The sequence below is a fragment of the Cervus canadensis genome, chromosome 7 (assembly GCF_019320065.1).
Source record: "Cervus canadensis isolate Bull #8, Minnesota chromosome 7, ASM1932006v1, whole genome shotgun sequence".
NCBI lineage: Eukaryota > Metazoa > Chordata > Mammalia > Artiodactyla > Cervidae > Cervus > Cervus canadensis.
Window position 1 is genome coordinate 7,383,792 of NC_057392.1, and position 72,089 is coordinate 7,455,880.

A 72,089-nucleotide genomic window follows, 5' to 3' on the forward strand; every position below is an offset into this window, starting at 1 on the left:
TCCCCAGTAGCACCTAGCAATGCCTTGCACACAGTGGGTCTCTATAAAAAGTCATTGAATTGAAATAGTCAAACTAAATTCTTCATGGCCAACTTTCCATTTAGCAACCTAAATGTGCTAGTGAGTTGTCTAAATTGCTTTTTCTCAACAGTAAAAAAGGAGATGTTTTGTACTGAGAGGCACACAAGCAAGGTTTGGATTCCTCATTCAGCATATTATGCAAAGTCATGACAAGATAACCCTTAAACACATCCTTTAAAAGTAGCCATGCTGGAGATTGACATACAACCTTGCCATAAATCTAAAACAGCTATTTCCACTTTGATTACTGATTTCTGAGTTAAGAACTACAGGAGACAGATGGGTTACATTTAAGGACAAGTGATAGAAAACTCACCTGTTTCTAAACCCCAAAATCCCACTAGAGAGGGAACAGGATCTCATCATAAGTATAAAGGAACTGAGGTGTTAAGAAGGAATAGCAGATTCACTCCTAGTGTGTGTTCATTCCAAGAAGAGAGAGATGCTGTTAATATTTCTTTATTTCTTTTTGTTTGTTTGTTTATGTTTTTATTTCTCTTGGGTATACACTAGGTGTAGAGTTGCTAGTCACATGGTAATTCTATATTTAACCTTTTGAAGAACCATTAAACTATTTTCCAAAGCATTGCACAATTTTACATTTCCGCCAGCATGGCAACAGTGTTCCAATTTCTCCACATTCTCGCCAACACTCGTGACTATCTATCCTTTATTATTTTAACCACCCTGGTGGATGTGAAGTGTTTTTTTAAATTAGTTTATTTATTTCAATTGAAGGATAATTACTTTACACTATTGTGGTGCTTTTTGCCATACATCAACATAAAGCAGGCATGGGTGCGCATGTGTCCCCCCATCCTGAAACCCCCTCCCACCTCCCTCCCCACCCCATCCCTCTGGGTTGTCCCAGAGCACTGGCTTTGAGTGCCCTGCTTCATGCATCAAACTTGCACTGGTCACTCAAATAGCGGAATTTGTATAGATTTAGATGTATGAGGCAGTTTTACTACATAGTCACAGGCTACGGAACTCACTTTATCTTAACTCCCTGTTGAATCCTATTCAGGGGTTTGTTGTACACACTAACCTTTCAGCAAGTTGCAAATAAGAATGGCAGGGAATAAGACAGAGGGAACAGATTTGATCTGAAAATGTTCTAAAGCTGTGTTAAGAGCCCTCTTCATGGTAATCCTGATTATTGAAAGACATGGCTAAATTCCTGCCTTCTCCCCTAACACCAAATACAAGGTTGATGTTCCTCCTTATCCAGGGTTCTTAGGGGCTGTGAATAGCTTGCATCTCTCATGGTGTCACTTGGATGCCCTCTTAGCACTGCCATTGGTCCCAGCTGCCTATGGGAATACGACCTTCCTTGTCTAGGGCACAGGGGTGGAGCCTCCTGCATAAGCACTGCGGGGACCTGTCAGGTGACCACTGCACTGTGTCCGTCATTCTGTACTTATTCACCTGTGGCTACAAGTCACTAAAATCTGTAGCTAGTCCCCTACTCTTTCTCCTGTAATTGGATGTATAATGAATCCAATCTTCCTGGGTTTGGGTTTCTTTAAAACACAGGCAAAACAACTGTATAGAATCCCTTTAAACAGTGCTCACCCTGGATATGTTTGTGAGGACAATGTTTTTATTATCACAGTAAGCTCAAGACCTTTAGAATAGGGATGGTGTCTTTTCTACCTAGATCTAGAACTCTACATGATTCCTAGCACAGAATAGGTCACCAAGAAACACTTGTTGAATTTGCATTGTCTATACTGTAGGCTTGGTGCTTGAACTTTTTAATGGGTTCCATAAAGTCTTAAAACTGTATGAAAAGTACATACACATACACTCTTCCCTTTAGGGGAATATTCCATCCTAATCTGGGAACACCAGTGACTTCTGTGAACACTTCCCTCGTATACTGATCCAGGTGAGAAAGGCAGCAGTGTTGGAGAGAATGGAAGGAGAACCTGAGACAGATGCTTGAACAGAGGTTGTTGGAGAGTCAAGCTGAGAGATGCAGGGAGAAAAGAGGTACATGAAGGAATGTGGGGAAAATTCTTGCCAAATATGTCAAAACATTACCCTGCTACAGCACTAGAGACGGGGTCAACTTTCAGAAGCACTGTAAAGGGTGCTCTCTCACCTCCGTTGAGAGAGGAAATGCGATGTGTGCTCCTGGCCACTTCAACATACACCTCTTCTCTCCACTGTAAATCAGAATGACTCACCATCATTATTGTTTTTCATACTCAAAATGCCTTCATTAAGACCCAATTATAAAATCACTCAAGGCTTCTGGTTTCTGTTAATAGCAAGCTGGTATACTCAGATAAAAACTCTTGGTGAGAAAAGAACAAATACCATATACTAATGCATACATATGGAATCTAGAAAAATGGTACTGATGAACCTATTTGCAGGGCAGGAATAGAGACACAGATGTAGAGAACAGACGTGTGTGCACAGTGGCAGAAAGAAAAGATGGGACAAATTGAGAGAGTAGCATTGACATGTATACACTACCACAACCATGTGTAAAATAGATAGCTAGTGGGAAGTTAAACACAGGGAACTCAGCTTGTTGCTCTGTGACGACCTACAGGGGTGGGATGGGGAGGGGTGGTGGGAGGCAGGACCAAGAGGGAGGGGGTATGTGTATACTTATGACTGATCTACATTGTTACATGGCAGAAACCAACATATCATTGTTAAGCAATTATCCTCCGATTAAAAAAGCAAACAATAACAACCTTGGGTCAATATCTGAATGAAAACCTCTATCGAAATGGTAGGAAGGAAGACTATGGGATGATCAGAACTCCCAAGATCATCTGCCAATACTGCTGTGACCAGTAGGAACTAGATGGGCACATGTCAAAGCCTGAGACCCACCAAAACTGAAAAGTCTATAAGACTTTAGTGTCCTATAAGGACACTTTCCCCAAATCAATACACACACAGATTGAGGATAAACCAAATGTAAATCTGCCTCCTCCTACCCATCAGCCTCAGGGGACTGCAGGAAAACCTACTGCCTGGCTATAAGCAAGGCAAAAGAATTAAAAAGAAAAGGAACAAAATGTCTTCAAGAAGGGGTAGCCACAAAATACCCTGTTGTGGATTTGTACTGTGGGTACACTTGACCTGGGTGGGACAGAGGCATTTAAGTCATGAATTTGGTGTGAATAGATCTCAGTTGCTATCAGGTGCATGGCAAAACCAAATAAAGCCTCTCTGAAGGGGATGCATCTAAACTAGGCTTCAGATATCCCCCTAAATAATTTAAAAATGGGCTTGCCTGGTGGCTTACAGGTAAAGAACCTGCCTGTCAATACTGGAGATGAGGTTTCAATCTGTGGGTTGAAAACATCCCCTAGAGAAGGAAATGGCAAGCCGCTCCACTATTCTTGCCTGGAAAATCACGTGGACAGAGGAGCTTGGTGGGCTAGAGTCCATGGGATTGCAAAAGAGTTGGACACAATTTAGCGACTAAACAACAACAATTTAAAGGCAGTGACTAGTTATCCAATCGAAGATAACTAAGTATCAAGGGAACAAGAACCAGCAAAACAACAGAGAGAAGAAATAAACCCACACATACTTCTGCTATTAAAGCCAGATTTAAAAAAAGCCAGGCTTCCATGTTTATGGAAATAAACAATAACCATGAAAATAACTATACAGAGACTATGAAAAATTATGTACTATATCTGAAAAAAAGAACCAAACTAAAAATAAAGATAATAATTGAAATTTTAAACTCAACAGTCACATTTACAACATAGTGACACTATGAGGAAGAAATAAAGAACTGGAAGGTGGGGTCAGAGGACCTTACACAGAATGCAGGACTGAGAGAAGAAAATGGAAAAAATATACACTTGCAAAAGAAGTGTGTAGAAGCCATGGAAAATGTGGTACAAGGTTGGTACAAACATTGGCATGCTAGGAAGATATAAAAGAGGGAAAAGCAGATGGGGTTGAGAATTTTTCAGGACTGATGAAAGATACCTATCCTCAGATTTAAGAGACTCAGTAGATTCCAGAAAAATAAAATAAAACCCATTCCTAAACAGCTCATATTTTTAAAACTTCATAAAGTCAAGACATAGAGAAAACCTTAAAACAACCAGAGGGAAAAAAGATTATCTTCAAAGAAGGAACTGACAATGGACTTTGAACAGCAAGTGAGAAAAGGGAAGACTGATACAGCTTTAACGGGCTCAAAGAAAATTAGTGCTAAACCTATAATTCTATACAAAACCACAAATGAATGAATTTGCAATAGGGAGAAATCCAGGGGAGACACTGGATCAGCTTCAGCTGAGATAACGGAGACATTAAAGGTAGCAGCTATCTAATAGTTAGTATATTAATACATTTGTTGGCATCCTAATACATACCTGCTAAACATAACCCTTTTAGCCCTTCCACCAGGCTCCTTAGTGGGTCTCATTCTTCCTCTCCTCCCTGATCACTACCTCACCTTGCCCCACCCCCGCCCACAACTTCAAACATTTCAACAAAGCTGCTTCCCTGTATTCTATGAGGAATACATCTTAGCAAAAAAACCTTTCTCAAAACCCTCAGACAGGTATTGCATATTGTGCCTTGGTAACTGCCTGGATATGACTATACCATTTTGTTGCAACTCAAATGGACTTTATAAAATGAAAAGCGAGATTTATGCAGAAAATAAGTGGTATTTATTTGCTTTATAGCCAGATTCAAACTAAGCTTCCTTCATATGACAAGCTCCTTTGCTACATTTTATATTTGCATAAAGTAACTTATTTTCTTTATTATACAGTTTAGATTAATAAAAGTTAGAAAATATAAATAACCAAAAGCACCTGCAATTTTTTCCTATCTCCCTCAGATATTGACTTTACCTCTATATGTACATACATCTGTATATATGAACAGATATATATATATGATTCAATTAACATTCACTTTATATGTAAATCTTTTCAGGATAAAGTTATATCTGTATTCATTGTCAATATCAGAGGCACCAAAGTATGGCCATATTTAGCAAAGGAAACACTTTCTTCTTCTATTTGGATTTTAGTGAATGGATCAAGCACTATCCATGTGAAGTTGCTTTGACATCAAATGCAAAGTCCTGTAACAGTGCAGCTCAATGTGATTTGGATTATCATCTTCAAGTACAAAAACATATCAGAGCCCAAGGACTTCATTTTTAAGCTTTGGGGCTTGAACTTGATTTGAATTCAAATTAAGTAATGCCCTTAGATCAACTTGAACTGACAAATTCTTTAGAAGAAAGTGGAATAAGGCAATTTGATGGAAATTATACTATGCAGTGCCTTGTCACTCCAGATATTTCACCTTTACATTAAATTTTTTTTCAATTAACTTAAAGGTAACTGCTATATGCCTGATATTCAAGCTATCTGTCATTATTATTCATTTATTTATAAGCAGAACTATCATTTACAAGGACCTAATTCTTAAGGAAACATAATTGCTCTAAACCGATCAATTTGCTTATATAAAACTTTCCTCTGGAACAAAAGTTAAACATTGGTTGTCAAAGCATGTTCCCTGGGGATCCTCAAGTTTATACAGCATTGTTCCAAGCTTCAACAAAAATTTGCTGACTTAAGGTGACTTACTGAAAAAAAACAGCAATGTATGCTATAAAATATGCAGAAAGAGCTACTTCACTGGCACCGGAATGAAGTAAAAAAAAAAAAAAAAAAAAGTCCATTAATATATCCTGCACCCACTCCCTTCACCCATTTCACTTGAAAAGAATATAGAATCACAGACCTAAAATTCTAAAGAAACTAAGTAGAAAGGGAGTTTAGAGTTCATTTTTCCAAAATAAATGTGTTTTGTAGGTAATGAAATTGAGACCCAGAGAGTTCATTCCACAAGACCACCCTGAGCCAAAAAAAGTCTCCAGAACCTGCTGGTCTTGACTTAACCATGGGTGGTCTTAGCACCCCACATATGAAGAACTGATAGAAAGCCTAGTGTGTGGACCGCTGTGCAGGTCACTAAATGACAAATTCCCAAAACTCTGTTGCCATATTTTCAATGTCTAGCAATTTCCACCTAAGAAATCACCCCCTTTATTCATTCAAAGCTCACTTTAAACTCTGCCTCCTCAAAATATGTTTATTAAAAAGATATGAAAGTGAAAATTGAAAGTGAACTCGCTTAGTTGTATCCGACTTTTTGCAACCCCATGGACTGTAGCCTACCAGGCTCCTCTGTCCATGGGATTTTCCAGACAAGAGTACTGGAGTGGATTGCCATTTCCTTCTCCAGAGGATCTTCCCAACCCAAGGATCAAACCCAGGTCTTCCACATTGCAGGCAGACACTTTACCATCTGAGCCACTAGGGAAATCTAAAAGATATGAGGTTAATGCAATTTTTAAGAAGGTAAAGCTATACTTGTATCAAAACCTGACTAACGATCTGGATAGTTATGCTTTCAGGTAAACAAAAGCAAGCATTTCATCTACCTCAAATCCCACAACAAGCTTGCATGGAGTAAATTTAATAAGTTTTAAAATTTTGGAAGGTAATCATACTAAGTGTATAGCACATTGTAGTCGAACAACGCTTTTGCAATCAGTCAAAACTTTGCCTCTAGTGTCAGGCAACCCTAAGTTTCATTGTTCTTAGAAGACAACGCAGTGGTTCTCCAACTCAATTTAGTCTCCTGCTGGTTAGTATGCGATTATGTGGTCAAGACTCTCATTCACTTCATGAAGAAATCCACCTGAGAACCTTAACATTTCCTTTAATAGGGAAAGTAACTGACATGCAATGATGAATCAGTAATAGAGCATGAAGATTATCCTACTTGACATTCTTCAATGGTTCCCTAGAGCCTTCAAGGTAAAGTCCAGACTTCTTACACTGGCAGTCATGGACTTTCAGGATCTGAGCTTCATCTATCTCCCTAGTCCCATTTCTCAATCCTCTCCCTTCTTACTCTTTGGCCCAAGCATGCTAAACTACTTTTAGTTCTCTGGAAAAATTGAACTCTCAAGTCTTTCCACTTAAAATGCCCTACATATATCCTCTTGACATTTGTCTTGCTAGCTCCTACTCAATACCGCAAAAGTTTACTCCATCCGTGTGGAGTAGTTATCATGAGGTAATTAATGTCAACTACACCCCAAACACAGGAACAATTAATCCACTTTCAGTGAGACATCAACATTTGTCTTTTCATGACTAAACTTTTGGTAAAATATTTTATATTCACCACTTTCACTGCTTTATCATCCAATCATTTCTTAATCCTTTGCAAACCCATTCCCCCTAGCATTACTTGACTGAAAAGAAATTTTTAAGACTACTAGTGTCCTCATAATCATTTAGTTCACTGACAATAGTTTTTTCCCCCCAAAACCAAGTTTCCTTAAATTCTCTAAAGGTATCTAGACTACTGTCAATGAATTAAATGATTGTGAATCACCCTACTATATTCTACCTCCCTTTCCTTCAGTTTTTCTTGTTGTCTTATTCTAATTGTGCCTTTTCTGTGTCATTTTCTGGCTCCACTTCTTCCTCTAACTAAAGATATTCCTCTTGGTTCACTAGATTCAAAATATTAGCATTAGAATATCTCCTTAACTCCAAAACAAAGTCAAATCATTTGTGTATCTTGTTGATTCTACCTTCTTAGTGAAAAAGGAAAAACTCATAGTCCAGTAGAAAGAGCAGTCATTTTGGAAATAAACTTGGGTTCAGATCTCAAGTATGTCACTAGCTCTTGAGCAGTGTGGCACAGAGCTTATTATTTAACCCATTTGGGCTTCATCATCTCATGTATTGGGGGCTACCCAGGTAGCATTAGTGGTAAAGAACTGCCTGCCAGACATAAGAGAATGGGTTTGATCCCTGAGCCGGGAAGATCCCCTGGAAGAGGGCATGCTAACCCACTTCAGTCTCATCTATTGGGCTTCCCTGATGGCTCAGACAGTAAAGAATCTGCCTGTGAAGCTATAAATTTAAGAAAATAATGACTATATGTTAGTATTACTATATGAATTGTAGCATGCAAAGTGCATATTTCAATTACAAAAGTAAGCACTCAATGAAATCTATTCAATATTACTGTTATTTCCATACCCACTTCCTCCAAACTTGTATAGTATCTCACTGTTCCAATCCATTTCTTCATAGACATCAATGAAAGATAAATCTTACAGAGTACATACATAAACATGTTTCTTTTCTGGCTTAATTGTTCCCAATTTCTTACTGAATCAAAGTCTAATTCCTATTTCAGTAAAATTTCAGATTTTAGCACCATCCTTTCTTTCTAGCCATCTGCCTCATGCACTTCTAAATGAATACCATTCTCCAAGCAAACTAGACTTTTTGTGGTCCAAAAGTCCAGCTCAAATTCTGCCTCCTTTATGAAAATTATCTCCCCAGTTGGATATTTTATGCTGAGTATTTTTACTCGTACTTCTTACAAATTTGTAATCCCTTTTAGTTTGGCCAGACAGCATGCAGGATATCTCAGTTCCCTGACCAGGATTCAGACCCTTCGTCCCAGCATTGGAAGTGCAGGGTCTTAACTGCTGGACCTTCACGGAAGTCTCTTAATTTGTACTCCCTTTGAAGGGAGAAACTAGGCTCTTATTCTCCTACTCACCATTTTGCTAAGTGATGAGACATGTATATATTTTAAAAATACCAACTAGATTTTTCCTCAAGGAATTATTCTCACTTCCTCAGCTTTTAATGAAGGGGTGGGAACAGAATAGGGAGGGAAGGATGTTTGTAGGGTATTAATAGAAGCACAAGTGAACTTCCACTTGGAAAAAGGAAGAATTGAAAAGTCACCCTAGAAATCCAGTTGTGACCAATCTTTGGGAAACCCTTTATCAATTTGCTAAGCTTGTTCCTATTTATTTTCTTCCCCAGAGTTATTTTCTAACCTTCTAGTCTTCTCTAAACCAAAGAGTAAATGGTTTTACTCTTTATTTTTAAACCCACAATTGAACATACAGGGATACACACATAATGTAATTTTATGTATTAGTTCATATTTTAGAATCTTATTTCTTAAAAATGAAATTTCTTTCAATCCAAATCCAAGAGGTATAATCTTCAGGCAGCATCTAGTATAGTGCTTTGCATATAGTACAAATTCAGTATGTACATTACATGAAATAATGTATAATGCACAACTACAGAACTTAATGGAAAATATATAGTCCAAGTGAGTATGATACTTGGGGGCTAAGCCCCTCATCAATACCAACTAGGTAAACTCTTGGGTGCCTAGTGATGTACAAACTTTTTTTTTTTAAGATGAGGAAAACTAAGACCCACAAAGAAGTTACATTAGCAATAAAGCTCCTGCTAAAAGCCAAATTACTTGATACAGAGTCTATATGTCTCCCTCTGAATATTACTTTCTACACACACACACAAACCTTTTTCCTTTCTGATAATTTAAAGGTCTACAAAAACTCCAAGGCTACTTTCACGCCTTTGCTACACATTTATATGTAGCAAAAGGTCAAAGTTATTTGGCCCACTGTGTTTAGAAAATTAAAAACTAAATTTATTTTAAACAGTGGGAACTCAGAAGGTGGTGGTAGGCAAATGCTCTAGCAGTTCATTTTGCAATCCCTATGGCTCAGGTCCCTATGCTAGAGTTCAACTACCTTAATGAAGATGTATTTCAGTGAAGGAGAAAGAGCACACGACTTTGAGGACATATCAAATCCTGACTCTATAATTTACTGTGTGGCCCTGGCTGGGATACTTCTTTGAACCTTAGTTTCCTCATTGGTTTCCTGAAATTCGAAGATGCTTGCTCCTTGGAAGACAAGCTATGACCAATCTAGACAGCATATTAAAAAGCAGAGACATTACTTTGCCAACAAAGGTCCGTATAGTCAAAGCTATGGTTTTTCTAGTACTCATGTATGGATGTGAGATTGGACCATAAAGAAAACTGAGCACCAAAGAACTGATGCTTTTGAACTGTGGTGTTGGAGAAGACTCTTGAGAGTCCCTTGGACTGTAAGATCAAACCAGTCAATCCTAAAAGAAATCAGTCCTGAATATTCATTGGAAGGGCTGATGCTGAAACTGAAACTCTAATACTTTGGCCACCTGATGTGAAGAGCTGACTCATTTGAAAAGACCCTGATGCTGGAAAAGATAGAAGGCAGGAGGAGAAGGGGACGACAGAGGATGAGATGGTTAGATGGCATCACCGACTTGATGGACATGAGTTTGAGCAAGCTCCGGGAGTAGGTGATGACAGGGAAGCCTGGTGTGCTGCAGTCCATGGGATCACAGAGTCGGGCAGGACAGGGCAACTGAACTGACAGAACTGACTTCCTCATCAGTAACATGGAGATAATTCAGATTTGATGTGAAGATTAGAGAGGAAAGTACTCTGGCACATAGCCGAAGACTGATATATAATTATAAATGAATGAACAATGCGGTCGATGCTCAATAAAAGGAGATCCTGCAGGGCCTGATACTCCTATCTCCTGGGGAGCTCCAGAGCTGAAGACTCTTCGCTGCCCTCCGATCTCCGAAGCATGAAGCTCAGCACTGAAACCCGCCCACATCTTTCCAACAGAATTCGGTGCCCCGAGCAGGGCCGGAAAAGGCCTGCTACATGGGCCTCATTCTCCGGCCGACCAAAGTACAAGTGGGCTGAGAGCCTCGCTTCATCTTCCCTTCTCTCCTCCGCCCTCTCCCTCTGACAGCACTTCTCAGCTCCTGTGACACAACTCCGCTGTGGGGGGGTTTCTCCGGCCGTTAGCACTCGAAAGTAGCATTTCGTTTTTTCTTCTCGTTTTTAACTCTCGGTTTGTTTCTACTCCGCTCTCAGCAGCCCCAGGGTACTGCAAAGGATTCTAGAGGCCACACCCCGCCTTCTCCTGAGCGCCCAGGTCCGCTTGGGGCAGTTTGGAGGCCCTGTTGCCTAGGAAATTGGGGCGGGGCTTAGGAAACCAGCCCGGCGCCGGCTTTGCGCAGGCGCTCGCTCTGGTCTTTACTATCGCGAGAACTCCTCCCGGAAGTTCCACGTCAGTCAGTCGCCTGGTCAGCGGGTCGGTGGGTTTCTCCAGGACTGCTTGGTCTGTAGCGAGTGAGGCGCCAGGCCTCGGACCGTCGGAGCCATGGTAAGTCCAGGCCTTGCAGGAGGCAGTGGGGCCCCATGTGGCCAAGGCCAGTTCTTGTGGCTCCTGGCCTGAGACCCGCAGTTGTCCGCGGCCTGGGTTCCCGCTGCGGCCACCGCCTCAGGCCTTGAGGGGTCCTGGTCCAGTTTGAATTCTGGAAGGGAAGAGGCGGCAGGTCGTTTGGGGAGGCAGTGCTTGGAGGGTCCCTGACTTCGGTGTTTGCTAGAGCTTCCGCGGTCTGCAGTGGGGTCCTTAGTGTAGGGAAGTATAAGAGGCCGAAAATGTTGAATTCTGTAGAAGGTTTTGATGAAACTACCTCATTATGCCTTTAAACCGGTGACAGCTGATTTTGCACTCTTGTGCTTGTTTTGGTATAGTATGACCGCAAACTACGAACTTAAACAGGCAGGCGCCCCCCACCCCCCCGCCTTTCGAAATGTGAATGGATCCTATAGAGTCGAAAGTGGAATTTCAGATGCTTTGGAACCCCAGCTTAAGTGTCAAGGGAGAAGCTTAAGAGTTGGGACGCATTTTATAAAACTGGTTGGCGTGCTTGTCTGCATTTGCAAATATACTGACTGAAGAATGACCCTGAAAAGATCCTGATGCTGGGAAAGATTGAAGGCAGGAGGAGAAGGGAACGACAGAGGTTGAGATGGTTGGATGGCATCACCGACTCAATGAACGTGAGTTTGAGTAAACGGGAGTTGGCGATGGACAGGGAGGCCCGGCGTGCTGCAGTCTATGGGATTGCAAAAAGAGTCGGAGACGACTGAGCGACTGAACTGAAGAATGACAGTCACACAGCATTTTTGACAAATGACAAATCATCACACCATTTTTTTATTATCACCCCGAAATATGCGCTAAAATATTTTTCCACTTGTTATACTAGTAAGAAAAACAGTACAATAGTGTGAGAATTTCTTTCCAAAAGCATGTAAGGGATTATGTATTTTGTATTTAAACATTTTCTTGCTTTTTTTTTTTTTTTTTAACTTGTTAGGCAGCGCAGATTCAGAGATTTTGGAGCTTGAAGACCTTAGGGATTAATAAGTCCAGGTCCCTCACCTTACAGTTAAAAGGGAGGAGAAAAAAAAAGTTTAAGGCTAATTGCTGCAGAGTTTTAACTGCAACAGAAGTTGATTCCCTGGGTAAACTTATGAACGTTATGAATATTTCCATAAAAATGCGTAGAGAAACACAATGTTGCATAAAAATTTAATGGGCTCACTCACAGATACTGTCACCCACCAATACTCATTCATGAGCTTTCTTGGGTCCCCAGATTAAGAGCCCCAGAACAAAACTTAAGTCCTACTACCTTGTATTACCAAGGACCTGCTCTGGAGTGTGCTGTGGTTTTCAAAATGGACATTTTTGGAAACAGCCCCTTGCATCTGCCTAATTTAGTTTTCTTTTAAGAGTATTTTTATGATTAAATATTTCATTCTTTAACACATTTAAAATCTTTTACTGAAGATTTTAAATGTAAATTTGTTCACTCGTTTACCATAGAGTGTTTACTGTGTGCTATGGATTTTGCTAAACATTTGCTTCCTAATTCTCATAGCAGGTGGGAGAGTAAGTTATAAATGTTCATGGAGTGGTTAAAATAGGCAAGGCATTGTTCTTACTGCTTAATACTGAATTTAATTCTCATTACACTAAGGGATAGATAATAGTCAATAGTTTTATATACATCAAACCTGAGGGAAGTTAAGTAAACTTGCCCACTGTCATGCATTTGAGATGAGTGATGGAACTGAAGCTTCAGCCCATCATGATTCTTTAGATCTTGATTATACTATCTTAAACCTCTTTTGTTGTTGTTTAGTTGCTCAGTCATGTCCAACTCTTTTGTGACCCCATGGACCCACCGAGGCTCCTCTATCCATGGGATTTTCCAGGCAAGAATTCTGGAGTTAATTGCCATTTCCTTCTCCAGGGGATCTTCTCAGCTCAGGGATTGAACCCATGTCTCCTGTATTGGCAGGCAGATTCTTAAGTGCTGAGCCACCATGGAAGCCTCCCATACCCAAATATATAATGTGCTGAATATGGCACATGAATGAGCTCTTTAGGAGCATCTACTCTAGAAACCAAAAACAGACATGTGCACAAATATTAAACGTTAAATTCTGTAGGATCCTGTAGGGAAAGGATACTTCTGGTAGGGTAATCCAAGAGATTATATGATGGCAGTAACAGTTAAGCTAAGTCCTAAGTGCCTTCAGCCTTGGGGAGATACAAGGAGATGTTTAGAGTTAAGGCTGCAGTATGAGTATCTTCCCTGATAGCTCAGTTGGTAAAGAATCAGCCTGCAATGCAGGAGACCCTGGTTCGATTCCTGGGTTGGGAAGATCCCCTGAAGTAAGGGAAAGGCTACCCACTCCAGTGGAAAATTCCATGGAAGGAGGATCCTGGTGGGCTACAGTCCTTGGGGTTGCAAAGAGTCGGACACAACTGAGTAACTTCACTTTCATTTTCACCCACTCCAGTATTCTTGGGCTTTCCTTGTGGTTCAGCTGGTAAAGGATCCGCCTACAATGCTGGAGACCTGGGTTTGATCCCTGGGTTGGGAAGATTCTCTGGAGAAGGGAAAGGCTACCCACTCCAGTATTCTGGCCTGGAGAATTCCATGGACTGTATAGTCCATGGGGTCGCAAAGAATCAGACACAGCTGAGCCACTTTCACTCACTTTTATGAGTACCTTACTCATCTTGGTATTCCACAGTCCCTAATACAATGTCTCTTTCAAAGTAGGCACTAAAATATTGGGAGAGATGCAGCAAGAGCCCTTGGCTGTGCTTTTAAAAACTGAGATTGTGCATTAGGGGCATGTTGTTATACTGGTGTTGCTTTGTACCTCGGGCCACCTTCACTTTTACTCAGTAATCAGTCATTTAAAACATTTTTTAATGGTAAAATATGCATAGTTTAAAAGTGTACAATTTCCTCATTTGCTGGAGAAAAAGTATGAGATATGCTGGCTTATGTAAACTTCCACCATGATTCCTGGCATATAATAGACACATCATGTTTGCTAACTATGGAGAGACCAGAAAAAAAGTTAATATCTGTGAAGGTAATTAATGGGGCAAAATTCAGAAATAGATGAAGTGAAAAGTCCTGCTTCAGGAAGGAATGTGAAGATAATGGTTTGAAAGTAGAACGTTTGAGATGGAGAAGATATTTTTGTGGCGATTGTGAAGAGCCAGAGAACTTAGATCTTTTAAAGGAAAGTAAGAGGTGGAGGTTGTTGCCAGAAGTTGCCAGGTTGTTGCCTTTATAAAAGTGAGAACCAGGTTCAAAGTAGTCAGTGACCCAGATTTGATAGAAGTCCAAAATGATAAGAGCCTTGTGAGGTGTTTGCTTTGTCTCAAGAAATTACCTCTGCTGAAATCATTTAGCAGTCTTCATTTGTGTAGAAAAGTAATGTTAAATTTCTCTCCCATTCATGAACATCACAGAAGATAGCAAAAATAAAAATTTGATAGTAACTCAAGTTGCCAAGTAAACTCTTAGGTTGTGTTTAAAACCTGCTGAAGGAGAAACATGTTTTAGATCAGTCTTCCTCATATCTGCTTCCAAGAGAGAACTGAGACTACTACCATAAGCCATCAGTGTGTATAACGAATTAACTTTTCTCCTAAAAAGCCATCCTTGGAAGAACTGAGAAAATAGTTACTCAAATCATTTTTTTTTCTGTGGTTTGGATGATAAATCCAGGTTGAAAAACAGTTTTTAACCTATTAGTATTTATGATGAGAGAGAGTATTTTAGCTTTGGTTCAAATTCTCCTAATTTCCATTTGGTTATTATAACTTAAATCCATTAAAATATTATAAACATTCCCATTTGACTCCAGAGCCCTTCATGGACATGTATATAATAACCCTTATTGATCCCACATTACATGGTCTGGCATTTACTATTAACACTATTGCCAAAATAAATCTACTATTCTCTGAAGAACTCAATTTAAAAAAATAGTAAAGGTATAATTGACATGATATTATATTAGTTTTAGGTGTCTAGTATAATGATTTGATACTTATATATAGTAAAACAATCACCACAATAAGTCCGGTTAACATTTGTCACCATACATGGTTACAAAATTGTTTGTTTTTTTCTTGTAATGAGAACGTTTAAGATCTACTCTCTTAGCAGCTGTCAAATATGCAACACGGTATTATTAACTGCTTTGCTGTACATTACATCTCCGTGATTTACTTTATAACTGGAAGTTTGTACCTTTTGACCCCCTCTACCTATTTCTCCCTCTTCTACACTCCACCTCTGGCAGCTGCAATCTATTGTTTTCTGTGTCTATGAGCTAGGTTTGTTGTTTTTTTTCCTCATATACCAACCAAAACAACATATCACAACATATTGAGGGCCAAAGCAGATATGAGAAATGAACTGTCTTCTGTTAAGTCAGAATTTAAAGAGTTCTGCAAAACTGTAAACATTGCTACTCTTATCACTAAATTTCTTTCGAAGCTCTAGTTATTTTATTTAAGTTAATGTGAATAGGTTTAGTTTGTTTTTGAAAATGAATTAATACATGAATATTTTAAAGTTGTCTCAGTTTTTGTTTTTAACATGATAAATATTAATAAATATAATCTACATAAATAAGGTGGCTCAAACAGTAAAGAATCTGCCTGCAATACAGGAGACTCGGGTTCGATCCCTGAATTGGGAAGATCCCCTGGAGAAGGGAATGGCAACCCACTCCAGTATTCTTGCATGGAGAATTCCATGGACAGAGGAGCCTGGTGGGCTACAGTCCATGGGGTCAAAAGAATTGGACACAACTGAGCAACTAACCCTTTCACCTTTCACATAAACAGAAGCTTTTTAATGTCCTCAAAAATTAATACTGTAAAGGTGTCCGTAAACCAAAAAGTTTGACAAGTGCTGCTGTAAGTTAAAGTTTTTTAAATACTCGTATTTTTTGTATGTATGAGTGTATAAGTAGGTGCTTTAGACTTTAAACTGTGGCTACAATTTCGCAGAGTAAAAACTGAATTGTTTTGTAGGCATGTTAATGGACTTTTTACTTAAGATTGCAAACATGTTTCATTTGACATAGCAATGTAACATTTCGTTTGCTTATTTTTCATGTTGTTTGTCCTTAGCCTCTGCGACTTGATATCAAGAGAAAACTTACTGCTCGATCTGATCGAGTTAAGAGTGTGGATTTGCATCCTACAGAGCCATGGATGTTGGCGAGTCTTTACAATGGTAGCGTGTGCGTTTGGAATCATGAAACACAGGTAGAAATTTTTAAGGACTTTATTAGAAATACTGTCTTAGACTGTTTATGATGAAAGAGGATAAATATAACAGTCTAGTAGTATGTGTGTGTATACTGCTTTTCCAAATAAATTGGTACAAAGTATTTTTAATATAAGCTAACATTTATGAAGATAGAGCTTGTGGGAGAAACTATTCTGGACTTATTGTATCCAATATTGAAGTATTAAGTTCTCATGTAGGTATATTAGCTCTTCTTTGAAGAAACTGACCAATATAAGATCACTTGCTGTAGATAATAGTATTTAATGGTACTTAATTTTCCATTCAGTGAATATTCTAAAAATCTTTATAATGGGATTTTTACTTTTACTGATTTTCCCCCACATGCTTAATATAATGCATGATGCAGATAACTTTCAGGCAGCCATACAGATTATAGACGATATCAGAGAGATGTTTGCAGTCAGCTTTTCATTACATGTGGAAATATGTCTTTTGCAGATTATCTGTCTTAAATGCTTTCATCTGAGTAAGTAATATATTTTTAACTTAGTTTATTTTTTCCAGTCTTTCTTGGCCATCCTTAATCTTTTTCTTTCAAGGTATAGAACATATAGTCAGCACTATACTATACAGTTTTATGTCTATTTATACAATAATTATCCCCAACATCCAAGGTTAAGTTTTTAAAATCCAGATAAAATTCAGATTTGAGGGGTTTAAGATGGCAAAAATAGGCTGTAGGAGGAACCAAGTTCAAAAGTAAACTTAAAACCACCCTTTCAGCTTATATCATTCTAATGAAACAGTAAGGACTGCACATTTCAACCAGGACCCCACCAGTGATATTTTATTCACGTTAACATTTTGTTTTCTGCTGTATCCCAGTGCCTATGACATTACCTGACACACAATAAGTGCTCAGTAACTATGTGTTGAACTACTGAATAATAAACTTTCCGTTTATCAGTATATCACTGATTCAGAATTTCTGTCCTCTGCAGTTTCAAATCTTGTGAATTCCTTTTGCCTTGATGTGGAAGGTATGCTTGCTAACTGCTTTTGGTGGGGTAGGGGATCTATTCTATCCAAATGTTTAAAATCTTTCTGATTTTATGCTTAACAGATATATTGGTGCATCCACCACCCCCACCATGCCTCTAGGGGTTCCCTCTGTCAGCTCCATTTCACCATCTCTCACTCTCCTTCCTCTCACTATGGTATGCTCTAAAGCCCAGGTGGACTTCCCTCATTTTTGCTATAATGTAACTGCGTGATTCAGGTCATCTACTTTGCTTCATCTTTGTTTTTGTACCCTTCTGTGCCCTTCTGCAGGGCCATCTGCTTCCCCCTTCATAATTCACCTCACTGGTAATTTTTAAAATTTCCTTCTTTCCTTCAAGAAAAGAAGGTTCTGTGAGGACAGGGATTTTCCGAGTGTCAATTCCCGTTGTTATTTCAAGTGGGCACCTGACAGTCAGGTCATAGTAGATACTCAGTAAGTCTTGTTGAATGGTTGATTTGTTTTGGTTCTCCCTGCTTTTCTTCCTTTATCACCAACAGAAGTTACTTGGCACTCATGTATATGGAGAGCAAGATGCTTGAAAGAGCCAAAAAGGTTTTTTGGGAGTAAATTCAAATGTTCTTGAATTTCAAATAAGGAGGAATTATATACTCTTTGCGGTGATGGGTACAGCAGTTTAAAAATCAGTATGTTAGAATTTGAAGCCATCCTGCTAATTAAATGATGTGGGCAAGACTTAACCATGTTGAGGCTTGATTTACTTACCTAAATGAAGGTGATATGTGGCCTTTCTTACTTCACAGGATTGTCAGAATTAAATTAGATAAAATTGTGTATGAAACCCTGTCAGGCACCATACAAGTATTTCTTTATTTACTTACTTCTCGTTGGTGATTTATATGTTGAGTGTATAGTGTTTCATCCTCTTTATCTTGTTTAGCTTCTGGAGTAGGAAGGCCATCCCTTAGGTCATTTGTATCAGCCACAGCACTTAACGTAGACCTGAACCATGACTGTTAGTGCTGTGGCTGCTTTATTTTTTACTGCACAGCAGATCCCTGAGTTTGTTGCCTCCTTAAGAGGAGGCCTTACACATAGCTGTGAAAAGAAGAGATGTGAAAAGCAAAGGAGAAAAGGAAAAATACACCCATTTGAATGCAGAGTTCCAAAGAATAGCAAGGAGAGATAAGAAAGCCTTCCTCAGCCATCAGTGCAAAGAAATAGAGGAAAACAATAGATTAGGAAAGACTAGAGATCTCTTCAAGAAAATTAAAGATGCCAAGGGAACATTTCATGCAAAGATGGGCTCAATAAAGGACAAAAATGGTATGGACCAAGCAGGAGATATTAAGAAGAGGTGGCAAGAATACACAGAAGAACTCTACAAAAAAGATATTCACAAGCCAAATAATCACGATGGTGTGATCACTCACCTAGAGCCAGACATCCTGGAATGTGAAGTCAAGTGGGCCTTAGGAAGTATCACTACGAACAAAGCTAGTGGAGGTGATGGAATTCCAGTTGAGCTATTTCAAATCCTGAAAGATGATGCTGTGAAAGTGTTGCAGTCAATATGCCAGCAAATTTGGAAAACTCAGCAATGGCCACAGGACTGGAAAAGGTCAGTTTTCATTCTAATCCCAAAGAATGGCAGTGCCAAAGAATGCTCAAACTGCCACACAATTGCACTCATCTCACACGCTAGTAAAGTAATGCTCAAAATTCTCCAAGCCAGGCTTCAGCAATATGTGAACCGTGAACTTCCAGATGTTCAAGCTGGTTTTAGAAAAGGCAGAAGAACCAGAGATCAAATTGCTAACATCCACTGGATCATCAAAAAAGCAAGAGAGTTCTAGAAAAACATCTATTTCTGCTTTATTGACTATGCCAGAGCCTTTGACTGTGTGGATCACAATAAACTGTGAAAAATTCTGAAGGAGATGGGAATACCAGACCACCTGGCCTGCCTCTTGAGAAACCTGTATGCAGGTCAGGAAGTAACAGAACTGGACATGGAACAACAGACTGGTTCTAAATAGGAAAAGGAGTACGTCAAGGCTGTGTATTGTCACCCTGTTTATTTAACTTATATGCAGAGTACATCATGAGAAATGCTGGGCTGGATGAAGCACAAGCTGAAATCAGGATTGCCGGGAGAAATATCAATAACCTCAGATATGCAGATGACACCAGCCTTATGGCAGAAAGTGAAGAGGAACTAAAGAGCCTCTTGATGGAAGTGAAAGAGGAGAGTGAAAAAATTGGCTTAAAGCTCAACATTCAGAAAACTAAGATCATGGCATCCAGTCCCATCACTTCATGGCAAATAGATGGGGAAACAGTGGAAACAGTGGCTGACTTTATTTTGGGGGGCTCCAAAATCACTGCAGATGGTGATTGCAGCCATGAAAATGAGACACTTGCTCCTTGGAAGGAAAGTTATGACCAACCTAGACAGCATATTGAAAAGTAGATACATTACTTTGTCAACAAAGGTTCATCTAGTCAAGGCTATGGTTTTTCCAGTGGTCATATATGGATGTGAGAGTTGGACTACAATGAAAGCTGAGTGCTGAAGAATTGATGCTTTTGAACTGTGGTTTTGGAGAAGACTCTTGAGAGTCCTCTGGACTGCAAGGAGATCCAACCAGTCTATCCTAAAGGAGATCAGTCCTGGGTGTTCATTGGAAGGACTGATGTTGAAGCTGAAACTACAGTACTTTGGCCACCTGATGTGAAGAGCTGACTCATTTGAAGAGACCCTGATGCTGGGAAAGATTGAGGGCAGGAGGAGAAGAGGACGACAGAGGATGAGATGGTTGGATGGCATCACCGACTCAATGGACATGAGTTTGGGTAAACTCCAGGAGTTGGTGATGGACAGGGAGGCCTGGCATGCTGTGGTTCATGGGGTCGCAAAGAGTCGGACACGACTGAACAACTGAGCTGAACTGAACTAAGAGCTTTTGTGCATTACCATGTCATCTTGTAAGTTGCATGTTCCGCCTGCTCCCATGTGTCTGTATCACAGTCAGCTGGTAATGGTTGTGCAGGTTGGAGCTCATGTCCCCACTTACTCAGTCTTTTCTGAAGAATCTTTGAGGTCTTGCTCAGGAAGCCAGATTGGGCTCAACGGTTCTTATGAACCAGTTCCTATATTTAAATTTGGTACACATGGTTAATCAATCAGAATATGCTCTTTTCATTATTCTCTAGTACAGAAACAGAGATAGAAAAGTGATAGTTTGGGGCTTCCCTGGTGGCTTAGTGGTAAAGAATCCACCTGTCAATGCAGGAGACGTGGATTCGATCCCCGATCCGGAAGGATCCCACATACCGGAAAGCAGCTAAGCCCGTGCACCACAGCTATTGACTCCGTGCTCCAGAGCCTAGGAGCCGCAACTACTGAGCCCATGTGCCACAACTGCTGAAGCCTGTGCACCCTTGAGCCTGTGCTCTGCTTTAAGAAAGGCCACTACAGTGAGAGGCCCGTGCACAACAACTAGAGAAGAGCCCCCAGTCTCCACAACTAGAGAAAAGCCTGTGCAGCAGTGAAGACCCAGAACAGCCAAAAAATAAATTATATATATAAAAAAAGAATGAAATAATTTTTTAGAAGGGATAGTTTGACTTTCAGAATTTTAAAGAACAAAGCATCAAAGTGGGAGGACAAAGAAATGCATTCATTGCTGTTCTTCCTGGCACGGTGTTCTAGTTTTCCACCTTCATTCTGTGTGTATAATTCTTTTCTGAGCAGCTTTCTATCCTGTGTATATAATTATATCCTGAGCAGCTTTAAAGGACATCTTAATCACTGTGAAGAATTAAGAATCACTTAATTCATCACTAAAAAGAAACAGCTTCTGTATGGAAGTATATTGCTGAAGTATACAAAAGAATTGTATATTGTTTATAAGTTTATTTTATGAGTTTATGGGCTTAATTTTTAAAAGAAGAAAACTAAGAGCTAATTCATTCAATAAATACTTATTACACATGGGTTATTTTTCATCCGCTGTTCTAGGCTCTAGGTATACAGTGGTGAACAAGATTCCCACCCTCAGGGAGCTTAGCAGGAAAGACTGACATTAAACATGTAATTATGAAAGTGCTATGTTATGAAAGTGGAGCATAAGGTTCTCTGGGTGGGTTTTCAGGCGGAGGGAATGGGAGCAAAGGTAAGACTGAGAGTAGCTGAGAATGGGGCTAGAAAACTAGGGAAGGACTGGAGCACAGAGGATGGGGAACTTCATCTTGTGGACATATGCTTTCTTTTTTCTTTTGTAAGTATTTTAGGTTTGAATCTGTTAAAGAAAAGATGATTGGTCAATGTTTTCCATTCAACTGCTTTTATATTTTAGCTAGAGAATATTTTTAAGATTAGAAGTGATCTAAATAATTGGATGTTTTAAATATAACAGAATAGATTTTTCAGTTATTTTCTCATAACTCAAAGTGGTGTGTTCTTGTTACATTTTTAAGACACTGGTGAAAACATTTGAAGTATGTGATCTTCCTGTCCGAGCTGCAAAGTTTGTTGCAAGGAAGAATTGGGTTGTAACAGGAGCGGTAAGTAAGCATATGAATTTCTTTTTTTTTCTTTTTTAGCATATGAATTTCTAATCCCATTTCTGAATTGGTCAGTGATTACCTAAATGAGTTGCAGAATTTTGATTCTGGCTTTCTTTTGTTAATTAGTGCAGTGTTTTGAAGTCTGGACTTGATACCTTGAGCCTATAGTATATTTTTTTGTGCAATTTACTTCATAAGAGTAATGATGGTTTTTAAATTTCCATTTCTAGGATGACATGCAGATTAGAGTGTTCAATTACAACACTCTGGAGAGAGTTCATATGTTTGAGGCACATTCAGACTATATTCGCTGTATTGCTGTTCATCCAACCCAGCCTTTCATTCTAACCAGCAGTGGTAAGAGATGACCCCTTTTGGTCATGTAGGTCTCTGAGTAATTCATTTTCATTCAGTGAGACATGCAATTCATTTACTGCTGTTACAAGTAGAGTTCTAATTCCAAGCAGCCTTTAAACTATTTAAATCCATTAACGTGCTATCAGTGCTGCTTGCTTTTGTATTTTAATGAATATCAGCTCTACTTAGGATTTGTGTAAAATCTGTCAGGGAAGACCTGAAGGTCTAGATGCTGAAACATCTGCTGAACAGAAAGCTGAGTGAGTGAGTGAGTGAGTGAGTTTTTGGCAGATTGCCACACTCTAGTCAGTTTTATCTTTATATTCAGACTACTTTGCACCTTGGTATTATGTATGAAGCTGTGGAGCTTTTTGGAAGGCAGTTAAAACAAGTTGCACTGAATTGGTATTAGCTCTTTGAAACATTTTTAAGTTAGAAATTGAGAAGTAATTCAGAACTTTTTTTAACCAATTGAAGCCTGGTGTGCTACAGTCCATGGGGTTGAAAAGAGTCAGACATGACTAAGCAACTGAACTGATTAAAAGAGAAATGCTTGTTTCTGAAATAGTCATTGTCATCATTATTCAGTCATACTTAGACTCTAATTAAACTTATGTTGCTCTTTCATCATTCTGTAAAGCCCATTGAGTCTGTTTTAAATTTTTTCCGTGAAATTTGTATATTTGCTGTTAGTAATCTCTTTTATCTCCATTCTTCAGAAAGTTAAAATTATTCTTAGAATAAGCATTTTGAAAAATCTGTCCAGTTCTGATTCTGTGTCTGTATGTCATGGAATATATGATTTGTGTTAGATTTTCTTCCTTAAAAAGGCACAGAGATTCTGCACCTTAGTTCTGAATGAAAGAAATAGAAATTGCAACTAACTGGAGACTTTCTTTTGGTCTAGATGACATGCTTATTAAACTCTGGGACTGGGATAAAAAATGGTCTTGCTCACAAGTGTTTGAAGGACACACCCATTATGTAATGCAGATTGTGATCAACCCTAAAGATAACAACCAGTTTGCCAGTGCTTCTTTGGACAGGACAATCAAGGTAAGGTGCCCATTGTTTGTGTCCTTTATGCTTGTTGGTGAGATATATTTATGTTAGGTATTTTACTGCTGGCTTCCCAGAAAGTTATTTCTATCTAAGAAGTTTCTCTCAAAAGCTCATTTTGAAGCAAAATAAAACTTCTTATTTTGATTCAGAAGGGCATATTCTGTTTAGAAAAATGGTGTGGCAACTCAGTGCTCTTAATGGAGGGGTGTTTTTCCATGTGGAAGCAATATATTGTAAGAGTTCTAAACCTCTGCAAACCCAGAGTAAAAAAATGCCTGTGTCTTCTCTAAGTCACTGTTTTCCTCTTTGTTAGTGTATTTGCTGCTGCCTTCTGCTGATTATTAATCTATTTCATCTGCCCCCTTTCTCTTTTTCTTACTCCATTTCTCCATACCACTACCAGTTATCTTTCTAAAACATGGGTTCTGTCTTATCAGTTCCCAATCTAAGGGTAAAGTCCAGTTGCCTTGGTATGGAATAAAAGGGTTTCCAAGACCAACCTTAGCTAATGTTACAAGACATCTTCTGTAAACCTGGTCTTCTCACCATTTTCTCGAGAGGCCATGAATGTGCACAGAACCTTACCTCATTCAGCTGGTCCCTCTGCCTACAGTATTCTTTATTCTCCCTTTTTGATTTCTTTTCTTCTGGAGAATCACTCATGTTTCAAGGCTTAGCAGTTCTTTACTCTTAGAAGCTCCCGTCAGACATCCATTTCACCCCTAGACAGAGCCATTCTCATCTCATTCCTTTCTCTTTTTTTTTGGCCTCTATTATGGTCTTCCTGTTGAATAATAATGGGAAATCTTGATACCTGAAATGTTGATGTTTGGGGCAGGAACTGTATGTTACCCTCCTCCCACAAGCAGACAAACATTAGCAAGCAGCACAGTGCCCTGTCTGTATTTGATGTTTAGTACATGTTGCAGTGAGTGCAAATATATTCCTTTTCCCACTATAATATTTAAAATATTTCTATTTACATAGATTTAACTTTGCTAACATGAATAGGCTTACATCTATATAACATTTTTATTAGTTTTCCTTTAACTTGTATAAAATGTTATCTTCTGTTTGTCTGACAACTTGTTATTAAATGGAACATGTTGAGTATCTTGGGGCTTTGAATTACTTTATTTTTTTTCTTTTATTAGATTATCCTTGCTTTTGACATAGGTTGAAAACTTAGAAATTAGTTTCAAACTTTCTTCACTAAATTAGATATAGCCTGAGGACAAAATTGTTTTACCTTTGGCTCTAGTAAAGTTTGTTTACATACCTTTATACTACCCACAGGGCTTCCCATGTAGTAGTCATACAAAATAAATGTTTGTAAAGATAAAGCTCAATAGCAGTGCTGAGTAATATTTGACTGCTTTTTCATACTTTTAATTTTTTGATTAAAGCAGTAATTTTCTCCTTTTAATATATCTTACTAAGTCCATTTTCATTAGCTTTGTGTTATTAATAACTCTCTCATAACATCATTTCCTACCCTTAAAGTAGTGTTTCTCAAAGTCAAGACACTTGGGGTGTCTGTTGATAATCTAGATTCCTGAACTTCATTGTAGTTCCACTGAATCATGATCTCTTAGGATAAAGCCTGGAAATTGGCATTTCAGAGAATACCATAGTGATTCTGCCCCCTGGAAATTCAAGTAAAGTGAGGAAGAACCCAAACAAGTGGGTTAAAAATATGAGCATTCTTCAGCTTCTCTCCTGGGCTTTGGCATTTCTGTGACTGTCAGGGGTGTGGTGGAGCTGCCTTCTGAAATGAAGGCCCCATGTTGACTGGCAGATGCTGTTGCTCTCTGAAGGTGTGGCAGCTGGGCTCATCATCACCAAACTTCACTCTGGAGGGACATGAGAAAGGCGTGAATTGCATTGATTACTACAGTGGTGGTGACAAGCCATACCTCATCTCAGGAGCAGATGACCGTCTTGTGAAAATATGGGACTATCAGGTACAGTTTTTTCATAGCTTACTTGCCTTATGTTAGATATACTTCTCACTGTTTCTTATAGGACAGTTCAAATTTGAGTTGTTGAACTCTGTTTTGGGCATAATAAGTTAAGGCATCAGGAATTGTACCTAAACTGTGGTCTCAGAATTCCTCATGAAAATAACAACAAATGCTTATTAAGATTTTAAAAATAAAACGCCGTCATGTTTATTTTTCATTTACTACTAGAAATGAGAAATTTCAAGATTTTAATTAAAATGAATTCTTGCATCCTTTAGTATCCTCACTGGCAGACTTCCACTTGTATTTCAAAACTAGCATACTAGTGACTAATGTCAGACATCACAATAGTGCTATCATTTTGCCACATAGACTTGTAAACCTGGTTATGAACTTTTGTTACTACACTTTTTATCTCCAAGATTTTAAATTTTTATATTTTTGTTTCTCACATCAGAATAGCCACGAATAGTTAATAAAATGAGGCCTAGAAAACCACTTATAGTGAGATACTCAAATCTGTGTTTAAATACAGGATAAAAACATTAAAGACATCTTAGGAAATTGGGGGACTGATACTTAGATGAAAACCAACTCTTTCAGGGTGTGTGTGTGTGTGTTTGTGTGTGTATGTTTTCTTCTTTAAATATGATAGTTACTTTTGTCTGTACAATCAATGAGAAAACATGTACACAATAAGATGATTCTCTTTCGAAAATCTCTGTATTGAATACTATTTAGATTGTTATGACCATTACCATTGATTCTGTATCTGTGCTCTGGGAAAATTAAGGATGAGTTATTGTTTTCCACTAATGAGAGTGTTTTCTGTGTATTGACTATAGAATAAAACTTGTGTACAGACACTGGAGGGACATGCCCAAAATGTGTCTTGTGCCAGTTTTCATCCTGAGCTGCCAATTATCATCACAGGTTCAGAAGATGGTAAGTTAGAAATGTATATTTATTCCTATGCTTATCATTCATTGCTAAGTGGATATTTAAGCCAGCTTAGTGCCCTGCATTTTCATTGGAAGTTTCAAAAGATTTTGATATTGTTTATTAGAGTAGATTACTTAAGCTCTAAAACAGTACAAGGACATTGTTATTATCATTATCATCATCATGATTCTGATATGTTTTGACTCTGTTAGGTACATAAGAGGACACCTAGAAGTGCTAGCAGAAAATGGAAAAAGCCTGTGCTTTGGAGTCTTAAAAACCCAGGATCAGATTCAGGCTCTGCCACTTCATAGATGTGTGGCTTGGGTACATTATGAAATGGGAATAGATATACCTACCTCATAGGATTGTAGTGAAAGGATGTGGAGAAATAACATAGAAAGCATCTGGCATGTAGTAGGCACTGTACCCAGGAATCCTGTCATTATTCACACATAAAAATTACGTTTCTTTGTTTTAGCTTGTTATGCACTTTCTATTATATGTTTATGTTGCTTTGTAAAGTCACAGACTACAGATCAAAAATGAAGCTTCTAGGAAGTGTGTTGTGTTTGAATATAAAGACTTCCACATGGCTAGTTCACCTGACAGTTCATTGTTGGGTATTCAAGTCAAATGGCTTATTCACATTGTTTTTTCAGGAACCGTGCGTATTTGGCATTCAAGCACCTATCGCCTTGAGAGTACTTTGAATTATGGAATGGAGAGAGTATGGTGTGTAGCCAGCCTGCGAGGGTCCAATAACGTTGCTTTGGGCTATGATGAAGGGAGCATCATTGTTAAGGTAATCTCTCATTCCACCGTCTCTGAATAGGGGTAAACAGGGGGAGCAATTTTCTTTTAAGTCACCAGTTTTGTTAAACTGGCACTCTGTCATTGAGCTATGTACCTAAAAAAGATTAGGTACTGTAGAGGAGAGTTAAGTGGAAGAAAGGAGCCCTCCATTAAATGAAAATAGAAAATGTTTATTTTGTTGTAGTTTCATTTGTTTTCCTTTTTGCGGCTAAAAGTCATTTGTCATTCCTCTAGCTTGGTCGGGAGGAACCTGCCATGTCCATGGATGCCAATGGAAAGATAATCTGGGCCAAACATTCAGAAGTCCAACAGGCCAACCTAAAAGCAATGGGAGATGCTGAAATTAAAGATGGAGAAAGACTACCACTGGCAGTAAAAGATATGGGCAGTTGTGAAATATACCCTCAGACTATTCAGCACAATCCTAACGGGCGGTAAGCTACCACCAGAATCTCCCTCTGGGCCTCTATGTGTGTTTGCATATCCACAGCTTGTCCCAGCACTGCCCTGTGATGCGCATTCCTCATTGAGCTTTTGCCCTGGCCTCACAGTCCTCAACACAGTGGCAAGCAGCCAGTCCTGTTGATCTTGTCTGCATGCACGGTGAAGCATAATTGCCTTCCTGGCCTTTCCCACTGCACAGTTGTGAACAGTGGAATAGTTTTGTGTTGACTCTATTTCACATGTGTTGGTATGCGTCCTTATGACATGTCTTTATGCTCCTTCAAGGGCAAGAATCCTGTCTTATCTGAGACTTAGTAGGTGCTCTCTAAATATTTGCTGACTCATTGCTCTTAAGAAGAGTTGTGAGGTCTTTGTCTTTTGAAAAAGTTTTGGGAAAGGTAATAATTCTGCTTCTTCTCTGTAATTTGTATCTCAGCTTTGTTTCTCCCTTAAGATTTGTAAAGCACTGAACATCTTGTGAAAGAAAAGTTTCTCATACAATGAGTTTAAATGTGTAAGCTTTAAAAATTATTTTACAGTAGATCTGAGCATTTTATAATGCTCTCCTGAGTATTAAAAAAGACCAAGTATATCAACCAAGTATGCTGCCTTGTTCAGTAAATGGTCTCCATAATTACTTGCAATAAAGTTTTCTTATGAAGAGTAAGAACACATTACATATTTTCCCCTTAATATCATAAAACATTTTTTGCTTAAGTTTTACATTTCACCTTTGGCAGTCTAATAACAGCCAATGTGTCTGTTGAGAAAATTTTGACTATGCAACTTTCTTTTTTTCTTATCAAATGTTAAAAATGTCATGTTTATTATAAATATCATAAATTTAACAGTCAGTAAAAAATGGGGTAAGATATTTTCATTTATTTGAATGATCAGCTTTAAAATGATGGTAGGCTTGCAAGAAGATCAGAAGATCATGCCTTCTTATGGTGTAGATGTAATGAGCAAAATGCCAGGTATCTGAGTACTCAGCAAATGCTAGTTGAATTATTGGAGTCCTCTCCTATATGTCTCCAGCCTTTCTTATCTTCCTGACCCTTTGTTTTAAGAGAGGCCATTGCAATAATATTTTCAGCAGTAACCCCATCTTCATAATCTGCTTTTGATTTGTTGGGTGTAATATTTATGTCTAGTTCTGATTCCAAGAAATATAACTTTAAAGGATATTAGGTTCATTTGTAACAGTTAACTGAAATAACGTTTGTTATTAGAAATATTTCACCATATTAGAAACAAGATAAATCATTGTTTCTTATCTTCTGCATGTCATTGGTCCTCTGTACTTCCTCCCACCCGGCTTTCCAAACTTGCAGGTTTGTTGTGGTGTGTGGTGATGGCGAGTACATCATCTACACGGCGATGGCACTGAGGAACAAGAGCTTTGGGTCTGCCCAGGAGTTCGCGTGGGCCCACGATTCTTCAGAGTAAGTTTTGGCTCTGTCATATCAGCTGCCCCTGATTGCCAGTGGGCATTCTGTGTGCAGCTATATTGAAGAGGTCTGCAAGGCTCAGTAGGCTGTGCTTCTCCATGTTGAAGACCAGTTCTCACCAGACCTGTGTTGGAGAATTAGTCAGGGGCAAATGTGCAGCATGAGCTGTTTAACTTTTTATACTCAATTTGGAGCTGGCTCACTCAGTCTGACCCAATAATAAACTGGGGACCCAATACCTATTTTTATTTGGTGGAGCCCACGGCAGGGCTGAAGGCAGAGTAGGCCCTCAGATAAAGACCTTGGCAGGTCTCACCCCCACTCCAGAACCTGCATCCTGAGCTGCTGCTGCTGCCCTCATCTGAGCCACTTGGAGAGACGCTAGATTCTAATGTAATCATGATAAAAAACGTAATGAATCTGTGATAAAACATCACAAAAATGAGTTTTCATGATGTTACTTATTTCCTATTCTTAACAAATTCTGTCTGAATTCAAAATGTTCATAAAATTGTCTCATTAAAAACACTACCTCTCAATATTATACTAGATAGTTATTGACTGGTTCCTTGTTGATTCGTTTGGTGCATGTAATAAACATGGGGGCTTTGGTTTTTTCCAGACTACACACTGAATTACATCTACACAGTTTTCTTGGTTTTGTTTTCTTCACATTTTGTGTTGCCTCTTCTGCCAACAGTGGGTAACTTAGGCATTGCTCAGTAAGATGCGTGCTTTTTAGTTTTTAACAAAAAGGTCACTGAGAGGTAAGATCTTTTCATCAGTTTCCTAAATAAACTCATTTATGCACAGTCCCATATACTAAAAAGTACTTTGTTACCATGAGCACAGTTATAGTTCGTGAATTGCCATACCTCTCTCAGCACATGTCTCCCTCTGTTTTGATAGTTCCGTCTTTTCAGGTTTATCCAGCCCAGACCCTCCCTGTTCAGCATCTTTCCTGTTGGAGCAAAGTACTTGTTCCATCCCTTTCTCATATACTCTTAATTATCCAGCCATAGCCCCCTTTCAAGAGAGAGGCCTGAGTATACACAATTTATTAAGTTGTTGCTAAGCATGACTGACTAGTGAGCCACTTAGAAAAGTTTTTGTTTTTTTAAGTTACTTTTTATTGAGGAATAATTTATACAAAATAAAAGGCACTGTTTTAAGTGTATCTTTCAGCGAATTTGGACAAATGGTTGTAGCCTGTAACCACCAGCACAGTCAACATTTCTGTCACCTCAAAAACAATCCCCTTGTTTCTCTTATAGTCAGCACCCCATCCTTGTTCCCCACTAGACTAGATTTGTCTTCTTTAGGATTTCGTCAGTGGAGTTGTGTGGTATATACTTGTCTGGCTTGTTTTGCTCAGCACAATGTATTTGAGGTGCATCCATGTTGTTACATGGGCTTCCCAGGTTGCTCAGTGGTAACGAATCTGCCTGCAATGCAGGATGTGTGCGGGTTTGATCTCTTATCTGGGAAGATCCCCTGGAGAAGGAAATGGCTACCCACTCCAGGATTTTTGCCTGTGGAATCCCATGGACAGAGGAGCCTGGCAGGCTACAGTCTATAGGGTTGCAAAGAGTCAAACACAACTGAACAACTAAACAGCAACTTGTTGCATGGATCAATAACTGGTTCCCTTTTTGGCAGAGTAGTATTCCATTGTATGCATAGACCACAGTTGGTTTACTCATTCACCTGCTGAAGGACATTTGGATATTTTAAAATGGTTTGTAAGCCCTAGTATTTTGTGTAATAGACATTGTGAAGCCCATTCATTATTTGTCCAACTGTAAGCAGTTCACTGATCTCTTAGGAAAAAAATATATTAGTGAATCTTCAGATATTAATTTTATATTTTTGTGTAATTCACTACTCAAGTACATTTGAAGATACTTGTAATATTTGGTGGAATTACAGTTTAGTATATATGTAATAGGCTATGATTGCTTTCCTTTTCCCCCCAGATACGCAATAAGAGAGAGCAACAGTGTTGTAAAGATATTTAAGAACTTTAAGGAAAAAAAATCATTTAAACCAGACTTTGGAGCTGAAAGTAAGTGCTGTTTATATATGATACAATTTTAGAAACTTTGTAATGGCTCAAAAACATCTGAAGATCTGAAAATATTTTGTTGTTCTTTGTAGGTATCTATGGAGGCTTCTTACTGGGAGTCAGGTCTGTAAATGGCTTAGCTTTCTATGACTGGGAAAATACAGAACTCATACGCAGAATTGAAATTCAACCCAAACACGTGAGCTTCCGTCTTTGCTGTTTTTGGAATGTACCTCTTTGTGACAAACTCTGGGTCCCCGAGGCCAAGAAATACCCTGGTACCCTGCTGTCCGTGTCCCATTGTACTGGACATGGGGCCATTTACCTCAGGATTGCTTTAAAAAGGAAGATTGGGGTATTTGAATAAGGCAGTAGATGTTGGGCTTTTTGAAAAGTATAAAGAGTTGTACAAATGCCAAATGCTAGTCGTATTTTAAATGGCTTTAATGCTTTGAAGAGGAAAAGTCAATGAGTTCTTGGCGTGGCAAGACCCGCAAGTCTCCCACGCAGTTCAGAAAGCCTTTGCCTACGTTACCTGATAACGGCTGTTTAAACTTTAGGTGGCCGTTCACCAGTGACAGTTTTCTACCTTTAAATCTGCCTGCTTCTTTGAGAGCTTTCATTGTCAGGAAATTATCTCTGGAGACAGATACCTCCCAGGGTCCTGGTTCTGATTTCTAGAGTCTGCATTCTCAGCAAGGGGGGGCGTCATCCTCAAGGGGGCAGACTTCGGTTCCTGAAACCAATTGATGAGAAAAAGTACTGCTTTATCTGTAAAGCATAGATGTTCCTATGTTTATACCTGTTATGTGTCTGTGTACTGTGTGTGTGTTTATGTATTACACAGTGTATAGATGGATAGTGGGCTTCCCTCGTGGCTCAGTCGGTAAAGAACCTGCCTGCAACACAGGAGACCTGAGCTGAGCAACTTTCACTTTCAGATGTGTAGTATCTGTGACATTAAAACTTCATAAAGGAAAGGGATTGGGAAAAAATGCCTAAAGAGGGTTTGGGGTGGGGGTCATAATGGGGGTGGGAGGGAGGGAGAAACACTGTTGTGGAGCAGTTGGGAATAGTCTCGTGCTCCTCTGAATCTCAGTACACCTGGCACTTCCTGCCAGCGCTCCTTCCTGCCCCCCTCAGGGCTTCCCATTTCTGTAAATAAAACAGCAGCGCCCTGTCCACCCTCCCAAATGTGTGTGTGTGTGTGTGTGTGTGTATGTGTGTGTATATATATCAGATTAAGTGCTTGCTTATTATCCTAATGTAAGAAGATAAATCTTGTAGGAAACAGCATATGCAGTTTGTCACATTCACATAGACTCCAAAATCATTTATCTGTGTTTTTGTTTGTCATGTCGCAGATTTTCTGGTCTGACTCTGGAGAGCTAGTCTGTATTGCAACTGAGGAGTCATTTTTTATCCTTAAATATCTGTCGGAAAAAGTCTTGGCTGCACAGGAAACACATGAAGGAGTTACTGAAGATGGCATTGAAGATGGTTTTGAGGTAATTGCATCAGTAAAACTTTAGCTTTGTTTTTAAATGAATTATGTACTTATAGCTGAACTTCACTCATTGGAACATTTTATTGTCAATTAGGTTTGGGAAGACTTAATAAACATTTACAGAGTTATGGTAAAATGTGAAAATTAAAGTCTTGGCTCAGAGATTAGGGTTTGAAAGTATTTGTTAAAAGAGATTTGTGCTTTGATTATAGGAAATCTTTAGACCAACTTTGACTGTTTTTCAGTAAGGAAGTTAGAAGTTGTTATGGTCCTAAGACAGTTTAGCTAGAGTTATTTAAAATGGGTTTTCAAGCAGAGGGAGCCTAGCCTGGTGCTCTGTGATGACTTAGAGGGGTGGAACGTGGTGGGGAAGGGATGGAGCCTCAAGAGGGAGAAGATATATATATTAATTATGGCTGATTCACTTTGTTGTACTGCAAAAACCAATACAATATTGTAAAGCAATTTTCCTCCATTTAAAAAATAAAATAAGAGAGTCTATAATCATCTTTAAAAAAATAAATGGACTTTCAAATATAAAGATAAACCGTGGTGGAGGTGTCTTTGAAGATTTTATGAAATATTTATTATGCCAATCTCATGTATGTTAGGAATTTCAATCAGCACTTTCTTAGATTATAGCTTTGACTCAACAGTGAGACTTTACATTATAGATGCTCATCCAGGAATCTGTTCTTAAATGAAGAAAGAAGATAGACATTCCAAGAAAGATTTTCTTTCTTGAAATAGGATTCTTTCGTTGCTTCTGTTTTTCTATCCATCACCCCTAATTACATTCAGTTTTTTGTTATTGACAGTTTGTTATTTGTTGTTGAATAAGATAATAACAGGCTTCATTTTCTTTCTGTAGGTTCTTGGTGAGATTCAGGAAATTGTGAAAACAGGGCTGTGGGTAGGCGATTGCTTCATTTACACAAGTTCTGTGAACAGATTAAATTATTACGTCGGAGGAGAAATAGTCACCATTGCCCACTTGGACAGGTAGCTGACTATTGTTTTGCTTTTGTTTTTAACATCCTAAATTTAAAAGTATACTTTAAAAATAAAACCAATTGCTGGCTTGTAACAATGATAGGCCTGGTTTTTCAGTGTTATGGTTTAAATAGGTGGCAGTTGCTAACAAGCAGAGACATTACTTTGTCAACAAAGGTCCATCTAGTCAAGGCTATGGTTTTTCCAGTAGTCATATATGGATGTGAGAGTTTGACTATAAAGAAAGCTGAGCGCCAAAGAATTGATGCTTTTGAACTGTGGTGTTGGAGTAGACTCTTGAGAGTCCCCTGGACTGCAAGGAAATCCAACCAGTCCATCCTAAAGGAGATCAGTCCTGGGTATTCATTGGAAGGACTGATGTTGAACCTGAAACTCCAATACTTTAGCCACCTGATGCAAAGAGCTGACTCATTTGAAGAGACCCTGATGCTGGGAAAGATTGAGGACAGGAGGAGAAGGGGACAACAGAACATGAGATGGTTGGATGGCATCATTGACTCGATGGACATGGGTTTGGGTGGACTCCGGGAGTTGGTGATGGTGATGGAGAGGGAGGCCTGGCGTGCTGTGGCTCATGGGGTTGCAAAGGGTCGGATATGACTGAGCAATTGAATTGAACTGAACTGAATTGCTAACTAAAACTGCATCAATCAAATGAAAAGATTTTGAGCAAGAGGCAGAGGGAGGGAGGGAGGGAAAGAGTATGTACTGATTTGGGCTTAATTCTAAATTAGTTTCCATTTCTCTCACAGAACGATGTATCTCCTGGGCTATATTCCTAAAGACAACAGGCTTTATCTGGGGGATAAGGAACTGAACATCGTTAGCTACTCCCTGCTGGTTTCAGTGCTGGAGTACCAGACGGCCGTCATGCGGAGGGACTTCAGCATGGCCGATAAGGTCCTTCCAACCATCCCGAAAGAGCAGAGGACCAGAGTTGCACACTTCTTGGAAAAGCAGGTAAGGGGGGTTGTTTGTTTATTTGTGTGTGTTTTTAAAGCCAGCAATTTGAAAGAATGGTTGTTAGAATTTGAAGAACTTTATTTCTTAATTGTCACTGATTTCCTTATGGCAGTGGACTTTCTCTTATAAATTTAAGTCACTTGTTAATATGCTTCCTTTTCCTTTCTCATTGTCCTTCATATCCCCTTTATATGTTGAAGGTGATTTACTAGTCTTCCCTTTCTGTAGATTTCTTTTACATTCTATCAGTATTTTCATTTTTATGCTGTATTTTTCTCTATCCTAGCTAGCTTCTCTCTTTCTGTAAAATGCACATAAAATTTATCATTAGCGATGAGTCTTTTCCTTTAAGTAGCATTTTTATAATCAAAGCTTGTTTATTCTTGAAACATAGTTGATTTACAGTGTTGTGCCTGTCTGCTACACAGCAGAGTGACTCAGTTACACACATATATGCATTGTTCTTTATAATCTTTTCCATTGTGGTTTATCTCAGAATATTGAGTATAGTTCTCTGTGGTGTACAATAGGGTGTTGTTTATCCATTCTATGCAAAATGGTTTCACCTACCAACCCCGAGCTCCTAATCCATCTCTCTCCCTCTCCCCTCCTTGGCAACCATAAATCTGTTCTCTATGTCTATGAATCTGTTTCTGTTTCTTAAATAGGTTCATTTGTGCCATATTTTAAATTCCACATATAAGTGATACTATGTGATATTTGTCTTTGTCTTTCTGACTTAATTCACTTAGTATGATAATCTCTAGAGCCATCTATGTTGCTGCAAATGGCATTATTTCATTCTGTTTTATGGCTGTGTAGTGTACCATTGTATCTATGTACCACATCTTTATCTAGTCCTCTATCGGTGGACATTTCAGTTGTTTCTGACTTTTGTGAAAAGTGCTGCTTTAAAATCCAAGTTATGTATGTGCACAAACTATAAAGCTTTGCAAGGCTTAGGAGAAAACAGCCCTCTCCCTTCTCTCATTTCTACTCCCTAGTGGTAATCACTTTTAATTCTTTTAGCTGGCTATTGGCATTTATTTCCACATGTCTAACATGCTTATTATATTACTGTTTCTCAGTTTTAGGTATTTCTTGGGACTTCCCAGACTGTAGAAAATGAAGAATTTATTCTTTCTTTCATTCACCCTATTTCAACAACATACATGCCACTTAAATCATTATATCATAATTTTGATTAGATCAGTATCCATTGTTATATTACTATGACTATTTAAACCCTGTTCACAGCTGAGCCATATTATAGCTTTGCCTTTTTTCAGTTGTTTTCCCTGAGTTAATAATTGATTCTTTTATTAAACTTTGCTTATTTTTCTATATGTTTAGGGTTATTCTTCCTACTCTGCTGCTTCTCCAGATTCCCTTGCTATCTCCTTTCAGTGTGTTCAGTCTACTTCAGGCTGAACTGATTCTTTCCCTCATTATGGGTATCCCTTCCCCATCATGTTGGGGCCTCTCTTTGGCTTGAGCCATTGTTTCCTATATCCCCTGTCTTCTTTCCTGATTTACTCCCTCATTTTGCTGGAGTATGTCCTTCAGTAGTTTTCTGAGAAAAGGCTTTTTATGGATAGGAAGTAAATTTTTTTGTGACCTTGAATATCTGAAAGTGTCATTGTTCTACCCTAGAATATATTTGGCCACTTAACTGGATATAGAATTCTAAGTTGGAGATGGTTTTCTCTCAGAATTTTGAAGAAAAAATTCTATTTTGTATTCTAGTTTCTAGTTACTGTTGAAGTCTAAACGATTTATATTCCTGATTCTTGGTACCTGATCTATTTTTTCTCTTTGGAAGTTTTTTGGATCTTGTTCCTATTGTTCTGTAATGTTATCATGATGGTGGGCCCTGCTTTAGGGGTCAATTATCATTCATTCTGCTGGGTATTAGATGAGCTCTCTTAATTGGAAGCTCATTCCTTCATTTTTGAGAGATTTTGTTGAATCATGTTTCTGTTGCTTTCCTTCCTATGTTTTCCATATTCTCTCTGTGGAACTGTTATTCAGATGTTGGACTTCTTGCACTGGTTTTCTCATTTTGTTATTCTTCGACTTTTAAAATCTTGTTTATGGATTAAAGTTTCTCTTCATACCCTCTGTTAGGGTATAAGTGATAGTTGAAGTTTTCTTTTTCCCTTATTGGTATGCTTTCTTCAGATTACTGTTATTGGTTCTGCTATTATTGGTTTGATTTCTGTCTTTCCTTTTAAAGATTTTCCTCAGGGGTCTGATGATCTTTGGGCACTTTTTTAAGAGTGGAGGTCTAAGAAGCAGGTCAAAAGATCTGAGTTTATGGCTGAACTTATTGAGTATGAACTTAAAATATGTGATGTGGCTTGGCCATTTGATTGGGAAACCTCAATGTCAGTATCTTCATCTAATGAATTTGTTCATTTAGTAAATTTAATGAGCACTTAATATTGTACCAAGCACTGCTCAGGCTGGCATATAACCCACATTGACATTTTAGTATTTTTAAGTCTAGCCCCTTTGACTGCTTAGTTTACAGAGAAGCTCCCCAATCACCATCATGCTAGGGGGGAGTAGAGTACAGCTTGGTGTCTCCCCTATTTAGTGTTTCAAACATTTAGTTAAGCATCCATTCTCATAATCTCCTGTTTTCCTTTTGCCACTCAGTATTCCTGCTGGGTGTGTAAGTATCCCTCAGGCTGGAGACCCTCTTGTTTACGTTCTCTAGAAAACAAGCCTTCTGTCTTCCATGTGTGTTGAGAGGATGGGGGGAGGCGTGAGGACCTGGGGTGTCTTAACTGCTTCTTAGATAGACCTAAGCAGTTTGATTTCTTTACTGGCTTTAATACTGCCCTTCATGAGACACTGCTGAGGTGTGAATTGAGTTATTTCTATGCTGTCTTGACTCCTGATTTAGGGATTAGTCTTCTCTAGTGTTTTAACTGAATGTTTATTTCAGTGAGTTTAACTCCTTCACCAGCTTTCAAGCTTCACAAAGTGTTGTTATTAATAGTGATTTCTCCTCTGCCTTTTTATGTGTCCTTGGGAGTTTGTGCTTTAAAGAAGAATCCCTTTAGTGTCATTTCGGTGGGGATTTGGAGGAAAACAAAAGTAAACATATATAGTCCACCTCATTTCATTTGCTTTGCCCTCACCTACATCTGACTAGTTCTATAGATTGTCTGTCCTCCACTCTTGGATTGTATATTGTCTGCATCAGTGCTCGGGGAGAGAAGGAGTAATGCAGATTATTCAGAATTCCTTGTTACAGTTTACTCAGGAGTGAGTGGAGGGAGGATCAGCTTGTATAGTCTGGGAACTTATTTTGAACACAGTGATACAGCCATGCTGACTGAGTATCTAGTGAGACAAAACTGTCCAGTTTCTGCATCCTGACCTAACAGAGCATTCACCCTCAGTCTGAGGAAGTCTTCTGCAGCTTGAACTTTGTGTCTCATTTATACCAATCCCCTGGAGCTGAAGAACTTCCCCATAGGGCAGACCCCGTCAGTACTGTCTTGAGGGAGAAGCTAATATAGTGATTATAGTGGTTGGCTTAAAATCTTGTTTCTGATGACTGACTGGAGCGTGGGAAGGAGGTTTTAGACTTCTGCCCTCTGGAATACTTGCTGATGAGTAAACTGGACATGAGCCCAACAGTAATGACACCTAATCAGTGTCTGGACCTGAAAGCAAAATGTTTGCTAAATGACCTGCGGATGATTGAAAATTGTAAAGTTTTACATTTGACTTTCCTTTCTGTGAGGCCCAGGACTAGATCTCTGAGGCTCAGCTTGGGCAATTACAGACAGCCAGGGCAATGGCACCCCACTCCAGTACTCTTGCCTGGAAAATCCCAGGGATGGAGGAGCCTGGTGGGCTGCAGTCCATGGGGTCGCTAAGAGTCGGACATGACTGAGCGACTTCACTTTCAGTTTTCACTTTCATGCATTGGAGAAGGAAATGACAACCCACTCCAGTATTCTTGCCTGGAGAATCCCAGGGACGGGGGAGCCTCGTGGGCTGCCGTCTATGGGGTCGCACAGAGCCGGACATGACTGAAGCGACTTAGCAGTAGCGGGTGTCACTACTGTGCCTTTTTTTTGAAATGGTTCTTATTCAGTCAGCTTTCCAGAATCATTTTTGATGTTTACTTTTATACTTCTAAATTTTACTAGTTGTTGTTTAACTTGAGTTTATCAAGCATTGGTCAGCGTTCATGCTTAAAAAACAGGCGTGCAACTGAATTTTGTCTGCCTTGTATGTTCTTAGCAGTTGATTTAACGGCTCCTTAATTTTTCTGTCTTCTTATTGAAGAGTAGTTGTTGTTGTTGTTACTTTTGTTTAAGTAACGGGGCTTCCAGTGTCAGCAGCATATTTAGTTTTGAGGGGAAAACGGATTATTTGCCATGTGTGTGCACTGTATATGTAGACTACACACACAGGTTTTGCTGTACATAAACACACACACACATCTTATCTGTTCAGGGCTTCAAGCAGCAAGCTCTCACAGTATCCACAGACCCTGAGCATCGCTTTGAACTTGCTCTTCAGCTTGGAGAACTAAAAATTGCATACCAGTTAGCAGTGGAAGCAGAGGTATGTACTAATTTATGATTTTTTGTAACTGATGGAAAGGTCAGTAGGTACTTGTATGTGTTTAGTGTAAGTTGTGTTATTAAAGTTTTCTGAAATGCAAATTAGTAACGCATTTTAGTGAGGCAATTGCCTTTCTTTGGTCTTTTTTAAAATGATTAGTTACTTCTATATTAATATATTCTTAGCATTCTAATTAAAGCTAAAGTTTTTTTATTTTTTTAATCTTATATGGGATCTATTTTGGAAAAGAAGAAAAGCTGGAAGATAGTAGATAAAGGAATCTGCAGACACAGCAGTAATGTGTCAGTAATCCAAACTAGTGAGGAAGATGTTGGTTTTAAAGAAGGATTCTGACATTTTGAGACAGTTTAATGACATTTTTATGGATCATATATTGAGGGCTTCATTTATGGTTTCAGTCTAGCTTTTATGGGTAAATTCATTTCAGATGTACTAAAGAAATTTTAGCTGTGTTAAGATCCAAATGAGCAGCATTTCATTTGATTTCTGAGAAGCTACCAATGACAGAAATGATATTTATTATTAAATATTTAAGAACATAAAATCTTTTTTTCTGTTCTTTTAAAAAATGGTTATAAATCATTCCTTAAATTACAATCTAATTACCTTAAAACTTATTAGTTTTAGTTTCACTATATAATTACAAAATAAAAATATAATGACTAATGATTATTCATACAGCATTAAAATTGATTTGTGTTTGAATTAATTTTGTATATGTGAATAATTTCCATTTCTCATTATATATTTTGTCATTCCATTCTTAGTTTGACTGACAGAACCAACTTAACAAGCACAGCTCAGTATACATAAAACATGTATTTTATAATTATAGAAAATATAAAATTGTCAGCACAGTAATGCTCAGATTAACAGAATAATGTTGGTATTGGAAATTCAGATGTTTATTTAAAAGATATTTTAATGTGGAAACCCTTTCTTACAGTCAGAACAGAAGTGGAAACAGCTTGCTGAACTTGCCATTAGTAAATGCCAGTTTGGCCTGGCCCAGGAGTGCCTGCACCACGCACAGGACTATGGGGGCCTGTTGCTTCTGGCCACGGCCTCTGGTAACGCTAGCATGGTGAACAAGCTAGCGGAGGGCGCAGAGAGAGACGGCAAGAACAATGTGGCCTTCATGAGCTACTTTTTACAGGGCAAGTAAGTATTAACCCAGGGTCTAAAGGTGGGCAGAGTAATGAGAAGCACTGTCTGCATTGACTCTTGAGGGTGGTCTTTGGAGAGGAACGTGAAGAGGAAACCCTGGAGAGTGCACGGATGCCTGACCAGGGGGTATTGCTGGGGAGCAGGCAGGGGGACAGGGCTGCTTCAGGAAAGGATGCTTTTACCACAGTTGGTCTAAATGTTTGAGCAGAGTTGAGCTTCAGGGAAGCTCAACTGGGAGAAATGTTAAACCCCTTTCTCAATAGCCCTGCCACTTCCTGGCTAAGGTATTTTATTTAATGACAGCAAGAGGCTGTCATTTGGTACCTGAATGGCAGGTGATTTTGCCCAAATTGAGTAATTCTGATCTGTTTACAACAAAAAATAAGGGGGATCAGGATTCTAGTTACTTTTAGATTTGCATTTAAAGCATTAAAATGTCATATGTTTTCAAAAGTGTAGCAGTTAGTACATATCAGATCATTTCATTAGTTGACCATATTATGAAATAAAATGCAAAAGTATTCATTAATTTTGCCTTACAGAGTTTCTAAACCTCAGTTAATCATAAAAACTTTGAATGTATATGTATTTTATAACATATATATGCATACATTTATATACCTGTGAGAAAAGGTCTGGGCTTCCCTGGTGGCTCAGTGGTAAAGAATCTGCTTGCCTATGCTGGAGACATGGGTTTGATCCCTCTGTTAGGAAGATCCCCTGGAGAAGGAAACGGCAACCCACTCCAGTATTTTTGCCTGGTAAATTCCAGAGGAGCCTGGTGGGCTTCAGCCCATGGGGTTGCAAAAGAGTCGGACACGACTGAGCGACTTAACAAGAATAGGTCCACTGTTTGTTTATTTTTTGGCTGCACTGGGTCTGTTGCTGTTTAGGGGCTTTCTCCAGCTGCAGTGAGTGAGGGCCACTATAGTTGCGGTGCACCAGCTCCTCACTGTGATGGCTTCTCTCACTAGGGGGCAGGGACTCCAGAGCATGGGGGCCTCAATAGTTGTGGTGCATGGACTCAGCCGCCCTGCAGCATGTGGAGTCAGTCCTTCTGAATTCCTGTCCCCCTGCATTGGCAGGCAGATTCTTAGCCATTGGACCACCAGGGAAGTCTGGTCTGCTATTTCTTATCAATAATTCAAAAACCCAAAGACATTCTGAAAAGAGTATTTTATTTGGTGGCATAATCAGACCTGAACTCTTGTTAGTTGTTTTTATGCCACTTGGTATGTTTTTATTGTATTTAGTAGTCACATGTTTTTTGCAGAATATTAACATTTGTGACTTTGGTGTTGAGGATGTTATGTAATGTATGGCATATTACTTTGTAAAATCCAAGTATTACCTTTTTAAAATCAAAAAAATTCTTAATTGTAAAACACATTATCCACTTTATCAAACTTACACAGGAAAAAACTGAAATAAAGAAAATGGACACTTGGATACTTTCCTACTGGGCACCACTGCATTGTCCAGCACTGTTCATCTTAGAGATGCTGCCCTCAATAATACACTTGTAAAACTGAGTTTCTCCTCTGTATCTCCTGAAGTCCTTATTTAAATGTGTTCATCTCAGCTACCTTGTCTTAAAAAGCCCCTTTAGTCTGCCTAGGACAGTTAAGATTGAAAATGGTCACAAAAGCTGTCTTATTTCTCACGTTCCTGGAGTCCATTATGTAGCTCACTGGTGATAAGTTAATGGCTCAGTGACAGAAAAGAGGTATACGTGTGGGAGCTGGAGAGGGAATGCTGACTTTGCAGCACTAAATCCACATTTCTCTAATGTGCTAAGTGCCATTATTACAGCGTTTATTCTTGGTAACAGTGCCTCTCTCATCTGTAGGCTTGATGCTTGCCTGGAGCTCTTGATTAGAACTGGACGACTGCCAGAAGCTGCCTTCCTGGCACGGACTTACCTACCCAGTCAGGTTTCAAGGTACAGACTTTTCATTTTGGGAGGAAATATTTCGGATAAAAACTTCAGAGTCCTTACCAGTCTCCCTTTGGTTCCATATCTGTAACAGGGTGGTGAAACTCTGGAGAGAAAACCTCTCAAAAGTCAATCAGAAAGCAGCAGAATCCCTTGCTGATCCAACAGAATATGAAAACCTTTTCCCTGGATTAAAGGAAGCCTTTGTTGTAGAAGAATGGGTGAAGGAAACGCATGCTGACCTGTGGCCAGCCAAACAGTACCCACTTGTCACAGTGAGTGCCTGGGGTGCCTAATTTTGTATAACTACAAGTAGAAGGGCATTCACGACTTAAGGTTTTAAACTGTACTACATACGTTCTGGTTTGATTGAGAGCTGGTATTTGGGATTTGGGCCGAGTTCATAGATGAATTATGCTTTCAGAATATTTCATTTCATCATTGCTTCATTCCCTGATAGCCAAATGAAGAAAGAAATGTTATGGAAGAGGCAAAAGGCTTTCAGCCCTCAAGATCTGCAGCTCAGCAGGTCAGTAGACTACTACACAAGATAGTCTGGTTGAGATTTGTTGATTTTAAGTACCATCTCCCACTTCCTAATCCCGACCAGCCTTCCCTTTGGGGAAAACTTCGAATTCCTGAACAAATTCGTTTCTTTTTACTTGTATCTCTACCTGGGTTTTCAGGAACTTGATGGGAAACCTGCTTCTCCTACTCCTGTTATTGTGACCTCCCAGACAGCCAACAAAGAAGAGAAGGTATTGACATCACACCCGGCTTCCCATTGGACCCCAGCCTCACCCTCTCTCCACGTGAATGTGTGCTAGCTATGCGGGCCTGTGTTTTAAGTGATGTAATCAGTTTCAGAGCAGGGGCTTCGAAATGGAAAGATACCCCTTTCTGACTGTTGGTTTAGTTCTCTTTGGATCATGAATCACAGGTAACTTTTCTTTAACACAGTACTATAGAACTAAGTCACCCTTTTCCTTTTGTTTGCAGAGTTTACTTGAGCTGGAAGTAGATCTGGATAATTTGGAATTAGAAGATATTGACACAACAGATATCAACCTGGATGAAGATATTTTGGACGACTAAATAATGTTTCCCGTTTACTCAACTAAACAGATCATTATTATGGACAGGTATCGATCATCACCCTGACCACCATGCTTTGGACTCTGAGAAACTCCTTAAATTTTTAATATGTAGATGCTGCTGCCCACTAGGAACACAATGCCCTCATCTTTGCAGGAGTTTATGTGCAGCATCTAAAGCACTGTTCCCTTATTAACTAAAACAGCTGTGGGCTTTGATTTTTTTCATACTGTCATTGGACCATATCTCATAAAATCTTTTGAATTAATGAAGATACTTCAGTTTCCTTTCTGCAAAATGAAAACAGGATTCCAGTTTGGCTGAGCCAAAACTACACCTCTTCTAGGTATCAGCCCATGTTCTCTTCTCTTTGAATAACTATTTTCAAATAGCATCACTCATATTTTTCTTAGAACTGAGTATCTGTGCTATAATTTTCTAAACTCTTTCCCTTGACCTCACTGCATTATTCCCCTCATTCTATGTAGCTTTCTTATGCCTTCCTCTGACTTTGTCTGGTAATACCTATTTCTAGAATCAGCTCCCCTGACTCATTAAGCTGGGCTCTGTTTAACTTACCAACTACCCATTTGGTAACAGAGAGACATAGTACTTTTTTTCTTTCATTTTATGCTGTACTCATCTGATATGATTAGAGAAATTCATAACCAGGTATTTAAATATACTTCTCAGTTATCCTCTCATAGCCTCGGAAAGTGAGTGGAATAAACAGTTTTTTCTTTGTATTTTTGATAGAGGTACTATTTGGAGTCTAAAAAACAATTTTATAAGGAACTCTCGATTTTGACATTTTTTTCAGTATTAACAGAAAACTAGCTAGAATTTAGTAAAATGAAGTTTATTTAAACAATATTTTTAGGAAGCTGCAGAACTGCTAATGAATGCTTCTTGGTAAGCTTGCAGTGTTAATTCTATATATGCTCCCTTCTGTGCTTCTGTTTTTGCAAAGACCTGTTTAAAGTTAAAAAAAAAAAAAGAAGTTTTAAAATAGAGAATATACTATTGATAAAGTTCCTAGTGAAGTCCCAGTTTAAAAAGCCCTCCACATTTCACAGTATTTTTTTGATTACCAAACAATAAGCATACTACATGGACAGAAAAACAGTATCACAGTTAAAGCAACCTAATTCCAAACACCAGAAGTTTCCAAACGTGATTGTCATTTTTCAGAAAAAAATTAAGAAAATCTGACATTGCTGGATCAAAATGAGAAGCATTAGGTTCAAGAGAAATCCAGAGGAAGAAAGTTAGCAAGATGATTTTTCACTTTAAAGAATGGGCTTTTCCTACTCCACCTATAATGTCATCACTGGTTGTTTTCATCCTCAATAAGCTTTATAACTGCTTTGCAGTAGCATAAAGTAATACTGGGACAGAAGCCAGATCCACAAATACACGTCTATTCCGAGCGTTAGAAAAGATGAAAATTATACAATGGTTTCCCCGCTTCCTGAAAAAATCATCTCAGCATTTACAGAGAAATCTGTGTAAGCCCGTAGTTTTGACAGCTTTACAGTTCCACAATGAGAACGCACCACCCTCCCTGCTTCTGGAAACCTGGACGGGAATGTGGCCGAGCTGGGCGGCGTGTGCTCCACAGAGCACTGAGCGGCCAGCCCACTATCTGAGCTTCTTTGACTCCAGTGGCAGCTGTTTCTGTTGTCCAGGCTGAAGCAGTACGGGGCTCTCATCACTCTGCTTTAAGACCACAAACCTGTGTGCGTTGTCACTCAGTTGTGTACTACTCTTTGCAACCCCCACGGCGTGTAGCCCTCTAGTCTCCTCTGTCCATGGGATTCTCCAAGAAAGAATACTGGAGTGGGCTACCATTCCCTTCTCCAGGGGATCTTCCTGACCCAGGGATCGAACCCTATGATTTCTTTACTCAGTCACTACATGATAATGAATGTGAAAGAAGTCCCTTTACCTTAATTAACTGTAATCCCTCAGCAGCCTGCTCTTTGGCCTCTTGAGCTGACTGGCCATCAGGATGGAGGATGTGATAGAGCTGGACCAAGCTGGCAGCATCATCAACTCTGGAGGGAAAGGGTTACTGTTTAAAAGGGTTTGTTGTTTTCGTTTTCTTTTTACATTTTTTAGTTTATAGTTTCCTTCTTTGGCTTCACAGTTCTATAAAAGTATATGCTGATCTTTAAATTACATTTCAAACTTCCTTCGGGCCAGAAAAAAAAACTTTTTTACAGCCTTCAGTTTCATATTTTCAAAGCAATTTCAAGAATATTAGCTAGTGTAGGCTTCACAGGGCAAGAATCAATACAGGCGGGTACCCAGTTTATGAAAGTGAATATATTCAAAACGTGGCTGTATCCTTTCTGAAAGCAGGGCATCATTTCTCATAGAAACCGTGTTCTAACACTGGATAATTTCCAGGCCGGCCCACATCACCAGCAGATAATAATACAACTCAGAGGGTGAGTTAGTACCGTCATCCCACGTAAGCCAGAGGCAGGGGGACATGGGGATGCTCAGTGCCACTTGCCTTCAGGTGCACCAGCAGTGACATCTGCTGAGGAATTTTCATTGAGACTCTGAATTAATGGATAAATGCCTCTGAGAGGCATCTCAGAGTCCAAGTCCAAGGAAAGACTCCCAAGCTACCTGTCAATTCACAGTTTCCCATTAGTTAAAAACCAGCATCCTAGGGAAGCAAATTTTAAATTATGCACTCTAGACAAGAGAATTCAGGTTCTTGTCAGCAGTCTGTCTTGTGTCTCTTGTCAGACAGCTACCCATGATGAAGCCAGAACAAGAGCTCAGTTCTTACAGTTTGTACTTAACCTTTTGAGAAACCTACAATCTTGATCAACATTATAACTTAGCCTTCCCCAAACTAAATAACCTCTATCCTCTCACCCAGTCAACACCTTCCTACCATCTGCCACCTCAAAGCCCTTCTAGGGTGGAGTGGGAGTGGGGTAAAGAGTTTCTTAAGCCACAGTGACCTTAGAGAAATGCTCGGGGCTCATCCCAAAGCCCGTTCACCCTAAAGGTCATCTCCTGGTAAAACTGAGAAAACCAGAGCTGAGAAACCAAACTTTCCAGAGGAAAAATATTTGTTTAATGTTCATTATGAATCTGTTGTGTTTGTTGTACTCTAACAGTTCAACAAACGTGGCAGCAAAAGGTAACAATCATTCTCTTAAGAGCATAAGCATGTGAGTCCATAAAGAGCTTAACTGGGTTTCTGTATCTTGGTCACAGCAGGGCTTCTTTATGTTCATACTACTGTATAATAGCTGTTTCACAGAACGATTTAGCTTCACACCCAGCCTCTGTTTGAAATTAAAAGCAAGTAAATCCCCATGTAAAAAAGATTTTAAAGCACCTCAATTCAAGACCAACAGTGGAACCTGAGTGTGAAATAAATCTGTGCAGAATTCTGGCATGGGCTCCATTTGCTAAGGATATGCACCCTCTGCTGTTTAAACTGGGATTTGCAGCAAACTGTCCTACTGAGAATTCCCACAGGAAGTTTTACTTACACAGAGCAGGAAAGGTTAAGTACTCAAAATTCCCTCCCAGTATGCAAATGAAATGCTTCAGATGTAAAGCTTACATGTGATAGGTATTAACCATAATAACTTATGAGTACACCTTAACAAATAACTCATACATTCTGTGTTGCTCTAATTTCTTACGAAAAATGTTAAATAATTTCAGAACATTTACAGCTGAGAAGCTTTAAATTCATTCACGGCTAACGCACCTAAAGGCAAGTCATTTTTGAACATGCTCATGATCACCAGCAGCCTCCTGCTTATGTGGGATGAAGGCATATTTCTGCCCTCTGAATTGGATTACACGATTACGCCACACATGCTGGTGAAGAGGGCTGGCCTGGAAATCATTTCCCATTATGAATGTTTCTATGAGAAATGATGCTGTTTCCATGTGGACTTTTTTAAGACAATATGGAACTTTCTAGTTCCAAATGCCTTGCCTTTGTGTGAATGGTTCAGATTACATGGAGGATAGATAGACTGAGTCAAAACTTAACGTTCAAGGTGACAGTAATCACTAACCCTTCCTGTGACCTTCTTACTACAGCCATGCTTGTTTCTTTTCCTTGCCATTTTGACCTTGACTCAACCAATGGAAAGATATTCAAAAGATAATTTTCTCTTCAGTGTCATCACAAATCATAAAGTGTTATTTCAGCTAGAAGGCAGGGCACACACCACTTGTATACTAAAATACAATAGACATTCTTTGTTTTATTCAACTTTGAAAAAACCTGTAAACTTTTTAACACCTTAAAAATCTTGCAAAAACAAGGAGGATCAAAAGCAGGAGTATTTTTGTAAATGATGACTTTTACTGAAAAGTACCCCGCAGACCTTATGTCTACTTCTCTGCATTTCCTGTCTAATCCCCTTGTTCATTGGCAAGTTCACTGGTACCCAGAAGCACCAGCAAGGCTACGGATAAGTCGACATCCAGGGTACACAGCACAGGTCCAGAGTCATTTACTGTTTCAAAGAATCTAGCCATGTTTACATGACACAGAAGCAAAGACTGAGGAAATGGGTTATACTGGAAAAACAAATCATAAATAAGCTGGAGTAAGTGAAAGCTATCACTGGGCGCGCACATGCGCTCAGCTGCTTCAGTCGCGTCCAAATCTTTGAGACCCCACGGACCGCAGCCCGCCAAGCTCTCTATCCATGGTGTCCTCCAGGCAAGAATCCTGGAGTGAGTTGCCATTCCCTCCTCTAGGGGTTTTCCCACTCCTGGGATTGAACTCATGTCTCCTGTGTCTCCTACATTTCAGGCAGATTCTTTACCACTGAGCTACAAGGGAAGCCCTTATCACTGGGCAGTACACTGTTATCACTGGAAAAATAACATAGATTAAATACAGGTTTACTGTAATGGTAGTGAGAATTTCTTTACTTACTAAGATCATACTTACAAATCTCTCTGAATCTGGTCAATCAATAAACCATCGATCTTTTTCTTATTTACAAAATACCAAGCCATTCCACCGAAGTGTCTTGTTGAACGTAAAAGGTCATACTTTCCGTATTTATCTATATCTTCATAGGTCTGATGATGAATCTACCCACACAAAATGCAATTTTTCAGAAATACAAAAATAAAAGTGAGCCAGCATTACTGGATATACATCTACTAGCATGCAGGCTGTCCAACAAAGTATTGGTAAACCAGGTCTCCTGATCCTGCATCCACTATCGATCATTATCTAGCAGGTATTAAGTAAGGACAGCTTGCCACTGCAGAAGTGTGTGGAACCTGGAACAGGTCTGCCAGACATTTAGAGCCAGATCAATTACTCTTCAGCAGCCATGCACTATATATGAAGCACCTATTATATATATGGACCACTGGGAATAATGGACCACCACTTCTTTCCCCTATCCAATCAACTATCCCATTCCATCTAACTAATTAATGTTCCTCAGTTCTTCCAGACTGATCTTAAATGAGGACTCTGATGAGGGCATTCCTATATTAAAAAGGCTGCTGACTGAAGTCCAGATTCATCAACCTAGCGTCTGAGGTCACCTGTGATATGGCCCCATCTACCTTTCTAGCTTAATCTTGAACCACTTCCCTAGGTATTCACCACATATACAAGCAAACCAGATGACTGGCCATTTCTCAAGTCTACTTTTGTGTCCTGCCTGTTGTTCGTACTTTCCTCTCTACCTGAAATACTTCTCCATCCACTTGCCACAATGTTCCCTATCCTCGTAGAGCCCTCTTAGGCCTTCTCTGAGAGCATGTTGCAACCTTCTCTTAGCACCTAACATCTTAGACCTATGGTGGTGATTATACTTCCCCACGATCTTTCCTGGACTGCAAGCTTTGGCAAGGCTCCCTATCCTAGTTCATGTCATCACCTGTACCTCCACAGTAACCCCTTACACACAGAAAGTACTATATGATTATTAAATTGCAATGTAAGGCACATATACTGCATTTTGGCAAACTTTAGAAATAACTTTCCTGTACAATAAACTGAAGAAAAAATCTCTGCCATCAAGTTTGGGTACTAACTCTACCACTTACTAGTGTGCAACTTTCAACAAGTTACTTGACTCTCTAAGCTTAAGTTCTCTCATCCTTAAGTCAAGGGTTGTTGAAAGGATGAAAATATCTATTTGGTGTACATCCAGCACTCGACAGGTGTTCAGGCCTTTCCCTTTTCCTCCCCCTGTATCGAAGCTTATAACCTAACTCATTGTGTTGGACTAAAAAATCTTACTAGTAACCATACCTACACCCATACTTTAGAAACTATAAAATATACTCACTTTGATATAGTCAGCAGAATCTGGCTCAAACTGGGCAACACAGAGATTGAGGACATCAACATGCCGGTCCTGACTGTACATGGTCTAAACCCACATAGCAGAGTTGGAATTAGATGAGAAGAAAAGAAAGTGAAACACCTGTCCGGACGCCATGACAGCCCTGCCCATCCACACACAGGCCACATCTGTGCCCAGCACGAGGGATGCGGAAACCACACACAAACCACATGTCACACCTGGATTCAAATCCCAGCTAACCCAGTTACAAGACAAATGACCCTACTTATCATTAGAAATGCCTGTATTTATCAAAGCAAAATACCTAGCAGCACCAGAGCCAACTGGTTCAACAAAGAAATCATCACCACTGCCTCTATGACCCCAAAGTCGTCTTACCTGAAGATTTTCTTCCCTGAAAATTACTGGTGTTAAAACTCTACGGCCTTCTTTTGGGAAATAAATTTGAATCATACGGTCCCGTTCTTCCCAAGAGGCTTTGCGTAGTGTGCCACTTGGTTCTCTGACAACAATAAAACGCTCCTGAAATAGAAAACACAATCGAGGATAAGTTTGTGAGAGCTGAATTTTAGTTCCAGTGTCCCACCAAGCACCATTATAAAAATAATTTGCAATCAATATAAAATGCAACTGGCAAACAAAATGCAATCATGTGTATGATTTCAATAATTGTAAACCTCAGATGTGGCAAGATTTGATACTTCCTTCACTAATCACTGCAGTGCCTGTGACAATCAGAAATCTAATGAAAGTATTTACTAAATGTGAACTACAGTCCTAAAGTGAGCTGAATACATAAAATGGTTCAACTAAAAAAAGTTGACTTGAGAGTCATCTAAATCCATTTCAGAAAAAAAGAAGTGCTATAAACCTTTTTAAATTGTTTCCTCATCCTGAAGTCTCACCCAGATAAGACTTGACTATTTTATAGTCCACATTTAAAGTCACAGGGATAAATGGAATAAACCCAAGAATGTGGAATCTTAATTCCACACATCTGCGATTCCTCATTCTGGCAAGAGACAAATGCATCCGAGAGACTGACTGGTGCACCTGCCTCTGGTCTCTTCATTCTCTTAACTGCCAAATCCCAGGCCAAAGGATGCTTCCTTCACCCACTGGATGAATTCCACCCACTGTCTGTACTACTCAACTGGCAATCTAATTTACCATAGGCAGCATTCTTGACACCTCTTAGATACTTGTTAACATTGTTTCAAAACTAGAAAAGGTCAGGAACTGGATTATGATTCTTTACAAAACCCAGAATGACTTACACAGAGCTTTGCACACAGCTGATAAATGCTACATATCTGATTAATGTTTAAATTAACCAGATGGTAGTGACTCTCAACTCCAGAACTTTAAGAGTCTCTGAATGTATTTCAAGGATAATATAATTAAAACTTTCATCAAGCACTGCAAACAGAAAAAAAAAAAGAGCAGATGGTAAACTAACACAATTGTTCCTCAAATGGATTTTGGCAATTTGAATTCCAAGTTCCTTTCTCCCTCTCAGGTTATAGAATGCTCCCATAACCAGCCTTCACAGCACTGCAAACATATAATGTATATTAAAACATTTCAAAGCAAAAATTCTAATAAAATGAAACTCTGATCCCATTCATTATGTCAGATATACAGGTGACTGACATACAGACATGGACACTGCTCACATCGTGTCTTCTAACCATAATCAATATGATAAGAAGATTAGCACAGGGTGGCCCTTTTTTCAACCCTATCACTATTCAATATTCTACTGAAGTTTGTGGGCTGAAATGTAAATTACTCTTTTCACTCATTACTTGAAAAGGCTCAAACACAAAACTAATATATTTTATTTTATAGGTGCTAGAGTGTTCTTTTGGAACTGCCAATCAAGGGAAGAGGAGCTAGACAATAAAAACTACAGCAGATGAAGTGGTGCCTAAAAATTATCTGGGAAAGTGTGATATTCTTACTGCAAATTCTGAAAAGTGAAAATCCTTTGGGAAGTCTGAGCTTTCTGGGCATCAGCAAGCATTTCCATCTTCTCAAAAAGTTTGAGCTTTTTGAAGTCGATCTAACTTAGGCAGAATCATTTTGCAATTAGACATATACTTACTCGATGTGGTATGCTGTATGATATATCAGTAAACACATATTTGACTGTTTCGGTTCCTTCCAATATCTTATCTTCAGCTAACACATCATTTATTGGTGTTCGCTCTTCCAGAACTGGTGGCATTTTTAATCGGACTTTAGCTGCCTCAATCGCCTGTCTTGTAGCCTAATGAAATAAAATATATCTTAGGGAAAGCCACAAGGTTACAGACCAAAAGGATCATCTGACAAAAGCAGATACTAATTTTAAAAAAAGTGCTAAAGACTGTAGAGAGAAGCTGTAGGTGTGAGTGAGTGAGTGAAAAGCCAAACTTGGGCTCCTGGGCCCTGGCCCTTGTCTCTGTGATGAGAGCGCCAGTCACAGGCTCAACCACTCTCAAAACAGCAACGGAAGGCTCCGAGACAGAGCCAGGCCACAAGAGCCACCCAAAACAGGACAGAGGACTTCACTTACTGGGTGCTTACTATGTTCCAGATATTGCTCAAACACTCTGAGTGCATCTGGCTCCCTTAATGCCACGACTACCCATACGAGCTAAGCGCTACGCTAGAGGTCATTTTATGAGAGAGAAAATAGAGGCACACAAATATTAAGTAAATTGCTAAGAAGCTGCAGCACTACAATTTGAACCCAGGCAATTTAACTCCAGAGCCCATGCCCTTAACCACTGAGCACAGTGCTCCATGCCATACCGCTGACAGTGGTTACCTCTGAGAGATGAAAGGGGCCTTTCACTCTTCATGTGCTATATACTTTTGGGTATTTGAACTCTGCTATGGTTCTCAATGATGTTCGAGTTGAAAGAAAAGCAACAATACTTTACATATTCATACATGAAAGTGTTTTCCACAAAGCACTCAATACCCATGACTCCAGGAGGACACCTGCCTGGAACAGAATACTGTTCAGAAGGATCTCATTATCTCACCAAGCCTCAGCCTTAAAGCAGCTCACAAAAAATGTTTCTGCAGTAAGAAGGCTGGAGCAGGGAGGACAGAGGAAGGATGCTAGGCTGGTTTTGGAGCAGAGGTGGTTCCGCCTGATAGCCAGACCTGACCCATATGTGCAGTCTGTCTAATTCTGGCCATCTTCCCTACTCCTCTCTGCCAGACTGCACACGTTTCTTTTCTCAGTTCTGTGCCTGGAACTCCACCTCATTAGTACCTGTAGAAGAGCAATTATCAGAATCTGGAGGGACCCTGAAAATTTTGTTTAATCTTTTAAAGAAAGATATTCTACCACTATTCGTGCATTCACATACCTCTTCCAACTGTGCCTGGGTCATTAGCTTGTAAGTTGGTGGCTTCGTTTCTCGTATTGCTGGCTTAAAAATCTTCAGTAAATCCAAGCCTGTCATCTTGATGAGTATGCTTTGGACTTCCTCATCCATAAAAGTAGGTTTCTTGATCTTTGGGCTACCAGATTCTGTTAAATGAATTTTAGTAAATAAGATGGCAAAAATGACAAGACAACAAGACATCTAGATGGAAAAAGTCAATGATAAAAATGATTAACACCATGTCTATTCTACCTCAGTATGCATAATGCTAATACCTACAAGATTCATTCATTCATTTAAAATTTACTGGGCATTCACGATGATCAAGCTATAGTTTCTGCCAAAAAGGCACTCAAGGTCTAGTGAAGGAAGCAACAGGAAAAAAGTAGTTAATGCAATATTAATGACACTAACGGTTACTGCCAACCAAGGTATTGTTTCCTATCTGATAGGAGTTACACACATTTTCAGGAATGCTTACAACAAGCCACAAAGTATGTACTGATATCCCAGTTTTGTATATGAGGATACTGGAGCCTTGCTAAAGACAATTAGCTATTAAATGATATACCCAGGATTTAAACCAAAGTTTATCTGATTCTAGAACCTAGACCAATTTTAACTTACCATCATGTTCCTCAAAGTAAGTGCTACATACAAGGGAGGTACAGGGGGTTGTGTGATAACAGAGACTGAAACTAAACTTAGCCTGGGAGCAGAGAAAGGCATGGTAGAGTCAAACAATGCTTCCCGGGGGGTCTGAATAGGGCAGAGAAAAAAAGGGAAGGAAATTCTAGGCTGACGGGTTCCAGTTAGGGGAGAGGCCTGGATCACTGGACACGATACTGAAGAGGCCATGTGATGTTACGGAAGAAAGCTGGACAGGAGCGGACCCAGCTCTCAGCTCTGCCTTTCCTAGTACGCCGATCCCTCTGCCCAACCTCCATTTCCACTGGGGGTGGGGGAAGCCATTCCTTCCCAACCACCTCTTCCTCTGCTGGTCCTATAAATGCTGGTGTCCCACAGGATTCTGAACTACATTCTTCTTCTCTCCCTTCTCACATTCTTGATGGATTATCTCCTAACCTTCGGTAACTATTAATTACCCAAAAACTCTAAAAGCTGAATCTCCAGCCAGATCATCTTCCATCCAACTACCCAATGGACATCTCACATGTACTTCAGTACTGCCAAAGCAGAACTCCTAACTTTTCTTCTGTCACAAACCTGCTTTTCCTCCTATCCTTAGCACCATCCAATAGGTCACATGGGCCAGAAACCTAGTCATTCTTGACTTCCCCACTACCCTCCACATCTAGTCAACAGTATCAGTAATAAAAACAGTAAAGTTAACAGCTAACATCTGTTAGATACTTACTGTATGCCAGTACTGACTAATACTTTTACATACTTGGTACATTTAATCCTCATAACAATCCCATAAATACTATGATTAGTCCCATTTTTACAAGAGGACACTGACACAAATCAATTGCCTGTTACATCTTATAAATCAGTCTTTAACTCTCTATTTCCCACTGCCACTACCCTAGTCAAGGCCATCCTATCTCTTGCCTCAGCTTTCTAATCTGTCTCCTTGCCCCATTCTGACCCTTCTCCACAGCTCAATCACAGTCATCTATTAAATCTGTAATCCAAACAACAGAAAAGATTAACAAAATAAAGAGGTGGTTCCTTGAAAACATAAACAAAACTGACAAACCTTTAGCTAGACCAAGGGAAAAAGAGGACCCAAACTAACAAAATTATAACCAAAAAGCACATTACAATTGATACTACAGAATTACAAAGGATCATAAGGGGCTACTATGAGTAACAATATGCCAGCAAATTGGACAACCTAGAAGAAATGGAAAAATTCTTAGAAACATACAATCTACCAAGACGAAATCAGGAAGTAATAGAAAATCAAAGCAGACCAATTACTACTAAGAAGACTGAATCAATAATAAAAAGTCCTCCAGTGAAAACCGGCTCAGGACCAGACGGCTTCACAGGAGACTTTTACCAAACATTTAAAGATGAATTAATGCCAATCCTTCTCAAACTCTTCCAAAACAAATGGAAGAACAGGGAGCACTCCCAAACGCATTTTATAAGGCCAGCATTATCCTGATACTGAAATCAATAAAGGATACTAATAGAAATCTACAGGCCAATATCCCTGATGAATACAGATGCAAATATTCTCAATAAAATACTAGCAAACTGATTCAGCAGAACGTTAAAAAGATTGTTCACCATAATCAAATAAGACTTGGGATGTAAATATAGCTCAACATACTCAAACCAATCAATATGAAACATATTCATAGAAAGAAGGAAGAAGATTTCTTTGATAGATGCAAAAAAGCATGTGACAAAATTAATGATTTTAAACTTCTAACAAATTAGGTATAAAAGGAACACACCTCAACACAATAAAGACCATAAATGACAATCACACTGCTAACATACTCAGTGAGGAAAGGTTGAAAGTCTTTTCTCCAAGAACAGAACCAAGACAGGGCTGCCCACTCTCACCACTCCTGTACAGCCCAGTATTGGAAGTTCGAGTCTGAGTACTCAGGCAAGAAAAAGAAATAAAAGGTATCAGAATTGAAAAGGAGTAAAATTGTCTCTGCAGACAACATGATGTTATCTATAAAAATCCTAAAGACTCCATCAATAAACTATTAGATCAACAAATTCAGCAAAGTTGCAAGATACAAAATCAATATCCCAAAACCAATACCATTTCTATACACTAACAACAAATTACCTGAAAAAGGAATAAAGTATCAAATACAATATAATATTTATACTAAATTTAACCAAGGAGGTGAAAGATTGCTTTGCTGAAACCACAAAACACTGGTGAAAGAAATAAAACATATAATGAGTGGGCAGGTACCCTGTGTTCATGGATTAGAGAATTAATACCATTAAAATGTCCATACTACCCAAAGCTATCTACAGATTCAATGTAACCCCTATTGAGAGTTCAACAGCATTTTTTACAGAAGTGGGAAAAAACAGCAGTCAAATCTGTATGGAATCGAAATCACAAGAGACCCTATGATTGCCAAACCAATCCTAAGAAGAACAAAGCAGGAGGCATCACACTTTCCAGACTTAAAGCCATTAACATGTAATCAAAATAGTATGGTCCTGGCATAAAAAAAAGACACACAGACCAAGAGAATAGAGAGTGCAGAAGTAAACTCATGTATATACAGCCAACTAACAACTGAAACTGTGTCCTCAGTAGACTCTGTGCTCTCCCAAGGCGACAACCCTGTCTTGTACTGGTCTCTGGCACCCCAGATCTCTTACAGTGCCTGCCACACAACAGCGCTCAGCACTACCTCTCGCCTCAGACAACCTCACCCACTGCCCCCAGCTTCTGTTAACATTTTTACTCCAGTGTTTCTCACCTTGTATGTAACCGCATATCTGACACCTCCATGTGAATTTCAAAGGCATTTCAAATTTAATGCATCCAAAACAGATGTTTAATTCCGCTTCCTTTCCCATCTCCTTACCTCATCCACTACTGCCTTTTCCTCACTTCTCCTCCTCTCATTCCCCTCTAAAAAACTGTCCTATAATTAATTTTCTCTCTCCAGGTACAAATAGGACTTACTTCCCACTCAATTGCTCAGGCCAGAAACCTGAGAAATATTAATAATACTGATTTCTCCTTTTATATCTAGATTCACAGTTATAACCAAAGTCATCAATCCTACTTCCAAAATGGGTTCCCAGTCTACCTGGGTTCAGTCTCATTTCTGGACTTTTGCTTATGCTGTTTCCTGCACTTGAAATGTTTCTTGTTTTCTCTTGAACACCGTTAACCAAGTTTCAACTGTGGTCATATTTTCTAGGAAACCTCCCCTGCCCTTCCAGCCTAGTTTGAGTGAGTACCACTCTTCTCTCCACTGGAGAAGGAAATGGCAACCCACTCCAGTATTCTTGCCTGGATAATTCCACAGACATAGGAGCATGGCAGGCTACAGTCCATTCGGGCGAAAACAGTCGGACACGACTGAGCGACTATCATTCATTCACTCCTCTCCATCCCCAATCACAGTCCAGGTCACACTGCACTGCCTCTTCCCACTGGACCACGACTTCCCTCAAGCAACAACCCGTGTCAGTTAGTCCCCCTTAACACCTAAACTTAGCTTAGTACTCTACAAAGAGCGGAGCTCAAGCAGTGCTGCTTAAGCGACGGAACGAATCAACAAACGCGGGCGACGTCCGAGACAGTGCGTACAGGCGAGAGCCGCCTGGGTCTAAGGGCGCGCCAGGGGAAGAATAGGGGCCCCCGCGTGGGTCTCGTCATCTGAAGGGTTCTAGATCTCCCAGAAGAACGCCCTGAGGACGCCTAGCAGGTCACTCACCGGCCTCGGAACAGAGCCCACGGCATGGCGTTCCCGCCCCGCAGACCCCGGGCAGAGGCTGGAACAGGTCACCGGGCCGGGGCCGAGCGCGGGCCCGGAAATAGACTCGCTCGGCACCGCGAGAACCTGCATGGAGATTCCACAGCAACAAAGACCCTCTGAGGGTCGCCATGATTATCCGGGCCACTTAGGCCGGAAGCGGCTGAGAACGATTCTGGGTCTCACGCGGTTCGCACGGCACCCTGGGAAATGTAGTCTTGATGAAGGAGGAGGCGGAAGCGACGCAATTCCTATTTATAAAACAATAAACTTGTTTATAGATTGTTTCTTGTAAACCGCTCGTTCACACGGAAAAGGTGTTTATATGCTCTTTTTTCTGGACCTTTCCTTCATTTCCATGGCTCTATGTAACAAATTCCCATTTCCTGCCCAAACCTTTTCTCCCAGCCACAGTTTTAAATCCAACTGCCTAAGCATCCTACTTCTCCATTCAAACTTCTCACGCCCCTCCCCACCCCGCCCCACTACTCCCGGCAAATAACACCTGATTCCATACCCCGAATGCCACGGCACCTATCATTCCCCTTCAACTCACACACCTTTTTCTGTCTCAGAATCTTAAGTCTCTTTTACAGCTCTTTTCTCAATTTGTGCTCAATTATTTTGCTTATTTATCTGCTTGCTTATTTTTCTCATGCCATGAAATCAAAGACATTATATATTGTGTTATAAGATCACCTAACCTGGTACATATGCACACAGCAAACATTTGTTGAATAAATGACTGAGTGAACAATTAGAGGATCCTGTTATGTTCCTCCCAGTTGTCCAGGATGTGCAGGTTTTATCCTCTCCTAGACTGGTGCCTGTACTAACTTGTCCCAACGTCTGACTGAAAAGAGGCGTTAAGTAAACGACTATTTGAATTTGCTAGACAGATAAACTCATCTTCTAACCTCACCTCACCATTGCCCAGTTAAGAGCTCTGTTTATGAACTCATACCCTATTTGGACAGGGAAAGAGAGAGCCTTAGGCTTTGTGCTGTATTCAGGCATGACTGCTGCCCAGTATGTCCCAACATTTCCTCTCACACCTACAAGATAAAAGGTGTCAGGGAGTGCTAGTGTGATGCATCCAAGTGTCTCCCAGCCGTGTCCTTTCTCTGAGAATATACCACCTACTTTCCCAGAGCATAGGCCTCTGTGGTTGTGTTTGTCTTATTAACATCCTCCTAGATAAAACTGATTGGACAACGAGTGGACACCTAATGCAGGAGAAATGACTCATTTGATGTTGCATTAGTTCCCTATAGCTTCTGTAGCAAATTATGACAAATTTGGTTACTTGAAACAACAGAAATTCTCTCACAGTTCCGGATACCAGTCATCTAAAATCAGTGTCACTCAGCTAGGTCAAAGAATTAGCAGGGCTGTGCTTCTTTCAGAGGCTCCAGGGGAGAACCTGTTTCCCAGATTCTTGTGACTGCGAACACTCCTTGGTTTATGGCTGCTTCACTGCACCTTCTGTTCTGTCTGTGCCCAACTGCGTTTTACCTCACCCTGTAAGGTTATACATATGATTGCATTTAGGGCCCACCCAGGATAATCTTTCCATCTTCAAATGCTTAATCATTTTTGCAAAGATCCTGTTTCCATGTAACATTCACAGGTTACAGGAACTAGGAAATAAATATCCTTTCAGGAGGGAGAACATTTTCAGCCGACCCCAGCTGTCGAGGCACCAAGCAGATTTTATCTCAATATTTCAAACTCAGTAACACAGTTGATGGCAGAAACTTAAAATGGGTAACTGTTTAGAAATGTTTGCAGCAGCCTTTTCCAGCCAATATGCTCACTAATCAACAAGCAGAGAGAATGCCAGTCTACAGAGGAAGGCAGGAAAATGGATCAGAAACATAAATGGCAAACTAGGATGCTTGAGAAAGAGAGGGAGGGAGGGGTGTGCTGTCTTGCCCAGAGATGCTCCCACTTTCCTGTATTAACCTCCTTTTCTTGGGCTACACTAAATTACTGATGGGATTACCAAGACTCTTAATTTCAGCTGTAATCTCGGGCAGATGCCCACATCTTTCAGAGACTCAGTTTCTCACCTGAAAACTGGGTATGATGAAAGTACTTATCTTGCAGACTCTGAGGACAAATTACCTTCAGGATCTAATGCCTGGTATTTCCAAAGGGGACACAAGAAGGTCATGTGGCAACAAGTTGGTGGCTTTCTGAAGATCTTCACAGGGAAAGCTTTACTGCATTATATGGTTATCAGTTAAGATTCTCTGGTTGCAAGTGACAGAAATCTTTCTTACAAAACAGAGATGGAAGTGATGGGAAGGATGCTTAATATCTCACAGAGTTAAAGAGAAAGCTGAACAGCCAAGCCTCAAGAAAGACTTGAATGATGGAAGCTCCAGCATCCCCAAAGGCAAGAACTTAAGAGAAATTGCTTCAGGAGGCTGATGTCAGAATGACTTGATTCCAACTCAGTTGGCCCTCTGAATCCACGGATTAAAAATCCACAGGTTTAACCAACTGTAGATTGAAAATATTAAAAGAAACAATTTAAAAGTTCCATAAAGCAAAGCTTGAATCCACCACTTGTCAGCAAATATTTACATATCATTTACATTGTATTTACAACTATTTATATAGCTTTGGACAGCAAGGAGAGCCAACCAGTCAATCCTAAAGGAAATCAACCCTGAATATTCATTGGAAGGACTGATGCTGAAGCTGAAACTCCAATACTTTGGCCACTTGATGCAACGAGTCAACTCACTGGGAAAGACCCTGATGCTGGGAAAGATTGAGGGCAGGAGGAAAAGGGGGTGACAGAGGATGACACAGTTGGATGGCATCGCCGACTCAATCAACATGAATTTGAGCAAACTCTGGAAGATAGTGAAGGACAGGGAAGCCTGGTGTGCTCCATGGGGTCACAAAGAGTTGGACACAACTTAGCACAATACACAACAACAACAACATAGGATTTACATTGTATTGGGTATTACAAGTAATCTAGAGATGATTTAAACAGTAACTGAGAGTGTGTGTGTATTATAAGCAAACAGAATGCCATTTTATGTTAAGAGACTAGAGCATCCTTATATTTTGGTGTCTGAGAGAGTCCTAAAACCAGCCCTCTGTGGATCTTGAGGGATGACTCTACATGCTTTCCACCAAATTCAAGTTCCTGGTGAGAGAAGCGGATTGCCCTGGTGGGGCTCTGTTTACTTGGAAATGGGAGGTTGATCCTCTGACAGTTCCAAGACAACGTGGCTGCATCTAGCAGTGGCATTCATCAGGTAAAATATGGGAGAGGGATCACCAGCTCTGTGGCGCAAGAATGAGTCTTATTATTTGTAAAGCAAAAGTATAGTGATGTTTCAATTACTCAATTGTGATTTTACAAGGTCTGGACTTTTCATTATTTCTCTAAAGGGACTGGGATTTTGCCCTGGTCTTTTAGAATTCTTCAAGATAAGGGTGTGAGGATAGATGTCAGTCAGGGAGAGGGATGACAGAGACTGAGAGAGAAGGGTAGCAGTTTGGGCAATCCAAGAACCCTTTCAATCTTCAGGAACACCCTTGCAACTTCCACATAATCTTCAAAACCCTATCTTTGAAGCTGTCCCTAAGGGCCACATGTGCCCCCATTTTTATCCTCACCCAGAATGTTTTCCCCTGCTCCTGTTCAAGGTCCAAAGCTCCAAAAGGTTCCCACACACACAAATTCCAAGGCCAAAGCCCCTCTGTGCACTGAGAAGGAAGCATTAGCAAGGAAAAGAGTAAAGTGAGAAGAGGTACATGATGATGGGAGGTTCCCAAAGAAGCCGCAGCAAATAAGGTCTAAGTGGGGACAATGGCCATTGATGGGATGGGGCCTTTGTACCAGGAGGCACGGAGGTAAAGATGGTGGAGTGTGGATAGGTTTTGAGTGGAGAATCAGAGGGCCTTCCTGATTCTCAGCCTCTCTGCTCTGAGCAATGACAAACAAAGTTATTGGCTGAGAAAAGGCAAGGTTGTATTGGGAGCTGCGGGAGTGAAAAGTCTAAAGTAGCTGGTGGGGACTGTGCACAAGGGTCTGGTGCTAGAACTTGAATCCACACAGTCCACCAAGTAGTGGGAGGGTCTGAAGCAGTGCTAGAAAGGAATCAAGATCTGGAAGCCAGGAAACTATTCCTCCTAGTTCCGGAGGAAAGCGGAAAACATTTGAAGATGTGCCTGGAAGCCTGTGGAAGGCTGTATCTGAGCAGAAGAAACTTGAGCAATGGTGAGGATGTTATCAGACATGACAAAGCACAACCACCTTCCCACTCACTCAGAGCACAGACTTCTCATCAGTCCTGTGTGTCCTCATGGCAGACTGATGAAGGAGACAAGGCAGATACTGACATTCCCATCTTCTATACATAAGCTGAGATTCTTCAGAGTTAAGGGTCTTGCCTAGGGCCACCCAATTTAGAGACAAGGCTATAAACTTTGTGGTTCTTTGGCAGCTGTTACAATGGAAAAGCTCTGTTTCACATGTGTTTAGTAGGGTGAGGTAAAAACACTTGAGAGTTGCAGAAATAATAAAGACTGAACATGGCCCAAAAGAGAGCACGCGGGAGACTGTCCTCCCCCACAAGATGATGGGGTGGATGAGTCAGTTCTTCCAACCCTGGAATCATCTGTTTATCCTCAATTTTCCACATGACACTCTGTCTCTTTTCTTCTGACAGCACCTACTGAACTACAGTTATACCCCAAACTGAACACTCAAAACAGAAAATGATCGCCCAAAGCCAAGGCTACATCTGTCTGTGATGACAGGCAGACTCTCTGTCCTATAGCACAAGGACACGGATATTAAAGACACTTAGGCCAGCTCCTTCCTGCCATTCTGGAGCCCCCACCATGATGCAGGCCCAGAGCATCACCGCCTGTCACAGCCACAGTGGATATGATCTATGATAGCCGACACTTGGCTCCCCTACTCGTGAGAGCTGGCTGCTGTCAGGTTTGGTATGTGGAACATTTTGTCTGAGGGATATGCTGGCCTGGGTTGAAAGTAATTCCCATCAGCTCAGAACCGGGTGGTCTGTCACAAGGTTATTTTTCAGTTTGATCTGGACTCAGGAAGTCTTTCGGACTGAGAGCTGATATTTTCAAAGGTTAATAAGCCCATCAGAGATTTCTTTCATGAGAAAATGTGATGCATCTGATTGCCCTGACTTGCATGCAGTTCCCAGATCAGGACCTGAGCATTATTTCACTCCAGACTCAGGACTGCAGTGTCCTCAAGATGCTTGGGGCCCAGAATGGGAGAAGCACTGGCCACTACTAATGGAAATCCAGATAGAGCAGAATGTATGGTCTTAGGATGCCCTAAGTGTGTGCCTGTGTGTATGTGTGCATGCAGCATGTGTTTGGCTATATGTGTCACACAAATGTTTATGTGCATGTTTGTTTGTCTTCAGGGGACATGTGTTTGTGCATATGTGTATGTCAGGGTGGCCAATTGGTGTAAAAGTGCGTGTTCAAATGTGTGTGTACATGCATGCATGTATATGTTATTTTGAACATGTGTGTGCATTTGTGTGGTCTTGTGTATGCACTGATGCACATTCAGTTCAGTTCATTTCAGTTTCTCAACCCTGTCCAACTTTTTGCAGCCCCATGGACTGTAGCATACCAGGCTTCCCTGTCCATCACCAACTCCCAGAGTTTACTCAAACTCAGGTCCATCGATTTGGTGATGCCATCCAACCACCTCATCGTCTGTCATCCCCTTCTCCTCCTCCTTCAATCTTTCCCAGCATCAGGATCTTTTCCAGTGAGTCACTTCTTCATATCAGGTGGCCAAAGTATTGCAGTTTCAGCTTCAGCATCAGTCCTTCCAATGAATATTCAGGACTGATTTATTTTAGGATTGACTGGTTGGATCTCCTTGCAGTCCAAGAGACTCTCAAGAGTCTTCTCCAACACCATAGTTCAAAAGCATCAATTCTTTGGCGCTCAGCTTTCTTTATAGTCTCAACTCTCACATACATACATGACTACTGGAAAAACCATAGCTTTGACTAGATGGACCTTTGTTGGCAAAGTTCTGCTTTTTAATATGCTGTCTAGGTTGGTCATAGCTTTTCTTCCAAGGAGAAACTGTCTTTTAATTTCATGGCTGCAATCACCATCCACAGTGATTTTGGAGCCCCCCAAAATAAACTCTGTCACTGTTTCCATTGTTTCTCCATCTATTTGCCATGAAGTGATGGGACTGGATGCCATGATCTTAGTTTTTTGAATGTTGAGTTTTAAGCCAACTTTTTCACTCTCCTCTTTCTCTTTCATCAAGAGGCTTTTTAGTTCCTCTTCACTTTTTGCCATAAGGGTGGTGTCATCTGTGTATCTGAGGTTATTGATATTTCTCCTGGAAATTCTGATTCCAGCTTGTGCTTCATCCAGCCCAGCATTTTGCATGATGTATTCTGCATATAAGTCAAATAAGCAGGGTGACAATATACAGCCATGACATACTCCTTTCCCAATTTGGAACCAGTCTGTTGTTCCATGTCTGGTTCTAACTGTTGCTTCTTGACCTGCATACAGGTTTCCCAGGAGGCAGGTAAGGTGGTCTGGTATTTCCATCTCTTGAAGAGTCTTCCATAGTTTGTTGTGATCCATACAGTCAAAGGCTTTGGCATAGTTAATAAAGCAAAAGTAGATGTTTTCCTGGAATTCTCTTGCTTTTTCGATGATCCAGCAGATGTTGACAATTTGAGCTCTGGTTCCTCTGCCTTTTCTAAATCCAGCTTGAACATCTGGAAGTTCATGGTTCACGTACTATTGAAGCCTGGCTTGGAGAATTTTGAGCATTACTTTGCTAGTGTGAGATGGCTGCAATATGTGGTAGTCTGAACATTCTTTGGCATTGCCTTTCTTTGGGGTTGGAATGAAAACTGACCTTTTCCAGTCCTGTGGCCACTGCTGAGTTTTCCAAATTTGCTGGCATATTGAGTGCAGCACTTTCACAGCATCATCTTTTAGGATTTGAAATAGCTCAACTGGAATTCATACATGTGTTCAAACATCTATGCTGGCCTGAAAATTGGGCAGTTAAATGGTTAGAGATTTGGAATCAGACAGATATGGGTTCAAATTCTAACTCTACAATTTATTAGCTACATGAGCCCTTGCTATTCATCACCTTGGCTTCCTCCTCTCTAAGTTGGAATGAGAACAGCTTCTTCACAGGCCCAGGGAGAGGGTTAACAGCCATGGAACAATACAGCCCTGGCACATAGTCAGTGCCTAGCAAGTGGCAGATAATATTACTGCTATGACTATCATCACCACCACCATCATCATCATTCTTGCCTCTTGCCATTTTTTTTCCTGGCTGTGTGGCATTTGTTTTGTCTCTTTAAAACCCACCCAGGTCTGCAAAATTTTCAGATGTAAATGAACTAGCAGTCCAGAGAAATGAGTGACCACACCGATTCCACTCACCCACTGTGACTTTGGCTACATCAGTAAATCACAATTCCCCTATCAGTCAAGTGGCACAAGTAACAATGCCACTCACCAACTTTTTTTCCCATGCTGGTACATCTTGCAGAGATGAAAGTAATTAAATGGTTGTCAACTACTTTCTGCACACCCAGGCCTGGCATAGGCTCCATGGAACCTATGAGAAAAGAATACACATATCCCTGACCTTTACAATTTCCAGTGGAGTTGCCCTGTTGTTTTTAAAAAATAAACAGTTAAACAGACTTATTCAGGAATAACTGGTGTACAATAAACTACACACAAATAAGCTATGATCCGATAAGTTTTAGCTTATGTATGTATGCACCACGTAACCATCACGACAATCCAGATAATGAACATGTCCATTACCCCATTTCTTCCCCCCATTCTTCCTGTACAACACCTTCCCCCAGGCGAGCATGCCTTCTTTTCTCTACAGACTGGTGTGCATTTTCTAGAGTTCTAAAATCTCCAGATTATAATCATAAGCACGAATTCTCTTTTTGGATTTTTGCATTCAGCATAATTGTTTTAAGCTTCATCCATGTTATCATGTCAGCTTATTCCTTTTTATTGGTGAATAATATTCCATTATATGGATGTACCACAATTTGCTATCCATTCACCTGTTGAGGAACTTTGGGGTTGTTTTTCTCTGATTATTACAAATAAAATGCCTATGAACATATGTCTTTGGACATACGTTAATATTTCTCTTGGGAAAGAATCTAGGAGTGGGATGGTTGAATCATATGATAGGGATATATTTAACTTTTTGAGAAACACTCAAACTGTTTTCTAGGTAATTGTGCCATTTTACATCTCCATGAGCAGTGTATGAGAATTCTATCTCCTCAACATTCTCACCAACACTTGATATGATCAGCCTTTTCATTTTAGCCATTTTCATACTGTGTTGTGGTATCTCATTGTGGTTTTTAATTTGTGTGACCTACTGACTAATGTTGTTGAATATATTTTCTTTCTTTCTAAAAAAATTTTATTGGAGTATAGTTGACTTACAATATTGTGCTAGTTTCACATGCACAGCAAAGTGACTCAGTTATGCATACTCATATATTCATTCTTTTTCAGATTCTTTTCTCATATAGATTATTGCAGAATATTGGGTAGAGTTCCCTGTGCTATATAGTAGTACCTTGTTGATTATCTTATATATATTAGTAGTTGTCGTTTAGTCACTCAGTCATGTCTGACTCTGTGACCCCATGGACTGTCATTAGCCAGACTCCTCTGTCCATGGGATTTCCCAGGCAAGAATACTGGAGTGGGTTGCCATTTCCTTCTTCAGGGGATCTTCCCAGCCCAGGGATCAAAAAAACCTGCATCTCCTGTATTAGCAGGTGGATTCTTTACCACTGAGTCACATGGGAAGCCCATATATAGTAGTGTCTCTATGTTAATTTGCATATTTGCTATTCATGTATCTTCTTTGATAATTTGTCTATTCAAATCTTATGCCTATATTTAAAGTTGGGTTATTTGTCTTCTTACTGAATTTCAGGAATTCTTATATATTCTTGATATAAGTCCTATATTTAAAATGTTTGCAAACATTTTCCCCCACTTTGTGACTTGCCTTTCTCTTAACAATTATCTTGTAAAGAGAAATTTAAAATTTATCACTGTGTTCTTTTATGGGTTATGCTTTGCCTAACCTAAGGTCATACTGTTTTCTTTTAGAAGGTTCATAGTTTTCTATTTCATGTTCAGGTCTACAGTCCATTTTGGGTTAATTTTTTAAATATAGCATAAGGATTGAAGCATATTTTTGCATATATATATATATATATATCAACAATTCCAGAATCATTGTTTTAAAGACTGTCCTTTCTGCACTGAACTGGCTTTGCAACATTTTAAAAAATCAATTGCCTGTATATGTGTAGGTCTATTTCTGGAAGCTAGTCTGTTGTGTTGATCTATTTTTATATCTTTATGTTAATACTACACTGATTGTTACTATGGTTTTCTGATAAATCTTGAAAGCATGTAGTTATAATAGTTTTCCAATTTTGTTCTCTTTTCTTTCAAAGTGGTTTTTTTTTTTGGCTGCCTTATATCCTTTACATTCCCATATAAAATCAGAATCAGGTATTTGATTTTTACCAAAATTCTTCCTGGAATTCTGATTGAGATTATATCAAATCTCAAATCAATTAAAGTTTCAAATCAAATTAAATATATTCTCTCCAAATAAATCAATTTGGAGAGAATTTAGATCTTAACAATACTGAGTCTTCTGATTTATGAACAAGGTTTATTTTTCCACTTACATAAATCTTATTTAATTTCTCTCAGCAATGTTTTGTAGTTTCAAATGTCACTCACTTGTGTCTGACTCTTTTGCGACCCTATGGATGGTAGCCCACCAGGCTCCTCTATCCATGGAATTCTTCAGGCAAGAATACTGGAATGGGTAGCCATTCCCTTCTCCAGAGGATCTTCCAGACTCAGGGATCAAACCCGGGTCTCCTACATCACAGGCAGATACTTTACCATCTGAGCCATCAGGGGTGGACTTTCAATGTAGAGACTGCATCTTTTGTCAGACATATCCCTAGGGTTTTATATATTTGATGTTATTTATAAATGTTATTATTTTCATTTCAATTTATGATTGTTGCTAGTCCTTAGAGATACTGTTGGGTTTTGTATATAATATCCTGAAAACCTGCTCAACTCACTTTTTTAGTTCCACTAGGTTGTAAATTCCATCAGGTGCTTTACATAAACAGTCACATTGTCTGTAAATCAAGATAGCTTTAATTCCTCTTTTACAATCTGGAGAACATTTTTTTTCCTTTTCTTGCTTGATTGCATTTGCTAGAACCACTAGTATGATGCAAATATCAGTAGCAAGAGCTAACATCCTTATCTTGTTCCTTTGATCTTAGAGGGAAAGCATTCTATCTTTCATATTAAGTGTGATGTTAGCAGTAGGTTTTTCATATATGCCCTTTGTCAGTTTGTAGAAGTTCTCTTCTATATCCAGTCTACTGAGAATTTCTTTCAGAAATGAATACTGGAATTTTACAAATTTTTTTCAAACCTGTTGAGATGATCATGGGACTTTATTTATATAGTCTAATACAGTGAATTACACTGATTGATTTTTGTATGTTAAACCAACCTTGCATTCCTGGAATAAACCCATTTGATAAGAATGTATCATACTTTCATAAATATTGTTGGATTGATTTAATAAAACTTTAACAATTTTTACTCTATGTTCATGAAGATTTCAGTCTATTTTTACCTTTTCTTGAAGTGTTTGTCTGATTTTAGTATTTGTATGAAGGTAATGCTAGCTGCCTAGAATGAGTGAGAAACCTTTTCAGTTCAGTTCAGTTGCTCAGTTGTGTCTGACTCTTTGCAACCCCATGGATTGCAGCACGCCAGGCCTTCCTGTCCATCACCAACTCCGGAGTTTACTCAAACTCATGTCCATTGAGTCAGTGATGCCATCCAAACATCTCACAATGGAGAAACCTTTTAGTCTCTTCAATTTTCTGGAAGAGTCTGTGTAGAATTTGTATCATTTCTCCCTTAAATGTTTGGTAGAATTCACCAATTAAGCCATCTGGGCCTGGAGTTTACAGTGAGGGAAGGTTTTTAACAAAATTTTAATTTCTTTAGTAGATATAGGGTTATTCAGGTAATCTTTTTATTTTATTTATTTATTTATTTTTTGAGTGAGCTTTGCTAGTTTGTATCTTTCAAGGAATGGTCCATTTCATGTCAGTTTTCAAACTTATTAGTAAATACTGTCCACAGTATTACTGGTAAATTTTTATTATCTATATATTCTATAATGATAGTCCTTCTCTTATTCCTGATATTAGTAAGTTGTATATTCTCTTTTCTTTCTAATCAGTCTAACCAGAAGTTTATCAATTTTGATTTCTCAATGGCTCAGTTTTTGGTTCTTTTTTTGTTTTGTTTTGCTATTTTTCTTCTGTTCATATTGATTTCTGTGTTGATCTCTGTTTACTCTCTTTATTCTGCTTCTTTTTCTAGTTTCTTAAGGTGGAAACTGAGGTTATTTTGAGATCTTTCTTTTTCTCCAATATAGCCATTTCATGCCATAAGTTTCCTCTTAAGAATTGCTTTGTCAGCATCCCATAAATTTTCATATGTTGTTTTCATTTTAATTCAAATCAAAATAACTTAAGATTTTTATTTTTAAAATTGCTTCTTTAATCCATGGGTTATTTACTAGTAAGTTACTTGGCTACTCCATATTTGGTATTTTTCCAGATATCTGTCTGTTATTAATTTCTAATTTAATTCTATTATGGTCAAAGAATATATTTTATATGACTTGAAACTTTTTAAATTTATTGAGACTTGTATTTTGTCCCAGAATACAGTCCATCTTGGTAAATATGCAGTGTACATTTAGTTATCTTTCTGTTTTTAACTTCTAGTTTAATTCCATTGTGACCTGAGAGTAGGCATTGTAGGATTTCTATTCTTTTAAGTATGTTAAGGTGTGTTCTATGGCCCAGAATGTGATCTATCTTGGTGAATGTTCCATGTGAGCTTGAGAAGAATGTGTATCCTGCTATTGTTGGAGGAAGTAGTCAACAGATGTCAACTATATATGTCAACTATAGCCAGTTGATGGATGGCGCTTTTGAGTACAAGTATGTCCTTACTGATTCTCTGCCTACTGGATCTGTCCATTTTGTTAAAGGGGTGCTGAATTCACCAACTGTAATAGTGGATTCATCCTATTTTTTCTTGCAGTTCTATGTTTTGCTTCACACATTTTGACACACACACACACTAAGGATTATTATGACTTGGAGAAATGACCCCTTTAACATACGCCATACCCTTTTTTATCCCTGATAACTTTTCTTGCTCTAAATTCTGCTCTGTCTGAAATGTAACTACTCTTACTTTCTTTTGATTAGTGTTAACAAGGTGTGGGCTTCCCAGGTGGCACTATTTGTAAAGAACCTACCTGCCAATGCAGGAGACATAAGAGATGGGGTTCGATCCCTGGGTCAGGAAGAGCCGCTGGAGGAGGGTACAGCAACCCACTCGAGCATTCTTGCCTGGAGAATCCCATGGACAGAGGAACCTGGCAGGCTACAGTCCATAGGGTCACAGAGAGTCAGACATGACAGAAGCAACTTAGCAGCAGCAGCAGCAGCAAGGTGTATCTTTCTCCATGCTTTTAACCTTTATGTGTCTTTATATACAATATAATGAGGCGTTTCTTATAGGCCACATACAGTTGTGTCTTGCTTTTTAATCTACTCTGACCATCTCTGTCTTTATTTAGTATATTTAAACCATTGCCATTTAAAGCATTTATTGGTATTGCTGGATTAACATCAACCACATTTGTTACTATTTTCTATTTGTTGCCCTTCCAGTCTTTTTCTGCCTTTAATGGTTTTAATTGAACACTTTATATGTTTCCATTTTCTTTCTAAGCATACAAGTTATATTTCTTTTTCTAGTGGTTGCCTTAGAGTTTGCAATATGTAGTTACAACTAATCTAAATCCACTTTAAAATAACACCACACAACTTCATGGGTAGTGTGAGTACAGTATAGTAACAAAGGTACTTCTTCCCATCCTTTCTATCACAGCCATCATTCACTTCACTTATACCTTAAGTATATATAAATAACTCCATAATCATATATAATCTACTATATTGTTGCTTTATTTTGAACAAACTGTTATCTGTTAGATCAATTAAGAATAAGAAAAAAGAAAGATTTTTTTTTTAACTTCACTTACTCTTTCTCCAATGCTCTTCCTTTCTTTATGTAGATCTAAGCTTCTGACCTAATTCATTTTACTTCTCTAAAGAACTTTTAACATTTCTTGCAAGGCAAGTCTACTGGCAACAAATTCCCTCAATTTTTGTTTTTCTGAAAAAGTCCTTATTTGCCTTCATTTTTGAAGGATAATTTTTCAGGACACAAAATTCTAGATTTGTGCATTTTTCTTTTCCTCTTAACACAAATATGTCACCACACTGTTTGTTTGTTTGCATGGTTTCTGAGGAGAAGTCCGCTGTAATTCTTACCTTTGCTTTCCCACTGGTAAGGTGTTTTTCCTCTGGCTTCATTCAAGACTTTATCTTCTGTTTCTGCAGTTTGCATATGAAATACTTCAGTGTTAATTGTTGGAATTTATCCTGCTTGGTGTTTTATGAGCTTCTTGGATCTGTGGTTTGGTGTCTGACATTAATTTGGGAGAAATGCTTAGTCATTATTGTGTCACATATTTCTTGTACTTCTTTCTTTTTCTTGTCCTCCTGGTATTCCTGTGACTCGTATGTTACATGCTTTGTAGTTTCTCCATAGTTCCTGGATAGTCTGTTCTGCCTTTTTTTTTCGGTCTCTCTTTTCTCCTGACTTTTCCATCCTGCAAGTTTCTACTGACATTTTCTCAAGCGTAGAGACTCTTTCCTCAGCCGTGATAAATCCAGTCTACTTAGTCATCAAAGGCATTCTTCATTTTTGTCTCAGATTTTTGATCTCTGGTATTCATTTTTTATTTTTTCTTAGAATTTCCATCTCTCTCCATACATTGCCCATCTATTCTTCATGCTGCCTACTTATCTATCAGAGGCCTCAACATGTTAATCATTGTTGTTTTAAATTCCTTTTCTAATAATCCCAACATTTCTGCTATATCTGATTCTGGTTCTGATGCCTATACTGGCTCATCAAACTTTTTTCCTCTTTAGCATGTTCTGTCATTTTTCTTGATAGACATAATACACTGAGTAAAATGAATTTGTTGTAAACAGGCCTTTAGTAATGTGGTGGTGAGGTGTGGAGGGAGAGGAAGTGTTCCAGAGTCCTGTGATTAGGGACTGGTCTCTAAGTGAGCCTCTGCCTCTGTGAACTTTACACGTACCTATCAGTTTCTCCTCTACACCATTTCGTGTGGCAGGATGGCTAGCAG

General features: G+C 39.4%; 2 protein-coding genes across 2 annotated transcripts; one reads left to right on the forward strand and one right to left on the reverse strand.

Moving 5' to 3' along the window:
• The first annotated feature begins 11,059 nt into the window (after positions 1–11,059).
• On the forward strand, positions 11,060–43,733 carry COPB2 (COPI coat complex subunit beta 2). Its single transcript, XM_043474265.1, has 22 exons — positions 11,060–11,203; positions 16,352–16,489; positions 21,979–22,065; positions 22,299–22,425; positions 23,333–23,481; positions 25,305–25,451; positions 26,297–26,396; positions 27,056–27,198; positions 27,444–27,643; positions 28,988–29,098; positions 31,081–31,169; positions 31,262–31,368; positions 32,534–32,677; positions 33,548–33,678; positions 34,443–34,650; positions 39,136–39,246; positions 40,214–40,428; positions 42,284–42,376; positions 42,465–42,645; positions 42,831–42,899; positions 43,057–43,128; positions 43,370–43,733. The coding sequence occupies exons 1-22, from the start codon at positions 11,201–11,203 to the stop codon at positions 43,463–43,465; spliced, it is 2,721 nt and encodes a 906-aa protein (XP_043330200.1). The 5' UTR covers positions 11,060–11,200; the 3' UTR covers positions 43,466–43,733.
• A 575-nt stretch (positions 43,734–44,308) lies between these two features.
• On the reverse strand, positions 44,309–57,804 carry MRPS22 (mitochondrial ribosomal protein S22). The gene is made up of 8 exons (XM_043474266.1): positions 57,596–57,804; positions 53,172–53,335; positions 51,911–52,075; positions 50,182–50,325; positions 49,786–49,869; positions 48,420–48,565; positions 45,414–45,522; positions 44,309–44,437 (listed from the first exon to the last, which is right to left on the reverse strand). Exons 1-8 carry the CDS (start codon positions 57,765–57,767, stop codon positions 44,342–44,344), a joined length of 1,080 nt encoding a protein of 359 aa, XP_043330201.1. The 5' UTR covers positions 57,768–57,804; the 3' UTR covers positions 44,309–44,341.
• Between the last annotated feature and the right edge of the window lie 14,285 nt (positions 57,805–72,089).

Bases quoted from the DNA above. Each gene is read 5' to 3' on its own strand.
- COPB2 (XM_043474265.1), top strand. The intron at 23,482-25,304 runs GTAAGGTGCCCA...TGCTCTCTGAAG, and splicing joins CTTTGGACAGGACAATCAAG to GTGTGGCAGCTGGGCTCATC. The intron at 27,644-28,987 runs GTAAGCTACCAC...CCAAACTTGCAG, and splicing joins CAGCACAATCCTAACGGGCG to GTTTGTTGTGGTGTGTGGTG.
- MRPS22 (XM_043474266.1), bottom strand. From the start codon at position 57,767: ATGGCGACCCTCAGAGGGTCTTTGTTGCTGTGGAATCTCCATGCAGGT. The intron at 49,870-50,181 runs GTAAGACGACTT...ATGTGGGTTTAG, and splicing joins TCAGGGAAGAAAATCTTCAG to ACCATGTACAGTCAGGACCG. The intron at 44,438-45,413 runs GTAAAGGGACTT...AACTTTAAACAG, and splicing joins AGGGATTACAGTTAATTAAG to GTCTTTGCAAAAACAGAAGC.